The sequence below is a fragment of the Muntiacus reevesi genome, chromosome 9, assembly GCF_963930625.1.
Source record: "Muntiacus reevesi chromosome 9, mMunRee1.1, whole genome shotgun sequence".
NCBI classification, from domain to species: Eukaryota; Metazoa; Chordata; class Mammalia; order Artiodactyla; family Cervidae; genus Muntiacus; species Muntiacus reevesi.
Genome location: NC_089257.1, coordinates 59,229,015 through 59,301,103, shown reverse-complemented (window position 1 = coordinate 59,301,103; position 72,089 = coordinate 59,229,015). Strand labels below are relative to the sequence as shown.

The following is a 72,089-nucleotide window of genomic DNA, read 5'->3' as shown; positions in this document are numbered from 1 at the left end:
GGAAGATCCCCTGGAAGGGGCATGGCAACCCACTCCAGTATTCTTGCCTGGAGAATCCCATGGACAGAGGAGCCTGGCGGGCTACAGTCCATAGGGTGGCGAAGAGTCGGACACAACTGACACTACTTAGCATGAGTGCACAATGGTTTGTTAAACATGTCACTGAAATTAAATAACCAAAGAGGAAACACAGAAACCAGACTTCAATAAAACTAAAAATTTTTGTGAATCAAAGGACACTACCCACAAATTGAAAGGATAAGTCACAGAACGGGCATTATATCTATTTGCAAAGCAGAAATTGAGACACAGACATAGACAAAAACACATGGATACCAAGTAGGAAGTGGTGTGGATGAACTGGAAGATTGGAATTGACATGCGTATACAGCTGATACTACGTATAAAATAGATAACTAATGAGAACATGTAGCCCAGCACAGGGAACTCTCCTCCATGCTCTGCAGAGACCTAGATGGGAAGGAAATCCAAAAAAGAGGAGATCGATGTATACGTATGGCTGATTCAAGCAAGCACTGTAAAGCAACTATACTCTAATAAAAATTAGTTTAAAAAATAAAAAGGAAAATACATGTGGCAGGGATGTGGACAAACTGGATCCCTGTACACTGCTGGTGGGAATATAGAACAGTGCTGCTGCTGTCGAAAAACTTTTGTTGGAGTTTCTCAAAAAGTTAAACATAAAGTAACCATGTGGTATAACAATCCCACTCACAGATACATACCCGTGACAACTGAAAACATGTTCACACAAGAATTTGTACATAAATTTCAAGACGTGGAAATAAGCAATGGTCCACCAACAGACAAATGGATAATTAAATTATGGTTCATTTGTACTTGAATGCTACTCAGCAACATAGAGGAATGAACAATTAATCCATGAAACAACATAGACTTATCTCAAAATAATTATGCCAATGAAAGAAGCCACTCTAAAAGAGAAAAGAGTATGTGCTGCATGATTCCATTTATATAAAACTCTGGAAAATGCAACCTAATCTCTAGGGACAGAGATCATGTCCTTGGTTGCCTGGGGATGAGGGTTAGAGTTGGGAAGTGTGAGAGAGAAGAATTATAATGGGTCAAGAAGAAATGTTTAGGGGTAATAGATATATTCATTATCCTAATTTTGGTGATGGTTATATACATCTGTCAAAACTTATCAATTTGTGTACTTTTAATACATGCAGTCTGCTGTTTTTTAATTATACTTCATTAAGCTGTTCAAATAATTAGAAGACAAAAGTCCCAATTAAAAGATGGGCAAAATATCTGAACAGATATTTCACCAAAGAATAGATACAGATGGCAAATAAGCACATGAAAAGATGTTTAACATTATTAATTATTAAGGAAATGCAAATTAAAGTCACAATGAGATACTGCTAGACACCTACAAAATGACTCCTCCCCCTCCCACCCCCAAAGAAAGATAAAACAAGGGGTTAGGAGTACATATTGACTGTAATTTTCATATATTGTTGGTGTGAATGCAAAATTATATAACCACTTGTGAAAACAGTTTGGAAATCTGTTAAGCACACACTTATCGTATAACTCATATTCTTCACTTTTAAATATTTACCTCAAATAAATGAAAGCATAAGTACACACAAAGATATGTAGGTTAGTTATAACAAGCTGAAATCTAGAAACATCCCAAATATTTGTCAACTGGTGAATGGATAAACAAAATGTGGTACATCCATACAGTAGAAATACAGTAATATGACTATTTCAAAAGAATATAAAAGGAAGAAGATACAAAAATGTTACATATGGTATAATTTCATTTATTCTGGATGAAGCAAAATCATGGGTAAAAATATCAGATTAGGGTTGACAGGGGTGAGGATGTTGGGGAAATTGACTATAAAGTGTCACAAGGAAACTTTTTGTGGTGTCAAAGATATCCCATATCTTTAATGTGTTCATAATTAGTGAACTGTAATACATTAGTCATAATTTTCCAAGCTCTAGACCTACAAATCTTAATTTTACTGCATGAAAATTATACTTCAATAGACCTGATTTTTAAAAAATTCATCATTCTTTCTTGATTTAAAAAAAACTCAATAAAAGGGTTAGATACCTTCTTAATATAATTAAATATTTCCATCTTAGCCCCAATCAGCCATCATTCTTAATTGCAATTCCATAGAGGAATTCCCACTAAAAACATATAGACTGGATCCACCATCATCACTATTACTTAACACTGTATAGGAGGTACTAACCAACACAACTGTAACAGAAAAAAAAAGCTAGCAGTACAAAACTGGAAACAAGGAAGAAGACATACAACCCAGTACTTGAAGATGTTTGATGATAACCTGAAAAAGCCCAAAAGAATAAACTGAATGAAATATAAACAAAAAATCAAGCCAGTGCAGATATAAAATTAATACGAACTAATCAATGATTCTCATCTATGTAAATAATAGCCAGCTGGAACATTCAATGGAAGAAAAAAAAATCCTATTTATAATAGCAACACAAAAAGATAAAATGCCTAAGAAAATTAACACAAGACATATTAAGGAAACTTTTCAAAATTAACTAGAGATAGCAAAATTTAACAAATGGAAAGACATATATATTTTACATAGGGAGAACCAAGATCATAAGGATGTCAATTTTATCTAACCTAATTAAAAATAATGTAATCCCATTAAGATTACCAATATTTTTTTAAACTAGTTAATTTTAAAAACTCATATAAAACAATATTTAGAGAATTCTTGAAATGAAAAGCAAGGAAGAGAAATTATCTATTTGATTTCATATGTATTTTAAATCCCACTAATGCATAAAGACATCAAGAGAGTCAAAGAAAAAATAAAATTCAGAAATAGAGATAGATATTATACAACAAAAGCGGCATCTCAAACCAGAGAGCAAAACAGAACAGTCAATAAATGTTTTTGGAACAATGAGATTCACATATCATACTTCAAACAAGGATAAGTTCCAAATGGATCAATATTTAAATATAAAACATGAAACCATAAAAATACTGAAATAAAACATGGAAGGATTCCATCATAGGCTTGGGTAGGGAAAAGCCAATCAAAATATAAACCAAAATATCCCAAATTTTTTAATTATTGTATTTGACTACATGAAGCTAAAAGAAGATTTAAGCATGAAAGAATAGCATTAAACAAAGAAAAATATGAATATTAAAACTGAGTTAAAATATTTCCAACAAATACCCAAAAAAGGAATTTATCTCCCAAATATATAAAGAGCTCCTACATTTTGGTAAAAGCCAGTAAGAAAATGAGCAAACAATATAAAAGGAAGTATAAATTACTTTTAAATACATGAAACTACTCATAAGTAAAATGCAGTTTGAAAACTACACTGAGATACTATTTTTCACTTATCAGATTGTCAAAAATCCAAAAGCATGATGCCATTGCTCAGTGAGGCTAAAGGGAAAGAGTGACTTTCATGTGTTGCTGGTGGGAATGTAAATGGTTACAACCCCTAGGGAGGGCAATTTAGTAATATCTATTAAAATCACAAATGCATATGCCCTTTGACCCACCTGTTCCACTTCTGGGAATGTATCCTAGAGTTATACTAGGACACATGCAAAATGATATTCACGAATATCTATTGCAGCATTGTTAGTAATAGGAAGAGATTGGAAGCAACCCAAATCTTCCATCAATAGAAGACTGGTTTTTTCATTTAGCTTGCTTTTACTACTTCAAAGTGGGGGGAGGTGGGGAGTAAGGGCGACCTGGTTCCTAAGGCTAGAGATGAGCTGACCAGTTATTTAATTCCATTCCTCATTGTTCTGCACTGCCCTTCAATCCTACTGGTCCTTCCAAGGTAGTGGAGACCTCTCAAGTGGGAGATGGCCTCAGCCAACTTGAGAACATAGGGGTCGTGGGAGGAATAGTGAGAAGAGGGAACAATGCAAAAAAAAAAAAAAAAAAAAACTCCACCCTCTACCAATTACTATACCAGAAATTCTCCTTGCTGGTGTAAGTGAAGGGGAGTAGGTGCGAACTTCCCCTAGATCTAAGATGTGCCACTAGTATTTTTATAAAATCTTGTTTATTTAATTAGAGCAAGATAAGACTAATACTTCTTAAGATGTATGCTTGTCTATTTCAGCAAAGTGGTCCATTTTTTTCCTTAATATTCTACAACTAGGAGGAAATACATGATGGTATTTTTTCCCCAGGTACTGATGTTGATGAATACTCCTTGAAACCATAATCAGGACAAAAATATTTGCCCAGAGACAGCTTTGTAACCTCAGACAAAATATCTAGACAATAAAAATAGTGTCCTGAGTGAGGCTGTACAAACTAAGACTATAAAAATGATGGAAAATGCTAGAGAGGTTTTTCTTCATCTACATTTACCTCTATTTCTTGTTAAGAACTGCATTTTTGTTAAAAAAAAAAAAAAAATTGTTGTCACTGTCTGCTTTCGGCTTGTCTGCTGGCCTTGATTTTTAATTTGGGTAAACACGAATTCTTCAAAATCCATTCAGAGTAAAGGAGAGGAATCACCCTGGACCACAGATACAAGAATTTTGCTGCATGGTCCTAGTTTGAATAGAAATCACTTTGTGTGAAAAGGCTCATTTTAAGTGGGTCAATCTGTATTCGTTGTACCACTTGAAACAGTGAGGACACACTTTTGTGTATCTAGTGTTTGGGGACTTTTTGGGAACACACTATATTTATACTCTATTAAACTGGGTCAGCTCCTTTGTTGGGACAATCCCAGAGGGAGCTATACATTTCACCTAAAGATAGCAAGAGGAATGCTGGTATTTTACTCATTTGTCTATCCCAGCTCATTCTGCTGAAGTCTAACCTAGTAATGTCCTGTGTTCCAGTGGATAAACAGTGAATCATTCATTTAAAGATATTTCTTTAGTGTCTAGTGTAAGTTGTTCATTGTGCTTGATATTATGAGAAATATGAATTCCAGCTGTCAAGGAGACCTCTCTCTAAAAGGATAGTAAAGCATAAATTCATAACTACCAAACGGGCAGAAAGATGAGTTAGGTAAGGCTGTTGAGTCAGAGGTTCAGACAAGTTCCTCAAAAGAAAGCGTCCTACAGGAAGGTAGAAACAGACTTACACCCAAGAGAGCCCAAGCATATACATACACACACACAGAGAGATTTTAGGTTTTGGTGGTAGCAGAGAAAACTCTAGAAAGAAAAATAAAACAAGATCTTAACTCACACACAGATCTTCCCGATCAAGACAAATAACAAACAAGATGTGATTTCTGACAAGTTTTCAGCATGTATGTGCCCAGGTGCTGTCATGTCTGACTCTCTGGGATCCCATGGACTGTAGTCTGCCAGATCCCTCTGTCCACGGGATTTTCCCAGTAAAAACACTGGAGTGGGTTGCCATTTCCCAAACCAGGGATCGAACCCACATCTCTGGCATCTCCTGCACTGGCAGGTAGATTCTTTACCACTGTGCCACCTGGGAAGCCCCACTTTTTAAAGCATACTTTAATTCAAAAATTATTTTTATAATATTTATATAAATAAAAATATCATCAGAACATCATCAAAACTATGGTGATGGACTAAACTTTGCATATAATAGGCTACAGATTTAGGGAGTTAGAGTTCACTGTTTCTTGTAGCATTTAGTTCCACACACTCAGGGAATAATACTGAATTCTGGTTTGTATTTTAATTAGGGCACTAACATATGATCAAATTAAAACAGACAAAATGTCTAAAAATCAGGTTAGGTGAAGAATGCCAATTCAAATGAGTTGTTCACCTTTGAAAAGAGAAAGTTTAACCCAATGAGAGCTATCTTAAAATTATTCTGGGGTTTATTTATTGTTATTATTATGTCATATTATTTATCATTATTCTAGAAACCAGAAATAGGGAAGTCACAGTGAAATTCCAAGGAACCAGTTTGTAGCTTATGCTGCAGAAAGGCTTGCTAGCAATTACAGCTGTTCAGGCACAAGCTAAGGTGCTTTATATATTTGTGAGCAACTTAAGGAGCAGTTGAATGACATGTGATTAGAGATGCTACAGATGAGATACTTCTCAAACTCGAAGGTGCATTTGAATCACCCAGAGTCTTATAAAATGCTGCCAGTCAGCAAATATACTATGAGCACCAAGGATATAGAGAATTTTCCTTCACTATATAGAAATTTTTGAATTAGATAAAATTTAAATCCCTTCCATTTTGAAAAGTCTATTATTTTTTTCATTTATTTGCATCTCAATGCAAAATATTTAATAGGTGGTATGGAACGAAATGACAGTTAGGGTCTCTGAGGTATTAAATTCCACAAACAGGAGAATGCATAGCACATTTGGAGTATAACAGCTTGATCACAAGGAATGTTACTGGTAGGAGAAACATTGTAGACATAGGCTTAGGGGCAGTCCAAGTTTCTGCAGTAAATATTAAGAACTCCCTGTATCCTGGGGATACTGGTCCAGATTTGCATTCACCTGTAAGTAACACACCCTTAGGATAGTGGACTAAATATATACATATATTTATTTTTCCCTGTAAATAAAAAAGGTCCAGAATTAGTCCAGGCTTAGTATGACAGTTCCATGAAGTCAGAGACTCAGTCTCTCTGTTTTTCTGTTTAACCACCTTCAGAGCTAACATCCACCCTCAATATTATCACTCAGAACAGTTACTGGAGTTCTAGCAATATGGTCACATTCCGCATCAGAAAGGGAAATTAAGAACTTACTCCTTTTGAAAGAAACAACGCAAAAGACACATAAGACTCTGCTTATGTCTCATGGGGCAGAACTTGGTCACATGACATAATGCAACTGCTAGGAAACCTGGGAAAGGTGAATTTCTGAGATGAGCAGATGGTCTAGGGTTTAGTTCCTAAGAAATAATGCATGGATTGGTGGACACTAGGAGTCATCTAATAGTCTCTACAAAAAATGGTGAGTCAAGAAATAATTTTGAGTTGAAAGAGGATACCTGCAGAGCACTAATTTTGAAAGATCAACATGGAAGTAATACAAAGAATGAACTAAAGGCTTAGAGAGTCTATAGTCAAGATGGCTGGTTTCTAGATGTAAAGAAAACCTGGGGATGTTGGACCAAACCAGAGAAGTAACAGATGAATTGGAAAGAGAAGGGATGACAGGATGGTCATTACAAAGCTAAGACTGATCTGTAGTTGATCTAGGTAGAAAGGGAGAGAGAGGAGCCTAGATTACCTGTGAGGTTTAGGACCTAGGTGCCTTAGAAAATGATGAAATCAACAGCAGAAACAGATGGCAAAAATAAAACCAATGTGTTGAGGCAGAAAATGAGTTTTGTTTCAGATACACTGGGTTTGCTGTGATAATGGAGCATCCAAGAAGAGATGTGGAAATGTCTAGACCCCTCACGGCTAAGAGTATAAGACTCTAGCTCAGGAGACAATTGAGTGTTGAAGGAATGGCTTTTAAGGTTTTTCATATACTCCACACTTCCACTTGAATGTGTATTAGTCATCGTACACTTCATGAGTCCAAAACGGAATTCTCAACCACTTTTACCCCACTTGAGGCATTAAGAACACAGAGAAGGTTGGTCTGTTTTAATATTCATTCCAACAAAATACCAATGCATAGGTAAATATACTGAACATAAGTTAGGATAAAACTCTAAAATCAAATGTAAATTGAAATTATCTACTCTGAAAACAGTCCCCTCTGAATTTTGAATTATTTCCTACAATCCAGTCTTTGGATACCTTCAAATTTAATTTATCCATCTGCTTAAGGTAATGATAACCCATAAAAGTAAAGTATCCCAAAAAAACCAGCTTCCACAGCACTTGTGGACACACTCAATTTTCCAAATATCAACTCTATGCACATCTGTTAATTGAAGTGTAGACAAAGTTTCCTGCTTTTTCTCTGGCTAGGAATATGATTTTCCCTTGCCAATACCTTTCTAATGCCAGAGGTCAAGGCATATATTAACCATTCTGAACCTGCCTTCAAGTGGTAAATGAAAGATTCCTCGAACAAGAGTCTTGACCTTAGCCGAGCTGCATTTTTTAAACTGGATTGGATTCTCCTCTTCCTTCCTTTGTTCCTTTAGGCTTCAACCAGAGGAAGAAGCCAATTGAGCTCCTGGGACATATTAATTACAACATGTGTTGGCCAACCATGTCTTGGAGTTTCATTCTGTTCATGTCACCCTTTTATTGTCCTACACCACAGAACATCACATGGACTAACTCTCTGGGAGTCTCCTATTTGCAATTAGCCAGGAGAAGACAACCGACATGTGGGTGGGAAACTCCTGGGATGTTAAGTCACAACACAGAGGATTCCTTTTCTACATTCCTGAAGTGCACGACTCCCCACAGACAAGTGGATAAGGGCCAGACCATTCTCCACAAGCATTCTGGTCTTTGGGCAAAGAGTGAAACTTGTCACCAACGCAGAAAGCTGGAACTGTTTTGAAAAATCTAAAAATACAATACAGCTTGCTTGTTAATAATGTCACATTGATGCACGGAGATTTGTGATGAACAAAGTGCTCTTGCTTTATCCTTACCATCCTTTAAGGCAGGCATGGTGAGTGCTACATCCTTGTAGAGATGAGAACAGGATGTTGAGTGTGCTCAGTGACTTGCTCAAGGCTACACAGGTGACACTTCAGCAGAACTGAGACAGGTCCCCCATTCTTAACCTCTCTCTTTTCTTTTCCCTCCAGTAAAATAATCTAATGGTGTTTACTTATACACCACGTGGTGTAGTAGACTCCTCTAAGCTAAGGTTGTCAAATATGTGAGCTTCATAGACTCGAACTGCATGTCTGAATTTAATCCATTCCTTTCTCCCACTCACAAAAACAGCATTTCCTTCTCACCCCCAAAACACCTTTAGTCTAGGCTAAGACTTCACCATTTATACATGGCTGCCAGACTGCTCATGTTACTCCTTGCACAACTTCTTTCTCCCCTACTTCATCTATCTGCACTGAAGATAGATGTTATTGCTCCTTCCTTATAATTCTCTTAACACTATAGTTAATCATGTACTCACACTAATGAGATAACAGACCTAGGGAGCTAGCACAGAGTCCAGGACATTGTGTATATTTAATGCACGTCATCAATGCTGCTGCTGATGGCTCTTCTGTCAGTATTTTAACTCAAATTATAAAGGATAATTTCTTTGTATTTGGCACACTATCCATCACATGGTAAGAAATCATTAGATATTTTTTATTTAATGATATGTTATCAATACAGATAGTATACAGATAGTAATAAAGGCAATATTTATATTAGTTCATAGAGGGGCAGGAAGAGACGGATATAAGTAACTGTAGCAGTGGTCATTTTCAAGTCCTGTAGCTAAATAACAAGCACATAGTATTGATGAGTTTGAAAAGATATTGGAGAGCATCTAGTATTATTGTTCAGTCATTCAATTCAGTTCAGTTCCTACCTTGTGTCCGACTCTTTGAGAAGAAATAATCTGCGGCACACCAGGCTTCCCTGTCCTTCACTCTCTCCTGAGTTTGCTCAAACTCCTGGTCATTGAGTCAGTGATGCCATCCAACCATCTCATCCTCTGTCACCCCTTTCTCCTCCTGCCCTCAATCTTTCCCAGCATCAGGGTCTAGTCTAGTGTTCCTCCAAGTGTGGGCTCCCAACCAACCAGCAGAGCCTGGGAACTTAAAAGGACCATCTCCAGCCTTACTCAAGATTTCTCAGAAGAGAAATTCTGGGTGTGGGACCGGCAATATGTGTTTTTACAATCCCCTGGGTGATTGTGAAACATAGTAAAGTTTAAGAAAACCACTGATCAAGTCCAATCATCTAACTTTGACTAGAGAATCAAGGCACAGTGAGTCTAGAATCAAGGCTGGCGGTCACAGCTAGTTAATGGCAGTGAAGTGAGAACGGCCCTCTCCTGACTACTTGACCTTAACATTCTCTCTCCCCCCATTACTATTCCCTCCTTTTTTCCTGAAGTTTCTTACCCAGTTCCTAATAGAATAATTACACTGAAAGTTCTGCTGTAGCTATCAGGGCTTGCTAGAGTGCCAGGAAGTCTTGACAACAAGAACCCCAAGCACGTCTTCCAGCTCGCCTACTGCTCTCAGAATAGCTATCTGTGGCAGCCGCAGTGCCTTTGGGGTCTGCCTCAGTGATCGAGCCAAGAACATGGGTTCCCAGCCAGTAACTGGGCATGGCATGAGTACTAGGGCCTGGCCATTTCTGCCCACTGCGAGATTCCTCTCTGGTCAGTCTTTCCCTTAGCGTAGCCTCTGGGCTGGCGGAGATGCTCAGAGCTGCCACACATTCTGAAGCTGGCTCTCTCCTCCCCCTGTCCTTTCACAGGACTCAATTTCCAGATGAGTCGAATGAGGTTGCTCGAATTCATTGCTCATACACAATTGGGAAATGATAAATAGCTGCTCTGTTGTCAGTAGTAGCAAGATTATCACCCTCTCAAGGTTATTATGCTTAAGTGAAGACACTGACATAAACGTGTATGGCAGAGACATCTGTTGCTTAGGGAACATCCAGGTGATCACCTATATTTTCACCCCAGGTGGGCGACGTGACAGATTCTCACCAATGTGCTATGAGCAGAAGCAATGCATTTTCAATTTAGGCCAAAACACAGAAGAATAAGTGTCATCTATGGCTGGCACAGCAAACTCCAAACGCATGTGTTAAGATGCTGGTGTTGTCATAAGCCTGTGATTTGTGAGTTAATGTGGAACCCAGTCCCCAGCTAAGCCACACTGGCTATTATCATGTGACAAGAAATAAAGTTTTTGAGTGTTAAGAACTGAGATTTGGGGATTAATTTGTTACTACTGCTTAAACTATCCTATCCTGACTAGAACAATACGCTTTGTAAAATATATATCACCGTGAAAATAAAAGACTTTTTCATTTAACTGCTTATTTTTACCATTATTCTTGACTGTACTTGGGAGAAAATGTAAACCTGAACATATAAGTCAAAGACAGAAGAAAAAGAAAACTCAATTTAGGAATAACGTTCTCAAACTGGAAGTAGGAAAATCCAGTCACTGGGGGCAAAACTTCTTTGAGAATTCTTACTAGAAAAGAAAATCTTAAGAGTTATAGTTGAAAATAATATCCTGAGTTAATTACAAATCAGACATAGAGCCCTTCAAGAGTTACAGTCTCATGATGTGTCAGACGATAGTTTTTCTCACTTTAGTTCGCTAGAGTGAAATGATTGGTATTATTCAAATTCCTTATTTCTCTGAACTGGGCTAAAACTAGTACAGGACATTTCTAGAATGGAGCCAGTTTCTGCGTAAGTTGAAGTGCGTGCACTGGGGGTGGCTTTGGGAAAGGCAGCTATTTTTCACCTTTTCTATAGTTGGTATGTTGATTAGCTGGCGATTCTTGTCTTCCAGCCCTTAGAACACAACCAACCTGCAGAAGGGGCTGGCAATGACCAGTCAGTCAGAACAAAGAATAATGAAAAGGTCAGAACAGGAGAAGGGCCAGATTTCACAGCCTAGATAACATTTGAAGTTTCACCTCCTCATTGCCATTGGAGAAATGGCAGGGAATAGAACTGGTTATTGTGTTGCCTTTTTAGGGATAAGATTTCAACCCGAAATATCTTGGAGCCAACATCTTGGATTCAGAAACAGACAAGTGAATGCTTCTATGTCTCTTTAGGATAACTTGGAACTTCTAAGTGACATAAACTAGAAAATCAGTTTCTAGCATATCACTTCTTAACTACTCTAGTGTATGTGTATGTATATGTGTGTGTGTACACACGCGTGTGCGTCTGCACATACATGTGTTTGTGCTCAGTCATGTCCGACTCTTTGTGACCCCATGGACTGTAGCCCACCAGGCTCCTCTGTCCATGGAATTTCCCAGGCAAGAATACTGAATTGGATTGGCATTTTTTACTGCAGGGGATCTTCTTGACCCAGAGATCAAGCCCACGTCTCCTGTGTCTCCTGCATTGCAGGTGGATTCTTTACCCAGTGAGCCTTCAGGGAAGCGCTAACTACTCTCGGGCTCTCATAACTTAACACTGGAGAAAGTCCCAGGTCCTTCACTTTGTGGTTTGCCATCAATTAAGGGACAAATTGCAGTTCTTCTTATGACAAAAGTGAAGAAGGAGTGAATTCAAGGGCTCTGAAAGCTGGCTATTAAATAAATAATTGGAATGAAACAAAGATGTAGTGATGAGTCCTACACAGTGAAAAGGCAGTAGAATGGGGGTAATTGTAAGTCTATTGCTTTTAAGCTAAAAATCTGTACTCAATCTTGTTTCCTTTTTAAGAAGTTATGTATAAAATGTGTAGCATCTTATCTGGGTACAGATTCCACAGAATCTTGTATCTTCAGAAACAACTGGTCTCACCATCCCTCTTCCTCATCCCTCCTCCCCTCCCTGCCTTCCTTTATCTTTTCCTTCCTTCCGGCAGGATTATTAGTCTGCGTAGCTGTTTACTAATGTGTTTCTATCTTAAAGCCATGGGATAATTTGGTCAATCTTTAAAAATGGAAGAAAAAAATGACACGAAGCTTTGCTATGTTAGATTCAACACAAAAACAAAAAGTAAGATACACAGGAATAAAACCTGATGCTTCACTGTCACTTTAGGTTTTCACTTACTTCGTTTGGTACTGCTGACTCTTAACTTCAGAACTTAGAACAACTAGGCCTAATTCCCAAATCACCTGATTTCCTGGGCACCTGGACTTCAGATACAGGGAAAAATTTATGTGCACTTTCCATGTATATGCCAGGTATCAGTCCAAGTGTTTTCACATATGCCGTCTTATTTCATTATTACAAAAAGTTCAAAGAGGCTAGAATAACTGCAGACTGGCTTGCACAGGACACTGCTCACTTCCTGGCATTCCTGTCAGTTAGCACCCCTTTCACTCTTCAAATGAACGACAGCCATCCTACATAGGGTTGGTGTTATTAGAACATTCTCTTTATAGGTTTCTCTGGTTCCCTTACTGATTAAAATGGGATGCTCGAGCAGACAACATTCAAAGTTCCTTCCAGCTCTAATCTCTATGATTCCTGGCGCATTTATAGATATCTTTGCATCAAAGCTTTCTATCTGCTTTAGAAGTCTGTTAGGGTAAAGATTCTGCCTCAGCATCTTGTCAACACTGAAAAGGGCAAAGGGACCCTTCACTTTAGTACAAGAAATAAGAATTTCTAGGGCAGGATGAATTATGGGGGAAATGCCTACTAAATTTACGCACGCTAATGATGAAACACCACCTGTGAAGTCCCAAGAGTTCACATAAGGTACACAGAAGAGGATATACCCAGGACTACAGGGCAAGATGTACCTAAAATAATAGGCTAATATCTGCTGTGTAATAATACGGTAAAATCGAATGCATTTCAGCTCATAATCATTGAAGCAATTAAGAATTATGAACTGTTTCCACTGTTACTTACTTTTATTATGTCTGTTTTCTTTTCATATGTTGGCTAACACTATCAAAAACATAATTTTCACTTTGTGCACAGGCAACTTTCTGGGAAGTATGTTTTAGGGAGAGAGTTTGGGCTTTGGGTAAAATACCTGAGTTTTAATCCTGGCCCTGCTGGTTATTCAAATGCATGCTGCTCGACCTTTGAAACTCAGTGTTCTCATTTATAAGACAAGAACAATGCAAACGTGGAGAATCATCCTGAAAATTCAATGAGGTAGTGCAGGCACCCTGAAGGCCCTAAGAAAAGATTTGTACTTCCAAACTGTCCCTAAACTGGTGTCTATGTAATACATCAAATATGCATTGCAGCATGAGTCTTGTCATTCTGAGCTTATATCTCTCATGGGTCAATGGCTGTGCAGATACCAGTAGGTGGGATTTCGCCAGATGATGGCTTTATGATTAAGCTGCAAGTGGCAACTTGGCTTCCAGCTTTGTCTTACATGGCAGTTCTTAAGGGAAGATTCTCTGCCTTCTCCACGGCTGTCTATAAGCCTGTTGATGCTCCAAGGCCGAACATAATGTTCTATTTACAAAGGATGCTTACTAAAGGCAATCTGTCATCAGTGCCTCAAGTCCAAAATAGCCCTCCAAGTGTAATTCACATGACTTTCAAGCTAAGAGAAAGCTAGGATCAGATCTCACCTGTGGTATTGGATTTTGTTCTAGATACCATACTTCAAAAGCATCACATGTGCAGTCTTAGGATTAATGAGCCTGGAATGATTCGAGAGTCAAATTGTGAACAGCTGTAGCCAGGAAGAATGTTTAAAAGTGTTTGGGGATAAATGTTACTGTGATGAGAGCACTTTTTTTTTTTTGGCCTGGAAATGACCAATTTGGGACTAAAATGAACAGAATATTCTTTCCTTCTGGAAACACAACACAGACAGAACAGAGAGGCATCTGAGGAAAAGACAGACACAGAGACAGTAAAATGCAGAAGCACTTAGGGAGAACAAATTATTTCCAGAATAAAAAGTAATTGGTAGCAGACTCTTCATACTGCATATCAGAAGTATTTCTCTACACCCACTGTAAGTCTTGCTGTTTCAAGTAAATGTTAAACAACTGCATCATAAAGATTGATGGGTTTTTGCATATTTTTTTTATAATCAGGGTACACCCAAAACAGAATCACCTGGGACAAAAGCAATTAACATGAGGAATCAAAGTAATGGCAGCTCCAGTAGGTGTCTTGGTGGGAGGGTGGTTTTTATCTTTCAGAATCTCCATCATTTTCTAAACAAAAATAATTATCTCTGACATGGATAAATCCATGCATCTGTGGACACCTTTTCTTTGACAAAGGAAGCAGAAATATACAATGGAGAAAAGACAGTCTCTTTAACAAGTAGTGCTGGGAAAACTGGTCAACCACATAAAGAATGAAACGAACTATTTCTAACACCATACACAAAAATAAACTCAAAATGGATTAAAGATCTAAATGTAAGACTAGAAGCTCTTAGAAGAAAACAGAGGCAGAACACTCTCTGACATAAATTACAGCAAGATCCTCTATGACCCACCTACCAGAGTAAGGGAAATAAAAACAAAAATAAACAAAGGGACCTAATCAAACTTAAAAGCTTTTTTGCACAATGAAGGAAACAATAAGCAAGGTGAAAAAGCAGCCTTCAGAACAAGAGAAAATAATAGCAAATGAAGCAACTGACAAAGAATTAATTTCCAAAATATACAAGTAGCTCATGAAGCACAATACCAGAAAAATGAACAACCCAATCAAAAAGTAGGCAAAAGAACTAAACAGACATTTCCCCAAAGAAGGCATGCAGATGGCTAATAAACACATGAAAAATGCTCAACATCACTCATTATTAGAGAAATGCAAATCAAAACCACAATGAGGTATCACCTCACGCTGGTCAGAATGGCTGCCATCAAAAAGTCTACAAACAATAAATGCTAGAGAGGGTGTGGAGAAAAGGGAACCCTCTTACACTGTTGGTGGGAATGCAAACGAGTACAGCCACTATGGAGAACAGTGTGGAGATTTCTTAAAAAACTGGTAATAGAACTGCCATACAACCCCCCACCAAGCAATCCCACTGCTGGGCATACACACCAAGGAAACCAGAATTGAAAGAGAAACATGTACTCCAGTGTTCATTGCCGCACTGTTTACAACAGCCAGGACATAGAAGTAGCCTATATGTCCATTGGCAGGCAAATGAATAAGGAAGTTGTGGTACATCTACACAATGGAATATTCAGTTCAGTCACTCAGTCACATCCGACTCTTTGAGACCCCATGAATCGCAGCACGCCAGGCCTCCCTGTCCATCACCAACTCCCGTAGTATTACTCAGCTACAAAAAAGAACAAATTTGAGTCAGTTCTAATGAGGTATATGAAACTGGAGCCAACTTACAGAGTGAAGTAAGTCAGAAAGAGAAATACTGATATTGTATATTAATGCATATATATGGAATTTAGAAAAGACAGTAATGATGATCCTATATGCAAGGCAGCAAAAGAGACACAGATGTAAAGAACAGACTTTTGTACTCTTTGGAGGGCAAGGATGGGATGATCTAAGAGAATAGCATTGAAACATGTATATTACCATGTGTAAAACAGATGACCAGTGCAAGTTCCATGCATGAAGCAGGGCACTCAAAGTTGGTGCTCTAGGACAACCCAAAGGGATGGGGTAGGGAAGAAGGTGGGAAGGAGTTTTAGTATGGGGAGACATATGTGCACCCATGGCTGATTCATGTCAATTATGGCAAAAACCATCACAATATTGCAATTATCTTCCAATTTAAATAAATAAATAAATTTTAAAAAACCAAAAAATAATAATCTCTGATATGGACAATGGATAACTTCTTAATCTTAGGTGAAGTGTGAGTAAAAGTATCTGTGCATGCATGCTAAGCCACTTTAGTCATGTCTAACTCTTTGAAACCCTTAGGACTGTAGCCCACAAGGCTCCTTTGTCCATGGCAAGAAGATTCTCCAGGCAAGAATGCTGCAGTGGGTTGCCATGCCCTCCTCCAGGGGATCTCCCCAATCCAGGGATCAAACCCACATTTCTTACATCTCCTGCATTGGCAGGCAGGTTCTTTACCACTAGTGCAATCTGGGAAGCCCAGAAGTATCTTTAGAGAACCTTATTACCTGAACTGATCTGTCCTATACAATGTATGTAAAAATATAATATACTATGCTGACAGAGTTTCAAGATAAATCCTCTAGTTTCTCTTTCTAACGTTACTGCCTTTCCCCACCACCCTCAACCCAATCTCCACTAAGGACCCTGAAATCATCATGGAGTCTCCCAGATAATTCGCCAAGCCTTCCAGAGCACTCCCACGGTACTGACTGGGTTCCAGACTGAGCTTGATCATCACTGTTTCATGACATCTAAAAATGTTCATTATCAAATTTACAGAAAATTGCATGAGATTTTATTCTATTGTATGAATTAGTGAATCTCATTTAACCCTTATCCTTATCTTTTTTTAATTTTTCTAAAGCTTCATTTAAATTTAAGAGTATATGGATATCTCTAACATTTTTAATCATTCCAGTCTGGATTCTGATGCCAAAATGGGGAAAATTTCCCAATATCACTTCCAAAAGGGGTGTGTGTAACTCAAATGTATGGTGAGTCACCAACTAGATGATAAGGCATTTCAAAACTCTATTCTATAGTTAATGATAAAAGGAACTAAGAATATTTAGCCCAAAGAAGTAAATGCTCCTGGTAGCTATGTTAAATACCTAAAAGGTTATGGAGTAGAAGGAAGATTTGGATTGTTCTAAATGACACTAAAAAGTGCAACTAGAGTAAAAGGTAAAAACTATGTTGAAATATATCTGCTCATGAAAGGTCTATGTAATAGGAATAGCACTGGAAGAAATGGGAGATAGAAGTGGAAGGCAATGAGTTTAAGGACAGAGTAGGAATTTGGCAGAGAAGGAGTATGAAAGTTTCAAACATCAAATTGATATGGAGACAATAAATCCATTCCAATCTGAGAGGCAATGGCACTAAGGGAATAAAATGAAGATGAGGAGTCAGGTATCGGGCTGGCCAAAAATGTTTTTTGGGTTTTTTTACCTTTTGGCCAACCCAATATCTGAGTCACAGAAGATGGGAAAGTATAAAGTTTAAAGAATAACTCCATAGAATTGTAGAAAGGTTTTCTGCTAGAGAAGACCCAAATCACACAGAGATGAGAAGATGGATCCTACTCACTAATAATACCTAAAGCACTGGATTGGGAAGCCAGGCTCTAACACTGTGTATATATCAAAAGCAACCAAACACTAAGAAAGAGACATATAGTGGTCCAAATAATATGAAATCTGAGCACATTAATATTTCTGTCAATGCAACCAAGAATGTTATGGCATATGTGTTGCTAGGAATGACAGAAGCTATTACTGAAATAAGATTAGAATCTGTTTGAAATATCAACACAAGCATTATAGTTGGTAACATTCCCATCTAAAATAGATGACACATGCTATACAATCAACTTACTAGGGGGAAGAGCATACAAAATTACAGATGAGATTATTTGGTTCTATATTGATTTTTCCCTTAGGAGTTTTAGATTAGCTGTCAAATCAATTAGTTTTCCTCAATCCCAAGTACGGTATCAAATTTCTCTGGTGGTTTTTTTTTTTTTTTTGGAAAGAAGTGGGTTATGTCTGGGTTTCCTTCTATTTCTTACAACCACCAGGGTGTAAATCGATTGACCAAATAAATGGGCAAATGAGCTGTAAATAATGCCCAGGGTTAGGATAGAGATGCCCCTTCTGTCTCATCTTCCCAGCGATGGTCGGGGCTGTCTTATTTCTCAGCTGGGTCAGTGCAGTAAGTGTTCCAGGTTTTACAAATCCCTTAAGAAACAAAACGTAGTAAGAAGATATTTTAAAATTGAAATCTGTTTACCTTATCTTTCCCAGCATCTAATGATTCAAGCATCATCAAGAACTTACTATAATGCTGCCTTTAGTTAAGGCTGTTACCCAAAAAAGAGTTAAATTCTTCACCTTGGAGCTCTTAGGTAAATGTGGGCGGATCTAAAGTAGGAAAAATAGTTTTGAAAGCCATGACTTTTATTGCAAGAACTATATATTTTAACTAGAAGAAGAATTGACTTCCTTGGCTTTAAATGTGGAAGAGGAAAGGCCTAGAAGATTCGAAATACAGCAAGAACAGATGGGTAACATAAGCAGAGAGACAGGAAGTCTAAGGAAGGCTCAGGAAAATGCTAGAAGCACTGTAGCAGAAATGAAGAATGCCTTTATAGGCTCATCAGCATGGCTGAGGACTCAGTCAACTGGAGGATATGTCAGTACTTCAAACTGCAAAAATTAAAGCGTAAAGAGAAGAGAGAGAAAAGTAGAAAAGAATATGCAAAAATTGTAGGACAATTACAAAACATGTCAGAAGCATAATGAGAATACCAGGAGGAGATAAAAGAGAGAAAGGAAGAAGGGAAGGAAGAGGGGGAGAAAGGAAAGAGAGAGAAAGAAAACATTTGAAGTAATATTGGACAAGAATTTTCCACAATGAACAACAGGCACCAAACCACAGATCCAGGAAGCTCACTCAACACCAACCATGATAAATACAAAAAAAAAAAAAAAGACAAAATATTGAAAGAAACATAGGGGGAAAACTTCACCTCACAGAGGAAGAGCAGATAAAAATTACATGAAACTTTTCTTCACAAACAAGACAAGAGGGGAGTAAAGTGAAATATTGAGAGTGTTTTAAAAAAAAATCCCCACCAACTAGAATCCTACGTCTAGTAAAAATTTTCCTTCAGAAGTAAAGGAGAAATAAAGACATTCTCAAACAAAAATTTAGAGAATTTGTTGCTAGTGGATCTGCCATGTAAGATATGTTAAAAGAAATTCTCAGAGAGAAGAAAAATGATAGAGGTCAGAAACTTGTACCTACATAAAGAAGAGAAAAATATTAGGGAAAGAATAAATGAAGGTAAAATAAAATATTTTCTTAGTCTTAATTGATCTAACAGATAATAGCTTGTCCAAAATAATAATAGTGACAATGTGTGGAAATTAGAGTCTATCTCTAAGTGAAATAAAAGACAGCAATGATATAAGGGGCAGGAGGAAAGAATTGAGAATACTGTTATGAGGTACTTGCACTACCTATGAAGGAGTATAGTATTCTTTGAGCATGGATTTGCATTAGTTACAAATGGACGTTGCAAACTTGAAGGCAACCACAAAACAAACAAAACCCCACAGTTACATGCACCATAAGCCACAGAGTAAGGTAGACTGTGTGAAGACACTAGGAACCATTGTTTAAGAACAGTTTGATCAAAGAAGGAAAACAGAGTAGATTAACAGGCATGCCCTTCAGTCCCTGAGAAGTGGCCCATGTCCCAGCTGTGGTTGGAGATAACAGGATAGTAGAATCTGCGACAGAAATACCACATGAGCCTGAGAGGAGTTCAAAACAGAATGCATCATCTTCCAATTTGTCATACTCTGTCTGGGGTCTGCACGCTTCACAGAGAAATTCCAGCACCAATATGGCCTTTGATGATAGAGCAGTGACTGCTGAAGCAAATCAACAGGTGGACCTGAGAGGAACTCTAAGTCTCTCCAACCAAGACATGGCATGAGAAAAGCGGCTGGGAATTCAAAGCCACTCAAGAGGAGCTTCACCATTGGGATGAGGGGGACACAAGTGCATGGAATTTTTAACTGGAGGCCATGGAGAGACAGCCATCAGAAGAAGTAGCTAAATTTTAGTTTCTGTTTCCACACATCAGGGTATGGCCTCACTCTGACTTCATGAGCTCTCTGTCTTCTTCAAAATCTTACTGTGAAAAGCCTAATCTCCACCATTCCCAAGACACATTGTAGAACTGAGAGGATTGTTAACTGTTTAGCTTATTCCTGAATAGAGAGAGATTTCACAGGCCACCCACCGGTCTATGGGCTGATTACTCTCAAGTTTGTTATTCAGACTTAGTGAAGTTAGATCACTGGGTTGAAAATATGACTCTCTAGGATGCTCCTTTGGTCCTTTGGGAAGACCTGTATGCAAAGAGGTCTCCCTGAGAAAAGGCTGTGGTCATGGCAGGCACAATAGTTGACCTTGACTTGCCCAATGATAGACAGATGGATTTTAGATAGATAGACATCAAGCAAACCTAGTCTGTAATAAAAAAATCTATGGTACAAGGAAATCATAGGTACAAAAAAAATAACGTATACAGTAAGGTTTAGAAGTTATGGTGGTAGTACTTTTCTTTACCCTTTTTATGTCATTCTTTTCACAATTCATTGGTAAAGAACCTGCGTGCCAATGCAGGAGCCATAAGAGATGTGAGTTCAATCCCTGGATCAGGTAGATTGCCTGGAGGAGGGCATGGAAACCCACTCCAGTGTTCTTGCCTGGAGAATCCCAGAGACAGAGGAGTCTGGAGGGCTACAGTCCACAAGGTCACAAAGTCAGACACAAATGAAGTGACCCAGCACACACACACAAAGTTCATGTCAATATTAATGATAAGCTAACATTTGCTAAATATGTACTATGTATTTGGCATGTTTAGATGCTTTATATAAAACAACTCCCACAGTCAGTCCCCTGAGAGGTGGACACTGATATCACATACCACTAATGTAGAAATTGAGTCTGATAAGTTTAGTAATTCATACACATAGTTTTCTGTTTATAGGAAACATTTGGACATATATTTTTCTCACAAAATGACCTTGGTTGCACTTGGGAACAAATTCATTTGCAAGAGCAAAGTTAAAAGAGTAATTTAGAGATAAAAAGAAAGAAAGGAACTAAAATAAGAGGGGAAAAAAGCCTACCAGAAGCTTATTTTAGATGTAGCACTTTCATGAGGACAATTAAACTTGGGGCGAAACCCTAAGGAATCCTGTGAAGCTGTAACTGAAACTTTACACCTCTCCGAGATGTGACTTTTTAAAATCTTGATCTATAAGAGGAAGGAATTCATTGGGGAACAGAAGAGTTGAATTTTTGGTTGGTTTTATAACTTCCTTACTGCAGAACCTCAACTAAGTACCCTAACCTTTCTGGCATAATAGACACCACCACTAATAAGTTTTTATTCATCAGATGCTTTTATGTTTATCAAATGCTTTTATGAACATGGAATTGACAGACAGGAAGGGACTTGATTTTTTGGATGAGCAAGTCTGAGTCCTTAGCCTGAAGATCAGAGACAAAGGATTATGCATGTCATGTAACAAGAATGCGAAAGTGAGAGAGTCCTTGTGAATCCTCAAGGAATCCAATAATCAAGGTCATGAACACATAAGGTCAATGCATATTCTGCTATATTGGAAATCTTTGGTAAATAAATAGGACAGCAGAATCAGTTCCCCTCCTCCCACCCTGGCCCAAGGATTACAAATAGGATTCATCTCATGTGCCAATTCCCATCAATTACCAGCAGTCTGGGGTCCTGTGTAGCGAGATTGGTGACTTTGTCCAGGCCAAGAAGGAAAGAATACTAAAGGTTAGCAAGGCTGTAGGTAAGATAGAGCAGGGTTCTGTGGGTAGAAGAAACTTGCAAACTCCAAGATGGCTTTGGAAGTACAAAGAACTGGGTTGCAAGTGTTACTTTGTCACTTTACCATGTGACCTAGGACATCCCAAGTCTCAGCTTCTTTATGTATACAACGAAGTACTGAATGCCAACACCCTGTGCTGTTGTAGGTACGTCATTGTATTGGATTGGCCAAAAGGTTCGCTAGGTTTTTCCATAGCATCTTATGGGAAAATCTGAATGAACCCTTTGGCCAACCTATATAAATCCCCAAGCACAGTGTCTGACAAATAGTGGTTGATCAACATACATTAGCTGCCTTGACTGGCTAACTAACTTCTTCAACAGATTCCACAGTAGCCAGGAGGTTCTTCGTACTGTGATCATTGTAAACAATGTGCAGCAATCATGTGTTTCTTCTCTCATCTTGGAAGACCTCCCCTAATACTTATTACTATTTAATACTTAATAAATTTTCACCATTTCATGTGCAACTTTACCCCTTAGATTTACATATTTCTTATCTTCTTCTGCTCTCCTTCCCATACTTTTCCTCTGCTTTTTGGATTTCCATTATCACTGAATGGTACTAAGCTTTACCTAGAGCCTCAATACACAAAACCTGGGAATCAAGCATGCCTCTCAAGGTTACCATTTTAATAACAAGAATCTGAGAATGAAGGGATCAAGGAAAGACTGTCATAAGGTCACCCCACTAGAGATGTGCTCTATTCTCTAAAGAACCTGTATCCAGTCCCCTGCAGCTGAGTCAGCCACAAGTTTCCAAATCACCCTGGAAGTCTCCAGTAGCTTTTTGAAGGCCTTCAAATACCCACTTGACAGTTCAGCTCCACTGTATGAGTGAATCAATGGATACAGTCAAATATTACTTTCCTTTTCCTTTATAGGTGGGTTCCCCTAGACCTCCCAGCCTCCCCCTGCCCTGGGCTGCATGCATGAGCAGAAAGGGCCTCCCAGAGCCTATCTGCAAAAGGATTTTTCTGGTTGAGGTAACCTGAGGTCAGAAACCACGCAGCTGTCAGCTCCCAGTTATAGGCTGAAGGGAAGAGAAGCTTGACGCTTGGGTATGAGGCTCCCACTCGGTCAACCTCCTCACCAACATTTCAACTGAACAATAACCACAATTGATAGAAGAAAGAACAAAGCAACTTCCCAAATATTTCTTTTTTTTTTTTTTTCCTTTCTGCCCAGTATGCCATGTTTCCTGTTTCTCTAGTAATGAAAATGTGTTCATCTGTCAAACGGAAAGCTGCCCCACTGTCTTTAGGTGCAGAGAACTTCAATCATAGCAGCTGCGGCGACCAGACCCAGAGCCAAGCTCCTCATTTGTTTTGGCTAACACTGCAGAATCAGTTTAGGCATCCCCTAGAACAAAATGGTGCATGGGAACAGAGCCAAGTGAGGGAAGAGAAGCAGCAAAGTTGCAACAGATTATTTGTCTGCTAAAACAGAAGGAGAAAGATATCAAAACCTGGAGCCATTTGAGTCCAGCCTCCCTAACATATTCTCTATTTGCAACACAGATGATTTCCTCTAATATCGTTCAACAGGTGCTAAACTGTAGCTTTTCTCAAGATTAATCATTGCAGCCTTGGCAATGAAGAATTGGGAAGGAACAAGGCAGCTCCCATAATTCTTAGTCTACTTCTACTGGGTACCACATTTTTACATTTGTGTGTGTATATATTCGTGTGTGTGAATGTGTGTGTATAGTGCATGTTAATGGTAATCTTAATGAAGAAAAATATCACCCTTCAAGTTCCCAAAAGATGCAGGCATACCTGTATCTCAGGCATAAACTACATGGGTAGGAAATTATGTTTACTTTTGTTTCTTTTACTTAAACTGTGAGGGCCTTAAAGTAAGTCTTACTTAACTCTCATTTTCCAAAATTAACACACACTAGGCACTCAAGAAATATGGGTTAAATGGCTTATGTATTGAATTAAATTGCATAAATGTATAACAATGTCTTTCAATTTCATTAGGGAGGTTTGAGTAAGTATGTCTATTTTTGGCAATGTATCAGCACTGTTTATCTGAAAAGCTCCACCTACGTTTTCATCTTCACGCATTTGAGACAAAGATCAAGATGATGCAGACATAAATTATTTAATGGGATCATTAAGCCAAATCCACTTTGTGGCTCAGTTGGCCCCACTAACTGAGAAAAGGGTAGAGCTTGGAAACATGATAATACTTCACTTTTTTTCCTGATTTATAAAAAATGGCTAACTTTGAACTTCCATTTGCATATTGTAGATCTGATTAGAGCAGGGGAATAATGAAGTCAAACTCTAAGCAGGACAAAAATGGAATTAAATGGAAATCTTAGAATACTTCAAAGCCTCAAAAACATATATCGGGAGACTGGACAGTTTTTATGGGGTTATTCTCCTATTGTGTAGTCTTGTGTCCTGGGAAGTATCTCAGCCAGGTACTTCTCTGTTGTTGTTGTTTAGTTGCTCATTCATGTCTGACTCTTTGTAACCCCATGAACTGCAGCATGCCAGGCTTCCCTGTCCTTCACTACCTCCCTGAGTTTGCTCAGGACAAGATAAATCAATACCCAGTATGGGTAATATGGTGTTCTGCTGCTTGAATTTCCAAGTCTTACATCAAGGTAGTGATGAGGGGACTGCCTTAGTGGTCCAATGATTAAGAATCCACTTTGCAATGTAGGGGACGCGGGTTCAATCTCTGGTTGGGGAACTAAGATTCCACATGCCATGGGGCAACTAAGCCCATGAGCTCTAGAGCCTGTGCTATGCAACCAGAGAAGCTTGTGTGCTGCAATAAAAGATCTGGCATGCCGCAGCTAAGATCTGATGCACCTAAATAAACAAGGTAATAGATAGGTAAATATATTAACAAATTTTTTTAAAGTAGTGAGAAGGAGTCAATGAATGGATTATCCCTAAAGCCTGGAGTGTTTCCAGTGTGCACTAAGACACTAGTTGGGAAACTGAGGGAGGGAGAATCCTTTGCTATAAGTGGGTAGTAAGCACTACCTTGTATGCCTTTATTCCAAAACCACAGGGCTGGCTGGGTTGACGGCATCACAGGAGGAGCCAAAGATAAGAGGACCAGTGTCCCTGCTCTGTTGCTAGAAACAGCCAGATCTGCTCAAACCCTCCCTGGAGGAGGAGGAGAGAACTGAACCGCCTTCGCCTAACCCAATGCTCCTTTCCCCAAACCCACGCTCCTTTCACATTATTTCAACAGTAAAATAGTCAATTTATTTTGTTTGGCACATTGTGTTCCACACACAAACTGATCTGATAACATTTGGTTGAGATTATTAAATTGAGCAAAATATTGGAGGAGGGTTGTTTATTTCTGTGGTGCCATATAGTTCGGGGAAAATGATTTTCATTTCACATTACTTATTTCTGTTTTTCTACAACACTGCGGCATCTAGCCATAAATGCAACTAGTTAAACATGCAGGTAATTTAACTCCATCTTCTCAAATATTAGATTTAGGAACATTGGGATAATAAAATAAAGGTTTCTTATCTCCAGATGGATATTTGGCATCTGGTAGTCACAGCCTATGTACAGTAACACTTTAAGAATTAACATTATTGGAGCAGGAATAGAAGAATGATATGACTCTTCAGCATAAATGTGACATTTATGTCAAATAAGCATTGGATTGAAATACACCAATTCAATTTCCAAAAACTGATTGCACTTAGCAGAAAATTCTGCATAATGCATGCAAACCTGTGACATTGCCCCATAAGCCAAACTCTTTGAATTACTACTGAAGATTTCAGTCCAACCCAACCAAATGCATTATATAGGCATGTGTATATGTGTGCAAAAATCTGAAGCCTCTGAGACAAAAGGTCTTAACACAGCAGGTGTCAATTTTTCATCAAAACAATGGTGGGAACCCTAAGTTGGAATCATACATACTTAAACCAATTTGTTCCAGTGAAATACACTTAAGTATCAAATGCTTATTGGAAGAGAGACCACATATGTCTTCTTCTGTGCAAGTCCGTCCCTGTTTATTTTCCCTTCTTTAAGTATGCCCTCGTGGCCCAGAGTATTTCCTTTAAGACTGAAGCTTAGCTATCTGTGGTATGGGGACAGGATTGGGAAGAACCTGACCCAGTTTCTTCAGGGATTAGGTCTTGAAGTCCTGAGAAGCGTATTTAAAGTGGCTTACAAACGGGTGAGAATTCTTGCCTGACATTTGAGACTGAAAACCCGTGATGGGAATCAGTTTGGACTCTAAAGCCATAACTCAAGAGTTTTAACACTAGGTGCCTCCTCTTAATCATCAGACAAGAACTGCCTGTGAATTCAGTGCTGCATTGGTTGGCCAAATGGAATAGAATTTAAGACGTGGAAAAACATCTATAGCGTTGACTACATTGTCGAGGGTAGTCTTGTTAAGTTAGCCACACAGAACTCTGCAACCATACTCAACTACAAAAGCATTGCAATAACCATTGGTCCCCTCCCCATGGAGGAGTTCTACAACACTTGGAGTATGATATATTATAATTATCAATAGGTTTCATTATCAGAAAACTTTGAGACTTGATTCTACCTCTACTCAAATATCAAGAAAGTGATCTTGAAGGATGTCAACAACTCTGAAGCTTTATGTATTAAGACAGTGGTTCTCAAAATATGCTGTATCAGGACCCTTTACCCTCTTAGAGATTCCTGAAGAATTTTCCTTTATGTGGATTATATCTATCAATATTTACCATATTCAAAATTAAGCATCAAGATTGACTCACTTAAAAATAATGACAATAAACCCATTAAAGGTTTCCCTAAAACATATTTTTGGAAAAATAATTATATTTTGCAAAAAACAATAGAGAACATTGTTTCACATTTTTGCAAATATCTATTGTCTCAGATGTGTGACTGCATTTAACTTAAGATATCAAACTTCATGTTGTCTTGGGTAACCTCACACTGTATATTCAAGGAGTGAAAAAGACCCACAATATTACAGTTACTATGAAAACAGTTTGGATCCCCTGGGCTGCCTGCAAAAGGGACCACCATGCACCCCCAAACTACTGGTTGAGAACAAACATTCTTAAAAGGAAAATGGAGGATAACAACAGCAACAGTAATAATTATAGATCATCAGTCACTCAGTCGTGTCTGACTCTTTGCTACCCCATGGACTGCAGCACACCAGATTTCCCTGTCCTTCACCAACTCCTGGAGCTTGCTCAAACTCATGTCCATCGAATCAGTGATGCCATCCAACCATCTCATCTTCTGTCGTCCCCTTCTCTTCCTCCCTTCAATCTTTCCTAGAATCAGGGTCTTTTCCAATGAGTCAGGTCTTTGCTACAGGTGGCAAAAGTATTGGAGTTTCAGCTTCAGCATCAGTCCTTCCAATGAACACCCAGGACTGATCTCCCTGTAGGAGTGACTGGTTTGATCTCCTCGCAGTCCAAGGGACTCTCAAGAGTCTTCTCCAACACCACAGTTCAAAAGCAAAATTCTTCGGTGATCAATTTTTTTTACAGTTCAACTCTCACATCCATATATGACTACTGGAAAAACCATAGCCTTGACTAGATGGACCTTTATTGGCAAAGTAATGTCTCTGCTTTTTAATACGCTGTCTAAGTTGGTCATAGCTTTCCTTCCAGGGAATAAGCGTCTTTTAATTTCATGGCTGCAGTCACCATCCACAGTGATTTTGAAGCCTCCCAAAATAAAGTATCTCACTATTTCCATTGTTTCCCCATCTATTTGCCATGAAGTGATGGAACCAGATGACATGATCTTAGTTTTCGGCATGTTGAGTTTTTAGCCAACTTTTTCACTCTCCTCTTTCACCTTCATCTCTTCGCCTTCTGCCATAAGGGTGGTGTCATCTGCATATCTGAGGTTATTGATATTTCTCCCGGCAATCTTGATTCCAGCTTGTGCTTCCTCCAGCCCAGCATTTCTCATGATGTACTCTGCATATAAGTTAAATAAGCATGGTGACAATATATAGCCTTGACATACTCCTTTCCCGATTTGGAACCAGTCTATTGTTCCATGTCCAGTTCTAACTGTTGCTTCTTGACCTGCATACAGATTTCTCAGGAGGCAGGTCAGGTGGTCTTATATTCCCATCTCTTTCAGAATTTTCCACAGTTTATTGTGATCCACACAATCAAAGACTTTGGCGTAGTCAATAAAGCAGAAATAGATGTTTTTCTGGAACTCTTTTGCTTTTTTGATGATCCAACGAATGTTGGCAATTTAATCTCTGGTTCCTCCGCCTTTCCTAAATTCAGCTTAAACATCTGGAAGTTCATGGTTCACATACTGTTGAAGCCTGGCTTGGAGAACTTTGAGCAGTACTTTGCTAGCGTGTGAGATGAGTGCAATTGTGCGGTAGTTTGAGCATTCTTTGGCGTTGCCTTTCTTTGGGATTGAAATGAAAACTGACCTTTTCCAGTCCTGTGGCCACTACTGAGTTTTCCAAGTTTGCTGGCATATTGAGTGAAGCACTTTCACAGCATCATCTTTTAGGATTTGAAATAGCTCAACTGGAATTCCATCACATCCACTAGCTTTGTTCATAGTGATGCTTCCTAAGGCCTGCTTGACTTTGCATTCCAGGATGTCTGGCTCAAGGTGAGTGATCACACCAGCATGATTATCTGGGTCATGAAGATCTTTTTTGTATAGTTCTTCTGTGTATTCTTGTCACCTCTTCTTAATATCTTCTGCTTCTGTTAGGTCCATACAATTTCTGTCCTTTATTGAGCCCATCTTTGCATGAAATGTTCCCTTGATATCTCTAATTTCCTTGAAGAGATCTCTAGTCTTTCCCACTCTATTGCTTTCCTCTATTTCTTTGCATTGATCACTGAGGAAGGCTTTCTTATCTCTCCTGGCTATTCTTTGGAACTCTGCATTCAGATGGGTATATCTTTCCTTTTCTCTTTTGCCTTTAGCTTCTCTTTTTTTCTCAGCTATTTGTAAGCCCTCCTCAGACAACCATTTTGCGTTTTTGCATTTCTTTTTCTTGGAGATGGTCTTGACCACTGCCTCCTGTACAATGTTACAAACCTTCGTCCATAGTTCATCAGGCACTCTATCAGATCTAATCCCTCAAATCTATTTCTCACTTCCACTGTATAATCGTAAGGGATTTGATTTAGGTCATACCTGAAGGATCTAGTGGTTTTCCCTACTTTCTTAAGTCTAAATTTTGCAATAAGGAGTTCATGATCTGAGCCACAGTCAGCTCCTAGTCTTGTCTTTGCTGACTGTATAGAGTTTCTCCATCTTTGGCTGCAAAGAATACAGTCAATCTGATTTTGGTGTTGACCATCTGGTGATATCCATGTGTAGGCTTCTTGTCTTGTTGGAAGAGGGTGTTTGCTATGACCACTGCGTTCTCTTGGCACAACTCTGTTAGCCTTTGCCCTGCTTCATTCCGTACTCCAAGGCCAAACTTGCCTGTTACTCCAGCTATCTCTTGACTTCCTACTTTTGCATTCCAGTCCCCTATAATGAAAAGGACAGTTTTTTGGGGGGGTTAGTTCTAGAAGGTCATATAGGTTTTCATAGAACCATTCAACTTCAGCTTCTTCAGTTGAAGAAGCTTTATTATAATTACAGATAATACTCTTTAAATTGTGCTGTAGTCTTGAGAGTTCCTTGGGCTGCAAGGAGATCCAACCAGACCATCCTAGAGGAGATCAGTCCTGGGTGTTCATTGGAAGGACTGATGATGAAGCTGAAACTCCAATACTTTGGCCACCTCATGCGAAGAGTTGACTCATTGGAAAAGACCCTGATGCTGGGAGGGATTGGGGGCAGGAGGAGAAGGGGACAACAGAGGATGAGATGGCTGGATGGCATCACTGACTCAATGGACATGAGGTTGAGTAAACTCTGGGAGTTGGTGATGGACAGGGAGGCCTGGCATGCTGCGACTCATGGGGTCACAAACAGTTGGACACGACTGAGTGACTGAACTGAACTATTTAAATCCTTACTCTGTGCCTGGCCCTAACTTAAGCATGTTTCATATAGCATCACATTTAATCTTTGTAGCAACCCCTGAGGTGGATATTACATAACTTGTTTTCATTTTTCAGATGAGAAAACTGAAGCAGAAAGAAATAAAGTGAGTTTTTCAAGATCTTATGGCTCATCATGGTTGTTGCTATTGTTCAGTCACTAAGTTGTGTCCGACTTTTTGGGACCCCATGAACTGCAGCATGCCAGGCTTCCCTGTCCTTCACTATCTCCTAGAATTTGCTCAAACTTATGTGCACTGAGTCATAAATGGTGGAGTCAGGATAAGAACCCAAGTACAGTCCTGTGAGATCAACAACAGGACTTCCCTGGTGGCACAGTGGATAAGAATCTGCCTGCCAATGGAGGGAATGCAGGTTTGATTCTGGTTGGGGAACTAAGATTCCACATGCTACAGAGCAGTTAAGCCCATGCACCACAACTACAGTCTGTACTCTTGAGCCCATGAGCTGCAACTATAGAACCCGCGAGCTGCAACTACTGAAGCCTGTGCCTAGAGCCTGTGCTCCAAAAGAGAAGCCATGGCCACAAGAAGAGTAGCCTCTACTCACCTCAACTAGAAAATTCCATGCAAAACAACGATGACCCGGCACAATCAAAAAATAAATAAAATTTGTTTAAAAGATCAACAATAGTTGTACTAGTAGTAGTCATATTTAGCACTTAGGAAGTGTTGACTATGTAAATTGCTGGTTATCATACACTAATTATCTTTTTGTCTTCACAACAGATCTATGACATTCTTAGTATCATCATCATTTTTTAGATAAGGAGACTGAGACTTGACTAAGATCATATTTTAGGCTATGGGAAAATTATATAAGGTCTCCAATTATAAAGGTTTTTGGTTTAAGTAGGCAATTGTGCTAATATTAGGTGAGGTGATCTGATGCTTCATTTAACTGGCAGAATGAGGTACAGTTATCTCTGGAGAAGTAAGTTTTCCAGACTAGCTCATCTTTACTACTTTGTGGGCCTAAATTTTTAAAGTACAGGTATAACTGTATGAAGGTAAGGAATCATTATGAACATCAGTTTTGATTCTGTGCCTTCCTTTGGCAATGGACCAGAGACACCTGGGGGGTGTAGGCCTCTTTTTCCTTACTAAATAATTCAAGGATGCTTTGTATGTTGCATGTGGGTTTTCTTCTGTAGTTTGTAGGTTTTTACTTTGAATTTTTCTGTCTTCTCCTTGTCAAACCAACACTTTTTTTTTCCCCTCAAAAGAATCCTTGAGCTTGGGCCCATTTCTAGACATCTCTCTTTTGGTGACCTATATATACTATTCCTCTTCTGTGCTCGTAATAAACTGGACTACCCAGTTTGCTTGTATGTTGTATAAAATAAGAGCAAAACCTGGGTTCCTAGAACTTTCATGTGTTTTGATGGTTCCAAATGCTTCCTCGGCTCACTAGGACCTGAGTGGCCCTGCCCAGATAAATCAGAGTGTTGCATAGGCTTTGTTCCAACAAGTGAGATGTTCCTAAGAGAGCACAGCTTTTGAGAGTTTGGAAGTTTTAATGCCATTTGTTATGAGGACAATTTGCTTACGGGCTTTCTTTTCATGTATTTTTACATTTGCGATCTCTGCTCTTAACTCCACTTTTAAAAATCCTTTAAAGGAAACCAAATATGCCTTGTTCCAATTCCAATAAGGTTGCTTTGAATGTTTTGAACTTGCAGTCATGGTTGAGACGACCTAATTTGAAACACATTTGGAAGTTCAGCTGAGCCTAACCTAAGTAGTTTCAATGATTTCTCGTAAGAGTTCACTTTTTTTTTTTTTTTTTTTTGGTCTAAATTCAAGCCCCAATATAGTTTATATTCTTCTGTAGTTGAGACATTGATCCGAGAAAAAATAGCGAAGCCATCAAAATCATATTAGAAAGAGGGAAAAGGAGAAAAGAAAAGAAACAGGAAATGTTTGAGAAGGAAAAGAAACACAAAACACTGTTCTGTAGACTAAAATCAGTTCAATAAACAATGATAGGTGCTAAGAACCAGTCTAAGGGACAGACATGTAAATCCTCCTAATCACACTCACAATAAAGTTCAAATTCTGGGCCTGATCACTTGCCTACACCTCTAGGCTCTTCTCCCACCCCTCTTGGCCTCGTAATATATGTAGCAGTCTTCCAACAACCATGCTGCTGGCCCACACTTCAAATCGACAGGTGTGGGACATTCCTCTGTTTTGAATGTCCCTATGACCTCTGCCTTTTTTTCATCAGGCAAACTCTTACTCATTCTTCAAAATACAGCAGAAGTATGACCACTTCTGAGAAAGTTCTCTCTCTTCTCCAAGATGCAGTTACTGAACCATGCTGGACATTGGATGTCACCGTGTCCATTTTTGTACTCCTACTCTTCTGGAGTATTCTTCTTACAAGAAAATATCCATATGTTTACTAATTTGCAAGCTCTTAAATAAAAAGTTTATTTATCATTACTGTTGTCATGATACTGGACACATAACAGACAAACAATACATATAGATTAAGTTTAAATTTGAGTTATAAGAGAGTTCCTGTTCTCTGGGAACTCACAAACTAGTGGTGATAGATTCACGCATTTGAAATGCTAACATGAGATGAGCTACAACCAAGGTTCTGATAGGGTGAATGCACTGATTCTTTAATTAGATCATCTGTGGAAAGTTTATACAACTTAGGTCTTGATTGAAGAGACATGTCTGCTAATACAAAAAATCAAGCCAACTCAGAAATAAACCCTTACATACATTGTCAAAAATTTTTGATAAGGGTGCCAAGACCATTCAGTGGAGAAAGGACACTGTTTTCAACCAATGTTGTTAAGGAAACTGAACATCCATGTGCAAAAGAATGAAATTGAACACTTACCTTATACCATAAATAAAAATTAAAAATGGAATAAAGACCTAAATGTAAGAGCTAAAATCATAAAACTCTTAGAAGTAAACATAGGAGAAAACCTTTATAACATTGCATTTGGCAATAATTTCTTGGATATAATACCAGAAACACAGGCAATAACTACAAGAAAAATAGATTATAAATTAGACTATATAAAATACAAATGTAAATATAAATTAGACTATATCAAAATCAAAAAGTTTTACACAAAGAACACTATCAAGACTGAAAGGCAACCCATGGAATGGAAAAGATATTTACATGTAATATGTCTGATAAAAGGTTAACATTCAGAAGGTAGAAAGAACTCTGACAACTCAACAATCACCAAAAACAACCCAATTTAAAAATGGGCAACAACTTGAACAGACATTTCTCTAAAGAAGACACACAACTGGCCAATAAGCACACGAGAAGATGCTCAATATCCCAAGGAAATTGCAAATCTACAATGAAATACCACTTCACATCAAGATGGCTACTCTTAGAAAAATAAAAAACAAAAGAGAAAATAAGAATTATTGGCAAGGATGTGGGAAAATTGTGCCCTGTTTGTGGGCATGCAAAATGGTGCAGCCATTATGAAACAGTATGCTTGTTTCACCAAAAATTAAAGAGTTAGCACATGACCCAACAATTCCACTTTGGGATATATATCCAAAAGAAGTGAAATAAGAGACTTAGATATTTTTATGCTCATGTTAATAGCAGCATTATATTCACAGCAATCAAAACATAGAAAACTCTCGTGTCTACTGCCAGATGAACGGATAAACAAAATTATATAAATCAAATACCAGACTTATATTTGATAAGCCTTAAAAAGGAAAGAAACTGGCACGTGCTACAACATGGATGAACATTAAAGACATCATTCTAAATGAAATAAGCCAGATGCAAAAGGACATATAATGAATGGATCCACTTACCTGAGATATCCAGAGAAATCTAATTCAAAGTGGCAGGAAGAGATGGTTGTTGGTCTCTGGAGGGAGGAAAAACAGGGAGTTACTGTTTAGTGACTACAGAATCAGCTGGGGCAGACGAAATAATTCTGGAGGTGGATGGTGGTGATGGTTACACAACAGTGTGAGTGTGCTTAATGTCACAGGACTGTTCCCTTAAACATGATTAAAATGATAAATGTTACGTTACAAGGTGGGGTTAGTGGTAAAGAACCTGTTCACCAATGCAGGAGACCTAAGTGATGTGGAATTTGATTCCTGGGCCAGGAAGATCCCCTGGAGGAGGGTTTGGCAACCCACTCCAATATTCTTGCCTGGAGAGTCCCCATGGACAGAGCAGCCTGGCAGGCTATAGTCCATAGAGTCACAAAGAATCAAACACAACCGAAGTGACTTAACATTCATAGATATATTGCCACAATTTCAGAAAATTAAAGAAAAAAAGCTAAAATATCCCTGTCATTTTTATCACCCTCTTGTATACCTGTTACCTTAGAGGCTGAATGCATGAACACGCTGAAGAAGCTGATAAGCATCTGACTTCCATTTAGTTATGTTAAGCAAGGTAGAAGGGAAGAAATCCGCTTGGTGCCATCATGCTGGAGGTTTGCTGACAAATCTCAGCTTAGAACCCAGGTGAACTGGCTCCCGACCCCATACAGTGCCCTAGAGGCACGGTCATTCCCCAGTGAAGGGCAGGTAGACGTCTGAGACACGTCTAAGCTTCGGGCTCCTGGTGTAGGCCTCGGGAGAAGACACCTCTAAGACGCCTTAGCTAGGCCTCTCCTCCCCTGACTATGGAGCATCTGAACTTACTATGGGCATTAAAATTTACCATTCCACAGCCAAAAAGGGATAAACTCAACTGGCTGTGATTCAGGACTGAAACGGAAAGCTTCACCTTCCCCAGCGAGCGTCCTTCCACCTTCCTCCTCCACCCAGGAAATGCAACAAACTACTGGGTCAGAGGTTTCTTTCCTCCCCACACCCACCCCCAGCTCCTAATGCAGTGCAGGTGTGGGAGCGGTCCATCCAGGCGCTGAGAGGAGGGTGAAGGGCGACAACATTCCTGAGAAATTCAAGCTGTTAAATCTACTTCTGTTAATTCGCCAAAGAGTTTTTGGTTATAGTAGGGAATCAGCAAACTTTTCCTGCAAAGTGTCAGATAATAAATATTTTAGGGTTAGGAGGCTGTAGGGTGTCTCTCTCACAATTATTCAGTGTTGCTCTTATAGCACGAAATGGGCCTAGAGACAGATAAATGGATATACTTGTGTTCCAATAAAACTTTATTGGTGGAAATTAAAACTTTTATTGTATATAATTTTAACATGTCTCAAAATATTATTTAAAATTTTTTTCAACCACTTGAAAAAAAAAAATTATTAGCTTGTGGGCCTCACCATATTTGGCCTATAGTACTTCATTTGCTCACCCCAAGTCAAATACTTTTAATCTTCCTATTTTAAAAAATTAATGTAGCTCACTTGTTCTTGAAGGGAAAGGACCTAGAGGTGATTTACTCAACAAAGTTCAGCAGAATGTGGTGGTTAAGAGCATAGACTCTAGGAACAGAATGGTTGGGTTTAAACGCCGGCTTCTACCACTCACAAGCTGTTAAGGAATTACTTAAACTCTCTAAACCTGTGTCTCATTTTCAAATTGAAGCTGACAAATACAGAACCCAGCTAGCAAGGTTGTTGGGTTTCCCAGGTGGTGCTGATGGTAAAGAACTCACCTGCCAATGCAGGAGACCTAAGAGATGTGGGTTCAACACCTGGGGTGGGAAGATCTCCTGGAGGAGGAAGTGGCAACCCTTTTCAGTATTCTTGCCTGGAGAATCCCATGAACAGAGGAGCCTGGCAGGCTATAGTGCATAGGGTGGCACAGAGTCGGACAATACTGAAGTGACTTAGCATGCACGCAGCAAGGTTGTTATATGGCCTAAATGAATCTATACACATTGAATGCTTAGATCAGTACCTGGTGCCTTATAAATGTCAGCTATCTGCTCCATGATGTCAAGCCTGGTATTAGGTCCTTTATTCTATGTATGATGGCCATTTGATAAGCAACAGATTCCATATAGTTAAGCAACTTGCTCAAGGTTAAAGCAATGGCTGGTTTTAACCCAGGTGATCTGCTGTGGTTCAGGTGTCCCGTTTTTTCACTCATACCATACTGCCTCATCATTCCCTTCAGAGACAATCCTGCAGGTTTCGACTTTGCGGACCCTATATTTACAACAAATTTCCTTTCTCTCTTGCATCCATTATTCTTTTTCTGTTGGTTCTCCTCTGATTTTCTCTGCTGTTCTCAGGGGTTTCTCTTTCTTCCCTTATCTCTGTAAGTTTGGGCTTCTCCATTGCTCAGGTAAAAGGCATTTACAGCAGTTCTCTAGGGTCTCATTCATGGTCCTGGCTTCAATTATGAACAATCACCTTTTTGTAAACAAATCCCACAGATAGTTGTGACCTATCTTCCCAGCCCCAATTTTTTTGTGTGCTGGACTCAGATATTTCCAGAGTGCATCATGACAGATAGATTTCAACCTTATATTGATCTGGCTTCACTTTTGAGCACTGCCACTCATCACTGTGGGATCCTGGAAGAATCATACAACCACCCTGAGCCTCGGTTTAGAGATCAGTAACATAGAGGTAATAATAGTAACCACCGAACAGAGTTGTTGTAAAGATAAAATGCGATTAATATGACAAAATTAAGAGGGCTATTCACTCTTTTATTTATTCATTCAACAAACAGCTACTGAACAACTCCGAGGTCCTATTCAGTGCATTCCAGACAGTGGATGATGTTACTAAAGCCCTGTATCTCTTCACTTCAGCATCTCTCCTTGGAAATATCCTCTTCTCTATATTTGCCCTCTGCCCATCTTCCAGTCTTCTGGATTTCAGCCCATAGTTCTTAGTAAAGCTACTTGCTGTCATCCCCTACCTTCCAAATATCAAATCTTGCTTCTCTTTTCCTTTCTTTCTTTCCCTTTTCCCCTGTTACCATCCTAGAACTAAACCCAGATGATCGCAAACCTGGATTCTTCTTCCAAGCCAATCCTCAAATTTTTATTTTATTTCAATTTGGAAATTAGTATCCAGGAGAGTTTTAGACAGGGAAGGAAAAGGATCAGAGGAGTCGTGCTTTCTGAAGCTTAATTTGCACTCCTCATGAATTAAATTGGGAAGAGGCCAAAAAGGAGACAGATGAATTAAATGAATTAAATATAAATTGATAAAAACTTAAAGGTGCTGACGTTCAGTTCGGAAAGGAGAAAGAGGAGGCTGTAAGAAGGATTTTTGAGGTGTCTGTGTGGGACTGAGATAGATGTGGGTTTTCAACGTCACCCCAGTTTAGAGGCTTAGTAACTAGAAGACTAATGATACTTTTTCACAACTTTTGCAGCATCTGTTTATCATCTCTGCTTCTCATATGTGTAATTTCACCTACAGTCTGGTGTAGGTTATTTCAAGTATGACTATCTTTCTCTTCCATTAGGTTATGAGCTCCATAAACCATGGTTGATGTTTCTTCATCCTTTTCTTTTTATTTCAAAATTTGCTTACCCTGAGTCTAGGCAGTGCTGATAAGTGCTTTAAAATATCCATGGCTAATTGAGTGTTTGGATGGTATTCTAGTGTAGGTGGCTGTTTTCTTCCTCAGAGCATTAGATTTAGGTCAGCTAGGTCAGTTTGTTGCTGAACTCAGCCTATTCCATGAAGAAACATATATATCCTTGTTCAAACATTTAGATAATTCTCAGCATTTCTTTTTATGAGTGAACTCTAACCCTCATGAAAGCTCCCGTAAGAACCTGGTGACCCACTGCAGTTGAGCCTGAGACAGAGGAAGCAGCGGTGACGTCCTGAAGCCTGAGAACTCACCAGACCCTCTCAATGGAAAGGGCTGTTCATTTGTCTGAATCCCTTGTCCTCATATGTGTACTTCACCTGCCTGTTGCTTTCTCCTTTTAACTGGTAAACACTTGTGTGTGTGCTAAGCCTCTTCAGTCGTGTCTGACTGTTTGTGACCCCAAGGACTGTAGCCAGCCAGGCTCCTCTGTCCATGGGATTCTCCAGGCAAGAATACTGGAGTGGGTTGCCATGCCCTCCTCCAGGGGATTTTCCCGACCCAGGGATCAAACCTGTGTCTCTTATGTTTCCTGAATTGGCAGGCAGGTTCTTAACCACTAGTGCCACCTGGGAAGCTGACACTGCACCAAAAAGATGCCTGTTCCCTGACCCACTTCCTATAAGACAAGGTCAGCTCATGTTGCATTTAGGCCGTGTAGCAGGTCCAGGCAAATGCTCTCGTGATTCCTTGAAGCTCGGCTTCAAACAGTGTGGCATATGTACGAGGTCCTGGAAACCCATAGCTACAGGCAGAGCAGGCTAGTCTGCGACAGAAGAGCACATGGGTGGGTCTTCCTGAGCAGCCTCTGAGCAGATGGCCAGTCAAAGCATCCGGGCGCAAATCACTCCAGTCACATCTGAAAACCAAACAAGATTCTTTAGAACTGTGAAGTCTGGAGAGTGTTATGGGTTCTGTACGATATCAGAGAAATTGTTTCACATCCTTCCTTCTGAGTAGGAAAAAAAACAAAAACCAAAAACAGGGCAGAAGCCAGGATCAAGAAGATCGAGACCAAAGAGTAAGCCTGACATCAGTGGGAGGCTGGGGTCCTAGAAAAAGAGAAGGTAGGAGTCTAGAGCCAATTTAAGAAGTAGGAAGCTCTCTGCTAAGCTGGGAGTAAAGGGGAATATCCAGGGGTACAACTAGGCAAAATCACGAGGCAGATGACAGACAGGGGGAGAGGAATGATTTTAGTTTTGCTGGCATCTTCAAGTTATCTTGGGCTGGTGACCTCATCAACAGAAAGAACTGACTGACTTTCCAGAATGGTGGAGTCAGAGGCTCTCCTAGCAAACACAGGTCTAGGTTTAAGTTCTGCATCTACACCTAACCTGGGTGTGATCTTGGAAAGGCACCTCACCTCACAGAAGCTAGGATTCCTCATCTGCAAAATGGGTAGGATATGCCTATTCTCAGGGTTATTGTGAAGGTTAAATGAATTAATGGATGAAAGACTCAGCTTAACCCAGTCCAGTGTGGCAAGTAGGACATTCAGTCAATAGATGCTCTTTTATCTTTCTCTCTCTCTCTGCCTTTCACAGGACAGATAGGGCTCCCAAAACCCCATAAAGGGCAGAATTCTTTCATTGCTGCCTCTATGCAGAGAGGAGAGAGGCTTGTCAAGAACTGTGAAGGATCTGAAACATTAAGTACTATTAAGCTTACAAGTTAACCTGACATGTTTTCATGGATGCTGAAAAAAACACACGAGTCTCTCCTAGATCAGAGAAGGAGGATTTGATTACTTGTAGTGCAGCAGGCAACATGAGTAGCATCATATTTGCGTTGCTTCCCCAGGTAGGTCCTAATTCCACAGGGCAATGGGAAGAGAGCCAGGTGATGGCTGAGCACACTGTGGGGTGCATTACAGGAGAGGAGCCCAAGCTTAGAGAACCCTAGTTTTGTCTAATGAAGAGTCAGCATACCTGCCCTGTGCTCCGGGCTCTTTCTTTCTTTCGATGCTATTTGCTGTAGAGACATCCTTGAAAAGATGGAACGAAGGCAGTCACCACTCCTGCTTGCCAGACGTAAAAAATGTGAGACAGACACATGGAAAACCATTTCCCCAAAGGCATAGCAGAAGTAGTCCATTCCCTTTCTGTCCTTCTACCAGGCTCACTAACAGAGGCAGGCTTTCTGTACAACAGCACTTTGCTCGGTGAACATGGGCGTCTCCCACATCACAAGTGCCCTGCATCCCGTTCCTCTTCACCTCCTCCCATCATGTGGTGCACCCCCACCAGAAACTTTTGGTACCCATCGTGAGTGGCTATGAGCAGTGGCAGAGCCCACAGCTGTGCAGGCTGCTGGTGACCAGGACAGGACTTTGCCCTGGGAATCTAGTTTAAGCTTCCATAAATAATGTGAGAAGAGAGGAGTTGAGTCAAGGAGAAAATGTCAAGGGAGGGAGCGAAACATCTCTTCTCTTCTCTCCACACTTGGGCAACAGTTGATCCCAGCTTGGAGGTGAAAACTGAGCCAAACTGGTTTCACTGAATTGGAGCAGGAAATTTCAAGAGTCTCATATATCGCCTTTCAGGTGCACAGGCCCAGAGCCAGCTGGACGCCTGCAAGAGGCCACCTACATGGAGTTATTCAAGGGACAACATGAACTCCACCTGCTTTCAAATATCACCCGGCACCTGACATTTCCATTATGGTCTCTCCTCTAGGAAAGACGTGGTCCCAAAAGGACCCTGTTCCAATATAAACACACTCTCTGGGAGAAACAACCTCGGCTATTTATAAATGCTCTCAGAGGTGGCCCATGCATTGAACACACATGTTTGGAGCACCAACTCCATGCCTGACATTGTGTGAGGCACTGGCCTTCAGTGTGATCAGCTATAGTCCTTGTCCCCAGAGAAAAAAGGCAATTCAGATGCAAAGTTACATGCTTCTTGAATTACAAGAATTATAGGTTGGCAGAGCAGCATAGAGAAGGGGTACTTCATCTTTGTTCAGAAGAACAAGAGGTATTTTTGATGGGAGTTCATTTTAATCTGAGACCCTATGGGTTAAGTGTTTCTCATCTCTATTTTAGAGGTGAAGTGACTGAAGCTTAAAGAATCAAAATGACTTACCTGACGTTCCTTGCTGTGTAAGTGACAAGATCCAGACACATACATATCTTGACAACAGTTTAGTGGGTTATGGTTATTAAAGTTTTCCCAAGTTGTTGTTCAGTCACTGAGTTGTGTCCGCTTCTTTGGCACCCTATGGACTGCAGCCTGCCAGGCTTCCCTGTCCTTCACTATCTCCCAGAGTTTTGCTCATAATGCCTTCGGAGACAGTATCTATGAAAGCTGAATCTTAACTGTGGTGGGAGATAGAGAGGGATCAGGTGAAGACAAGTGTGTGGGTCGGGTAGGGAGCAAGGTTCAGAAGAAGTAACACTGCTTGGGAAAGGCCAGCCCAGTGGTTGGGTACTAGGGTCATGCAGGAGGAGTAGATGAGGACTGAAAACAGTGGATATCGTGATGGAGGATTTTTGGGTGAAAAAAAAGTTTTTTTTAATAAGAAGTTTTAAAGGAGAAATTATGATAGAAAGTTTTATGTGAGCAGCAAAACCTAATTCTCCCTAACTTAGAGTTTTGCCCAAATCAGTGCTCCATGTAATAGCCACTGTCACTACTCCAGAAAGCAGGAGTCTAGCACTTTCTGAATACCCAGAGAAAAGAGGGAGAATTCAATCAGAGTAGCGAACTCCATGCTGAACTCTTTACCGGAGCTGAACAAGGGATTCCCTAGTTCTTCTCCAACATTCCCCCCTCTCCATCCTCTGTCAAGGCTTGCTCTGTTCCAGAGGGAGTTCAAGTATCAGGGAATGAGAATTTACTTCTCCACTATGCCTTGACCCCATAGGAGCCTGAAGTTCCCTGCTAATAGCCTAGGCATCTGGAATGAGCACCGTGACTTGTGTACCTTAGCAGCAGACCCAGTTCTGAAACAAGAACAGAAAAAAGTGGAAACCATTTTGAGTTGGACCAGGGCTTATATCATATACTATGGCTTGAAACTTCCTCTGACTCTTAAAGCCAAGCCAAACTTGTTTGAGTTTCAAATATCACCATTTAGCAGTTGATGGGCCTGGGCCTCCTTCTCTTCCGACTGAACTCTCGGCCAACCTAGGCAACATTTGGATTCAATTTGAGATAGAAAAATTGGGTGAGCTCCTTGCCAAATTCCTGTGAATCTGTGTCAAACTCAGTGATTTAGGCTAAGAGTTGGGGTGCGGCTGAGTCCCTGGAGGAATTCTGTGGTTGCACAATCCACAGGAAATGAAGCAAAGGGTATTTTCAAAACTACCTCCAAGGAAGTGGGCTGTAGAACCTCAGTCTTATGGGGCCCTAGATTTCAGAGCTTTCACCACAGAGTTTAAGTGTTCCCATTGAACTTAATGGTCTTCCAGGACTTGCTTAGCCATCTGTTCATTTTTCTTCCCCATCACCCTCAACCTATAGGTTATTATCTTTTTTGAATGAGAAGAAATGAGTACATAGGGATAATAAATTTCTTCCTCCAGGTCAAGAAGATGGCGAAACTGGACTGCAGACCTTACTTGACGTGTGTAATCCACCAAAAACTTGGTCTCTGAACCCTTCAAAGTTTGTTTTTCTTTTGTTATGGGACAGGTGACTACAATGCCAACACAGAAGTCACAATAAATCTAGAGAGATGGGAATGCCATATATCAGTTCCTTTGAAAAATTAATCTAGAGAGGAGATTTTTCAGGTGATGAGTTTTTCAGGCATGCTCTCAAGAATGGTACCCTTTAAGGAAGGGAAGCAGGACTGGGCAAAGGGCTGCGTTCACAAGTATGGGCCTAACTGATGCCACAGGGAAATCTGGAGAACTGAAAAGCTATGAATGGTTGTCTGGAACTGTGGTATTGGATCTGGGCAGTCATTAGATGCAAGCCTCTCTGGGGAGGGGATGTGACCTTGGGTAAGGAAGTCTCCTTTGACAGAAAGCAATTTCCAGGGAAGGCTCAGTTGTGGGAAGTAGGTGGCAACACTTTGGGTAGCGAGAGCACCTTGGTTCTAAAAGGAACCACAGCATTCACTATGGGAGGAAAAGTAGAACTGTATGCCAAGGACTCAGAGTTCTAGGACCAGTTTTATTGAGGTCATGTCCAAAGTGATGAAACATTGTTCCTAGAACAAGGAATGGGGCCCACTGACATCTAAGACTCCAAAGACTGAAGAGGCAGAGACCCAGAAGATGGCACCCAGAGGTAAACCACTCCATGATCCTGCAAGTTTATATAGGAAATAACTCACGTTTGATGGACAGTGGGAAACGATCAAGAGCAGACAAAAGAGTCAGCCTGTGAAAAAGAACATGATTTAGCTAAGATGACTGTGGACATTTCCAGAACTAATTGAAAATATATAAGCCTTGAGTTATTTCGGAAGCATCCTAGAGTCCCTACTTTCTTCCCCAAAGCTACTCTGAGGCTTCCCAGAGGCTTAGCCTGAGTGCTAACACGGTACCCCCAAGGCCAGCCTGACCACTGGAAGATCCCTAGGGGTAGGGGTCAGAATACCTGAGTTTGGGGATCCGATTGGCCAATTGGGTGACTTTGACACAACTAATTCTTTATCTCTACCTATTTTCCCCATCTCTTCCCAGCACTAAAATTTTTGAAAGATGCACTCATTGTCCTGCACTAGATAACAAAGTGAGCATTTATATTTTTTAAAACATGGAAAAACAAGAAGAGGGATTCAAAAACAGGCTTCCTCATCCTCTTCTTTTCTCTCCTGTTCCTGTTCCCCATGCTAACATTTTGGGGCACGACTATTATGCTGTTTAGACACTTCTTTTCATTTGTTATTATTTTCATTTTTGTTAATATCTCTTCAGTTCAGTTCAGTTCAGTTCAGTTGCTCAGTCATGTCCAACTCTTTGCAATCCCATGGACTGCAGCACACCAGGCCTCCCTGTCCATCACCAACTCCCGGAGATTGCTCAAACTCATGTCCATCAAGTCGGTGATGCCATCCAACCATCTTATCCTCTGTCGACCCCTTCTCTTCCTGCCTTCAATATTTCCCAGCATCAGGGTCTTTTCCAATGAGTCAGTTCTTCACATCAGGTAGCCAAAGTATTGGAGCTTCAGCTTCAGCATCAGTCCTTCCAATGAATATTATGATTTCCTTTACGATTGACTGGTTTGATCTCCTTGTAGTCCAAGGGACTCTCAAGGGTCTTCTCCAATACCACAGTTCAAAAGCATCAATTCTTTGGCATTCAACTTTATTTGTAGTCCAACTCTCACATCCATACATGACTACTAGCAAAACCATAGCTTTAACATCTCTTCACCTTGAGCAAATTCTTTTTTCAGACCAACTCATGGTTCTGTGAACATGTATGGTGTTTTATAACTTGTATGTTCCTGCCATAGTTATTCTGGCCACTGAGAATCCCATCCTGTCCATTTCAGAGCTCTCAAAAAATTGCTATTTGATCATTAAGACCTATCTCCATGGCACTTGTATCTGGTCCTGCAGTAACATCACCCATATTCCATTGTAGTTACCCACTAACTTCCATTCATTCATTCACTAAATCTCCTTTTTGAAATCATTTCTATTTTTTCCCCTTCCTTATCCTAAGCTAGGTAAGAGAGACTTGGGCTCAAATTTAGTCTCTCCTAGTGACTAGCTTTGTGATCTTAAATCAGTAATAGACCTGTTCGAGCCTTAGTCTTCTTATCTGTAAAACAGGACCAATAATTATAACTATCCTAGTGGATGAGATGATATTAGTACAGAGTCTGGCATTTTATAAACCTATGTATGTTCAGTTGAAGATGGTGTCAGATGGGGCTGGTGTGCATTAGCTGAGGACTAACTCCCCACAGCATTAGCAATAGGTCCTGATTCCACACAGTGCCAGCGCCAATGGACTGGGAGCAATAAAGAGCGCTGAGGTCATTTGTTTTAACTACCAGTGTAACTCCACTGAAGAGAATAACCTGATTTTTCAAAAATGTAGGGTGGAAAATTGTCCACACTAATTTACAAGACTGAATTATATTCCAGTCAGCACTTAATTATTCATATGGGCATTTTCCACTTCTAGGTTATCAGTGGAATTCTTTCCCCTCGATTTCAGGCTCCTTCTCCCTGCCACCCAGCATGTGGCTGGGCCACATCCCCCTTCAGCTATTTAGTGTGGGCTTAGGGAATGCAAACTCATTTTAACTTTTTCCTGAGTGCAACATCCCTGGGAAGGAAAATCTGAATCCCCAAAAGCCATACAAAGCATTCCAAAGTAAAATATAAGAAACATTTTGATTGTTTTTCTGTTTTGGATTATCTGTGCCACTATTCATTTCCTTTTTTGTGAATAATCAAGAACTGGCTATATTATGGTTAACAGGACTTTCACATTGCTGAGAAAACTCTGCAGGGCACTGAAAAGTTTTAAGGGTAAACTCATAATCCCCAATATTTTACACTTAATAGCACATACTGCCTTGGACAAGGGGAGTAGAGAGGTAGGGAGTTCCAATAGTTCTAACTTCAGATATTTTTTTAAGGGCATTTCAGCCTCAGCTGTTTCAAATCATATCAAGCCAGTGTTGATTAAAATCAGATAAGGCCCCCGAGACAGACAAAAAAGGAAAAAGAAAACTTCATCTTGAACTGCAAAGAATTTTTTTCGATCAACTTATACAAAGTATAAAAAGAAGAAAAGAAAGATTATTATTATTATTTTTTTTTAGCCAAGGAATTTCTTAGCAGCATTAAGCCAAATGCAGGCCCCACATCCTTTAATCATTTTAACCCCAGCTATCTGAATGTCCTGGACCGTGTGCTCCAAGCTCTGATAAGCACACAGCAAAAATAAGCTAAATGGAACATTCTTATTGCCTCATGATCTTTAGAGTCCACGTTATTAAGGCACTTATCCAAATATTGCACACGGGTTATCTTTAATTCCAGCTTCAAGGGATCTATGGCCACCTAGTCAGTAATGGGGGGCCTCTGAATCCAGAGGCAGCTTGTGGTGGAACAGGGGATTTGAGCTGGAATTCCAAGCCCTTGGGCCCTTTCCTTGGCTGTATGCTCCCAACTTAGCTCCAGCAAGACCTTAAAAACTCTCAGGAAAGCAGACTCATGGCTTTTTCCTTTGCAAGGTTGAATTCAAGGCAATGTAAATAAATTCATTTCGTTTGTCTAGTTCTCTGCTATACTAAGCACAAGTGATTAAGATATGGGGTACAAAGATGAATACAATGTAATTCCTGCCTTCACACAGCTCACAGTCAGAAAAGGATGCTCAAAAGCTTGAACTTTCACCATTAATTCTACTGGGGCACAGTTAACGCCTCTACTTTCAAGAATGCCTTTCTTCAGAGGAAATTGACACACCTCAGAAGTCTTGACACCTTCAACCCCCACTGACCTTTGCTTCCTTTGCATTATTACTGTTAAACAATAAAAATGAAATGATAATAGTGCAAGCTACTTTGCCTTCCTTAACAATAACAACAGCTAACCTTCTTTACTTTTTTTAAAAAGATTTTTTTGATGTGGACCATTTTTAAAGTCTTTATTGAATTTGTTACAATATTGCTTCTGGTTTCATGGCCAGGAGGCATGTGGGATCCCGACCAGGGATCCATCCCATATTTTCTGTATTGGAAGGTGAAGTCTTAACCACTGGACCACCAGGGAAGTCCTATAGCTACCTAGCATTTATCATAAATATCATATGCTAGGCATTCGTGCCTAACATTTTACATATATAATCTCACTCGGAATCTTCACAACAGTTCTTTGATTTATATAATTTTATTAGCATGTTGTATTTTATAGATGAGGAAATCTCAACTTGGAAAATTTACTGTGTCCATGATCACACAGCATGTAGGATCGAAACTCTTGTTTTTTCTATGCCATGGTTCAGGTTTTTAACCTCTGTGTTATCCAGTCTTCCTGAGAATGTCATTCTCCCATAACAATATCATAATTTTCCATAGTGCTTTACAAATGCATATAGAGTTTATTCCTTGTTACCTGGTCATTTAATTACAACAATCTTGTGTGGTTATTTTAATGTTTCATTTGTCTTTTCTGTTCTCTACTAGGGCATAGAGATTTGCAGCAGATAGGAGTTAAAGGAAAGAAGGAAAATGAAGGAAGGATGGGAGACAGGGGAAAAAAGATAGTTTGCTGATGGATAAATTTAAGGTCAGGGAGAGGTCACATTATTGACCAGAAATGTATTAATATGTCTTTTATTACCCAAATGTTATTGTCTGGAGATGTACCAATATGTTTTTAGAGTGACACAATTAATACCACCATGAAAAGATCTGAAGAAGGAAATGGCAACCCACTCCAGTATTCTTGCCTAGAGAATCCCATGGACAGAGGTGCCTGGCAGGCTACAGTCCATGGGGTCACTAGAGTTGGACACGATTTAGCGACTAAACCAACCAAATAATTGATCAAGGGTTTGTTATGCAACTTATGATTGTCATTATCATTCACATTTTATTCTGTTAGGTTTTTGCTCCAACCTTGTGTATATTATAAATGTGAAATTTTAAAAAATGATGCATTGTGAAATTTTGAGTAAAGAATTTTATGCAGATACTTTCTCTGATTGTTCAAGCAACATATTTACTAGTGTCTAGAAGAGTATAGTTCTTCAGAATATAGTTCTGATTCAGACTATGTGAATATTAGACCAACAAAAAGACAAAAAAATTTTCTGATTGATTCTGATATGGAAAGTGAAAATGAAAGTCACAATGTTGGAGAACACTCCTTTGCTTCTATAGAAGAGTAGATTGAAGATGACGTTTCATGAAAATTAGAAGACTTGGTGGCTCAGAAAGTAAAGACTGTATCTGCCTGCAATGCTGGAGACCTGGGTTCAATCGCTGTGTCAGGAAGATCCCCTGAAGAAGGAAATGGCTACCCACTCCAGTATTCTTGCCTAGGAAATTCCAAGGACAGAGGAGCCTGGTGGGCTACAGTCCTTGGGGTCACAAAGAGTCAGACATGGTTGAGTGACTGACACAACAACAATAATAACAGGTATGTCAGGTGTAACTACTGAATGTAATAATCCACAAAGTGTTAATGAAATACAATTAATTTTTGGCCAGCCAAAGTAAAAATCACCAGCCATAGGCAATAGTTTCGGCAAAAATCCCCCAGTAAGAAATGAGTTAAGCAACTGGTCTGAAGTTGTAAGAAGTTAGTTATATTACGAGAAGCTGAACCCATCTCTTGGATTCCAGATTTTACCATCTTTTTGCTGAGTTATTGAATTGGGGGATTAAGGCACAGTATTCTTTTTTTGGATATAAGTGTGGGGTGAAAAGAGATGAGAAACTATATCATATCAAAGTAAGAAAGTTAGCCTTAGGGCACCCACTAATTCTCTGCAGGAAAGAAAAAAGATGTCTGACATGATAAAGTCACATGATTTGGGCAGGCTCTATTGTTGTTCATGGCAACAGTCACATACCAAGCATTGCACACATAGATTGAAAGGGTGAGAGATGGGGATCTCTGAGAAATGCATGAGAAGAATGTGAGAAGTGTATGAAGAAGAAGCATTAAATACCTAGGATCACAGCAAAGGCAGTGCTACTGTGAATTGTAATGAAGTAGATAAGCTGATAAAGGAGTCAGAGATGAAGAATTTGTTCTAAATGCCAAGGGGAAGAAAGCTAGTGGTTGGTGCTAGTAGGTTAGGACCTTCTGGAAGAGTATTTCTTTGTGTTGCCCCAATACCTAACCCCTGGAGTTCCTTGACTCTGGATTCTTTTATAAACACATTTTTATTTTATTTTTTTTATAAATACATTTTTAATAACCAAAGTGCTTCCCAGGTGGCAGAAGAACTAAAGAGCCTCTTGATAAAACTGAAAGAGGAGAGTGAAAAAGTTGGCTTAAAGCTCAACATTCAGAAAGCTAAGATCATGGCATCCAGTCCCATCACTTCACAGCAAATAGATGGAAAAATAGTGGACACAGTGGCCGACTTTATTTTGGGGGGCTCCAAAATCACTGCAGATGATGACTGCAGCCAGGAAATTAAAAGACGCTTACTCCTTGAAAGTTATGACTAAACTAGACAGCATATTAAAAAGCAGAGTTGTTACTTTGCTAACAAAGGTCTGTCTAGTCAAGGCTATGGTTTTTCCAGTGGTCATGTGTGGATGTAAGAGTTGGACTGTGAAGAAAGCTGAACACTGAAGAATTGATGCTTTTGAACTGTGGTGTTGGAGAATATTCTTGAGAGTCCCTTGGACAGCAAGGAGATTCAACCAGTACATCCTAAAGGAGATCAGTCCTGAATATTCATTGGAAGGACTGATGTTGAACCTGAAACTCCAATACTTTGACCACTTGATGCGAAGAACTGACTCATTTGAAAAGACCCTAATGCTGTGAAAGATTGAAGGCAGGAGGAGAAGGGGACAACAGAGGATGAGATGGTTGGATGGCATCACCGACTCAATGCATGTGAGTTTGAGTAAACTCTGGGAGTTGATGATGGACAGGGAGGCCTGGTGTGCTGCAGTCCATGCAGTTGCAAAGAGTCGGACATGACTGAACAACTGAACTGACTGAGGTGGCACTAGTGGTAAAGAACCCATCTGCCATGCAGGAGACATAAGAGACTCAGTTCGATCCCTGGGTCAGGAAGATTCCCTGGAGGAAGGCATGGCAACCCACTCCATTATTCTTGCCTGGAGAATCCCATGGACAGGGGAGCCTGGTGGGCTATAGTTCATAGGCTCGCAAAGAGTCAGACATGACTAAGATGACTTAGCACGCACACACATAATAATCAAAAGAAGAGTATGATATAAAATTTAAGGGTAAAAAATCACCCACACCTGACTGGAAGGAAAAAGTAGATGTTGTATTAACAATAGGTTTGGAAAAAGTTAAGAAGAATGGGCAGAAATGAACACAACTCTACAAGGAAGAATCAAATAATCAATGGGGATGACTATACTGTGCCTGGAACATCTACCCTTCTTAGTTCCCTCACCAAGCCTCAACCAAATAGCTCTTCTAATCCTGGCTCCACCTCCTACCTTAAAAGTTTACATAGTCTAATGACTGTCCTCATAGACGTGAAACTGCCATGCCTATTCTTTCCTGAGCTTTCCACCTTGAAAATTTACTTATCTTGGAAATGTTAATATGGAAAACATAACCAATGGAAAAATTTCCTAAGTCTAGTTCTATTTTCTATACATTCTTCTCATTAGGTTCATGTAGCTATTGTCTGTTTCAGATTATAAAACTGTAGAGTGGAATAACTATGTCATATATTCTTTTAGAATGACTCCCCATAAAGATACATAAGTCTTTGTTGTTGTTCAGTCACTCAGTCGTGTCTGACTCTTTGGACCCCATGGACTGCAGCAAACCAGGCTTCCCTGTCCTTTACCATCTCCCAGAGCTTGCTCAAACTCATGTCCATTGAGTCAGAGATGCCATCTACCCATCTTGCCCTCTGTCATCCTTTTTTCCTCCTGCCTTCAATCTTTCCCGGCATCAGGGTTTTTTCCAGTGAGTCAACTCTTCACATCAGGTGACCAAAGTATTGGAGTTTCAGCACCAGTCCTTCTAATGATTATTCAGGATTGGTTTCCTTTAGGATTGACTGGTTTCATCTCCTTGGAGTCCAAGGGACTCTCAAGAGTCTTCTTCAACACCACAGCTCAAAAGCATCAATTCTTTAGTGTTCAGCCTTCTTTATGGCCCAACTCTCACATCCATACATGACTACTAGAGAAACCATAGCTTTGACTATATGGACCTTTGTGGGCCAAGTAATTTCTGTGCTTTTTAACACACTAAGTTTGTCATAGTTTTTCTTCCAAGATCCAAGCATCTTTTAATTTCATGGCTTTTAAGGTTGGTTCATAATGAGGCTGAAGAGGAAAATGGCAATGACAGTCACCATGAGGGTAGACACTGGGATTACATGAGCCAAGGGGAGGATGGCTAGCATCTAGCTGCCTCATAGAACATAGGCAGTTTGATGTAAACACAAAAGACTGAGTTTTGGAGTATGAGACAGAGGCAAATTCTAATCTTGCTCCTTCTCATCCTGTGACCACAGCCCAGGGTTTATTCCATGGTCTTACAACATGACTGAGGTCCACTCCTACCAGGTATGAACTATATGCATGCGTGCATGCTAAGTCACTTCAGTCATGTCCAACTCTGTGTGACCCTATGGACTGTAGCCTGCCAGGCACCTCTGTCCATTGGATTCTCCAGGCAAGAATACTGGAGTGGGTCGCCATGCTCTCCTCCAGGGGATCTTCTCGACCCACCGATCAAATCTGCATTTTTAATGTCTGCTGCCTTGGCAGGGAGGTTCTTTACAACTAGAGCCACCTGGGAAGCACCCAGATAAGAACTCTGTCAGGGGAAGCACTCTGATTGAAACCGCCCACCCTGGCCAGGCATCATAGTAACTATTTGCATGAGTTGTTTCACAACAGGAGGTCCTGGTAAGGAACACAGAACTAATAAGCCTCCACCAACCAGAAGAGTTCGGGAAAGGTCAAAAGCAGACACCACATGTCCGGCCACCTCCCAGAATCCTTCTCTCTGGCATCCATCTTGGCTGAACAAGGCCTGCACCACCAGGAAGGACTCTAAGTCAGATGACCGGCTAAAGAGAACCTGTAAACTAATCCCATCACCATAAAACCTGAGGCTGTGAGCCCCAGCCAAGTGGCAGAGCTGTTCTCCTGGGTTCGCTTACCCTCCTGCTCTCCGCTCAGATGCCCCTTCCCAATAAAATCTCTTGCTTTGTCAGCACATGTGTCTCCTTGGACAATTCACTTCTAAGTGTCAGACAAGGGTCTCCCTGCAACAAATGGTGACTCTGGTGGGGACTCTTCTTCACTGTGACTGACATCCTGACCACTCAAGGTACTCAGGGGCCAGCTTGCCTGCCAATGAACCAGACCCAGTGGCCACAACTGGGGCCCTTTTGTCCCTGGTCTCCTCCTGACGTGGACAACTGGCCAGAGTGCCCCGACCAGTAAGGAACAAGAGACTTTATTGATCTCTCTCCCCTTCCTTCTCTCTTTCCTCTCCTTAACCCGTCCTATCCTTCCCCTTTTTTCTAGTCACCTGGTCCTGAATGCAGGAATCTGGTTGAAGGGCCTCAACCTGAGCTGAGGATTGGAGATTGATACCTCCACTTGGCAGAGAACTCGAATTCTGGTAGGGCCAAGTTCTAGTCCTGACTTATCTGGAAGTCCAGGGAAAAGTCCCGTAACACCTGGGTATCTGCACGTGGCAGGAGACGTCTGTAAGGCCACCCCTTTTGCCCCCTCTCCTGCCTCCTCCCCCTTCTTTCAACCTGGCTTCCTTTCCTCCCTTTGAAATCTTTGAAGACCTGAGATATTTTCCTTTACTCTGTTAGTACTTGGATCTGAAGTTCTGTGTCTCTATAGGAGGTTTTCTGAGAGACTGTATTCTTGTATTTAATGGAGTGTCTGCTGAGGACTGCCAGGTTTATATGTGTGTTTTAACTCTGTGTTCTGATTTTTGATGGCCATTTTGCTTTGTCTGGCCGCCATTTGGTTTAGACCTGCCACCATTTTGTTAGAACTTGATTTTCTTTCCCTGTGCCTTGAGACCAGGGCTCTCAGGAACACTTATCTAGACCATCTCTAACTCCTGAGACTGAGGAAAAATGGGAAAAAGGCTTTAACATTTTTATTTATTCCAACTGTTTTTTATAAACTAGTAAATTTTATATTGTAATATCTAATTCATGACTAAACTTAGAAAATGAAGCTAGATCTTGCATTGTGTCTGCCTAAATATGTCTTGGTATGTCTTTGTCTCTAGGTAGTATTTTTGAGGTTAATTTGTAAATGAGCTCTATTTAATTGGCTTAAAGAAAGGTAAGTGCTTACAAATCAAATAATTCTAAATTAAACAATAAATTCTAGATTCATGTGAACTGGGAAATATTCAGTATTAAATACCTGATATTAATGTTTGTTTGTTGACCTATCTAATATAGACATGTCTTAGAGTGATTAACATTAAGTAGAATATTTTCATTGTACCTAGGTTTAATGTAAATTAAATATTATCATATCTGTTATAAGTTTGTCAACAAGGAAATTACCTCAAGTGAAGAAACTTCTAAAAAAATGTAAATGAGATATGAGCTTTTATATAAACTCTATTAAGAATAATTATTCTTTAGGAATATCTGTCTAAAATAGTCTCTCCAGACTGGCATAACTTGAATTTCTAAGGATTGTGCTAGGTGTGCTAAGTGTTGGACGTCTATTGAATAGTTAGGTAATTTCCAAATAAAATAAGATTTTGAAACATTTACTACTAAACACTAATTTCATTTTACAGAGAAACTAAAGAGATTTGGGACTATACATGAATAATATTTGGTGCCATCCTAAAATGTTCTAGGAAAGCGAGGGTTTTAAAAATTATCATTGGCATTTATGCTCGCCAATCTATAAAATGCTAATATAAAAGTTCTTGGTTGCTAAAGGAAAGTAGGAAGTGTGTTTTCAGCTAAAAAAAAAAAAGATATGAAAAAATACTAAAAAGAGTTATGCATGATCAGGATTTTCTAAAATTGGATTACAATTAGGATTTTGTTAGGAATGACACAGTCATAGGAAAACTGGTTAGAGCCAACTAGGGCCAAGATGGCAGAGTCGACTTTCACTAGACCTTGAGCCTCAGTATTTACACCCATTGTGACATATCAACAAGCTAAATGATACACCCATCAACATTGACTAAATCTGACCAAATGTTCTAAACCCTTTTAATTGATTTTTTTTTTTTGACAAAACTTCCTAAATAGAATTCTTTTGAAGTTCCTTTGACCTCTAGCTAACTTTGGGGTGCTTCAGAGGGCCCATGAAACATCCCAAAGAGAGATATTAAACTAATTGTGTTTATTTGGTTGATTAAATTACATGAAAAATATTATCAAATGAGTAATAAATCCTCTCATGTTATAATGTATGGTAAAATTACTAATATAGATATCCTAGAAATTATATGGAGTTCTTAACATTCTGATATGTCCTGGTATTCTAATGGAAAGAAAACCTAATGATTTCACAAAAGTTAACGAAAGGACTGAATGAACCAGCAAATATGCTTATAACTTTTATGGTTTCTATCTGAAAAATTACGGGTTTGAATCTTGTGTTTTCTGGGAGTAGGGAAAATCTTCCTTTCAAACTAATTATGACAATAATTTGGTAAAATTATATGTTATAAACAAAATGATTATATTTTCTCTCTATCTGACTCCTCCAGAAATTGGAAACTCATAGGTTCTCAGTAAGTTTATCAATGAGTTAGGAAGTTTATCTCACTAACAGTTACAAAAATCTCAAGGACTTTTTGAGACCTTAAAAAGGGAAGAATTCACCTAGATTTGTTAGGCGAAATCTGTGATAAGTCTTTGGTGTGAGTTTCCCAGCCCTGTTTTATTTTAAAAGTTCAGTCTGAGACTCTGCAAATGTTTCAGCAAAATAAAAAGTCTACAATCAGTTATGGTTATATAAATCATCAGACCAAAATTAGTGAGAACAGACCTATTTTGCAAACAAGCTAGCCTTACTTTGGTTATATTTGATAAAAATGAGGGTAATTTTAGGGAGAAAGAGATGTTTCAATAAATGTTAAATCCCAGTTTGTTAGTGGAGATCTGCCTCTAGTAAGACTCATTTTTTGGATAGTTCTTTGCTGTTATGTGATATTAATGTAAAATTTAACTGAATTCTTAAAGAACACCCTAAGTTTGTTTCTGAAGCTTATCTCAGTAATCTAATCTTAGGATGAAGATTAGATGCTGCATGACCTGCAACCAAGACTGGAAAAAGACATAATTTAAGGGACTGTCTCCAACCTGGATGGAAGGACTTTTTTGTCAGGTACTCTTAACTAGTTCATGCACAATGAAACTGAAGGGAAATTAACTCTTAGATTAATTCCCACTTCCAAAGGCCCCTATACTGGACTGGTCTATAGAGAAGGCAGCTGACCTGATCTCACCTTAAAATGATGCTCAAACAGAGGAGAAACTACACTACACCATGATGAGAAGACGACGACCTCAGAGATAGACAGCTTGCCCAAGATGCTGGACCTGATTCGTATGATCATTTATAATGGTTTCTTGACTTCTTGCACCTTTGCATATGAATCAAATGCTTTTCTATCATAGGCCTGATCCTATGCTACTTTTAGAAATCAATCCAATTGTTGGGTTTGTGGCCAATTACCTGTGTCTAGTTCTGGGTTACCTTGGTAAATTTCTCTACTACAAGACTCTTAACTGGTTGGCCCTGAGAAAATTTACTTAAATTATAGTCATATTCAGGTCACTATTGATATTACTAGATGGCCCTCACCGGGCCAATTAATAATGCCTACTCTGACTCTGGCCTTAAATTTGAGCTTTCTTCTCAAGCTCAATCAGAGCAACAAGCAAAGTTTCAGCAAAGGAGAAAAAATCTCCCACAATTATGGGATGGATTTATATAGATAACACCAGGCTATGGTAATTTAGGTTTAAAGTCTCCTCTATGTTGGAAACAATTAAATCATACTAAGAATAATCAGTCTAGTAATACTAGAAAACTGGGCTATGTGCCTTATAGACAGTGCCAATATACAATTTCCCTGGAAAATAAAGATTTGTACAGAGTAGACTAAGTCAGATGACCTGGGATATACTGGGCTACATCTCATGGAAGCTCTTAACTTAAGTCTTACTTGTGACTTTACTAATACTGCTAGCTATGTTATTTGTATTTCACCTGTTTTACAAAACTGCTGTTTCTTACACTGCCAAGTGTGTGACTGAGGCCTCTGATAAAATAATATATAGTTCCATGTGAGATCAATGATGGTAACAGTGTTAAGTCTAGACATGGGAAGAAGCAACAAGAGGGAATGTTTTCCTGGACCAAGAGGCTAGTAAGACAGGTGGTCCAGAGAATTTTGGATACTGTTTTATGGCCTAGTCCAGTAACAGCACATTGAGTGACCTGTCAACAAAATCTTTGCCAAACCTGAGAATGGACATTCTCAGCAACTTGGGATAAAACAGTCATGAAATGCCCCCCCTCAAAATCATGGTCAAGTTTATGAACAAAAAGGGGCTCTGCCAACTGAAAACTAACACTTGCCATCTACGTCTACAAAGATTAAATCATGGCCACTGCAACTGCTGACCTTCAACTCCCCTGAAAGGAATTCAGGGTGAAAATCAGGAATGAGGCACTCTGTGCTCTGGGAAAAACTGGCAGAACAGGCCTTCAGATAATCAGATCTTTTTAGGCAAGGATTTCATGAGTCCCAATTCTTGCATCTTCTCATACTTAGAGAAACACTGACATTGTTAATGGTGACATCTGCTTTGGCTATTAAGGAAAATTTTACATTAAAAGTCAAAATAGAGTGGCTATAGTTCAGACATCCTGGGAAATAACTAGGTGATACTATGGGTGTAATTTCAGATTAGACACTGTATTGCTAACCACTTGAGTTTTCTGAGCCACGTCAGGCTTAGATGCCACCGTTCTCAAAACAATGTCTGCTGGAAGCTAGTAATCACAACCTTACTTTTTATAAAACTAGGCAACTGGCTACCTGGCTACAAGTCTCCCTGAAGTGCCAGGTTCAGACTGGGTTTCAGGCCTATTCTTCTAAAAAGAAATGAGATTTATTTCGTCTATTAAAATTCCAGTTATCCCTCCTCCAGCTACTTCTAGTTTGTTCTGTTACAACAAAATGGCAGACCAAGGGATTGAGACTTTAATCATACAAGGCTCAAATCTAGGACTTGGAACTCAGGAATACTTCCAATTCAGTGTCTATTCTCCAAGCTGAGGCAGTCCTATGCCCCATTTTGACAGGAAGTTATCACAGTCATAGTTGCCCAGGTCCCTAAATTAAAACTGAGCAGGACTCTGTGGGGCTCTGGAGTACAGATCTGTTCTGTGTTCTCCATTTCTTGTCTGTAGGATATAGGCTTCCTTCAGCCTCCTTTACCTTCCCTGAGTTCCAAAGGATGGATTCAAACAATTGGTAATCAGGGAAGGGAGGGGATACATAAACAGAGGAGAAACAATCAAATGGTGGTACAGCCTTCAGTCAGGGTCCTGGTTCCTACTCAAAGAAATATGCATAACAATGTCTTTGAATTCTTCTACAGAACTGGAGCCCCCACTCAGGTGGCGGATGGTGACTTCAGACTAAACACGAGATTCCTGGAGCACAGCTCTGTTGCTTCACCACCAACCAGTCAAAAGAGAAAAAAAAGAAGGTCACAAACCCTGCAGCCCTCACCCCAAATATTGCCTCCTGTTTCTGGGGACCAGAAACGTCACTTGGGGACCAGTGATGACCATCCTGTTAGGTCTCCTGTTTGGCCCCTGTCTATTTCATCTCTGAGAGGAGCCAACAGTTTCAAACTAAAGTGCTGTTATTACAAGGGTGAATGCTGGTTTCAGTCAAGGCAAAAAATTCCTCAACTTAGATCAGGTAGAGAGAGACTTCTGCTCTGCTAGGCAGGCCTATGCACAACAGGAAGAAGTTACAGAAGAAAGAGACCTCCACCCCAGTTCCCAAGAAGTATCTTGCGCATGAAGTCTCTTGGGGGGAGTTGTTAGGGGAAGCACACTGATTGAAACAGCCCACCCTGGCCAGGCATCATAGTAACTATTTGCATGAGTTGTTTCACAACAGAACTAATAAGCCTCCACCAACCAGAAGAGTTTGGGAAAGGTCAAAAGCAGACACCACATGTCTGGCCACCTCCCAGAATCCTTCTCTCTGGCATCCATCTTGGCTGAACAAGGCCTGCACCACCAGGAAGGACTCTGAGTCAGATGATTGGCTAAAGACAACCCGGAAACTAATCTCATCTCCGTAAAACCTGAGACTGTGAGCCCCGGCCAAGTGGCAGAGCTGTTCTCCTGAGTTCCCTTACCCTCCTGCTCTCCACCCAGGTGCCTTTTCCCAATAAAATGTCTTGCTTTGTCAGCACATGTGTCTCCTCGGACAATTCATTTCTGAGTGTTAGACAAGAGCCCAGTTTCAGGCCCTGGAAGGGGTCCGCCAACTCTGTGCAACCCTATGGACTGTAACCTGCCAGGCTCTTCTGTCCATCGGATTCTCCAGGCAAGAATACTGGAAATGGGTTGCCATGCCCCCTTCCAGGGGATCTTCTTGACCTAGGGATAAAATCTACATCTCTTATGTCTCCTGCATTGCATTGGCAGGCAGGTTCTTTACCACTAAAGACACCAGGAAAGCCCCCAGATAAGAACTATATCCATGTCTAAATATTTAAACTATGGATAGATATTTAAACTTCACCTTGGAAAGTCTCAGAAGTATTCTACGTGCTTATTTAAGAAGAGGACAAAACAAACAAGAAAACTTCTTTTATAAAAAAAGCAAATGGCAACAAACTTAAGGGAAAAACAAACAAACAAAAATCAATTCAGATGCAAAACTAGAAGGGAAAAATCCAAGAGAGCATTTTTCTTTCCCCCCTTGACTTCAAGAAGGGGGTGATAAGTGCTCAGCAAAATGCATTTTAAGGAAGATTCAAAAGACAGGCGAATGTTATAAAATGCACGTTCTCCTTACAAAACTGTTGCAGGGAGCCTCCCTCTACATGGCATGGTGCATTTTCTGAAAATCAATCAAATCCTCTCATTCAGTGGAGGCCCAATCGCATTGTCTGCCCCTTCCTCCAGAAGCTGATTTCTGCCAGGTAGAAAATGAAGTTTCCTTTCCTCTCCCCTCAGACACAATGCTACAGCATGGCAGAACTGTTGTTCTGTGTGGGAAACCGACTTCCTGTCTCAATAAACGCGCGCACACAGGCTTTTCTGGACACATAATGGAGCCTTTTTTATTTTATACAAAAATCATTCCACACTTAACACATCAATGAAGCCACTTAAGCTCTACTGCATCTGAATTAAAGAGGAATTGTGTGATCAAAGGGTGTGAAAAGAACCACACAGGGCGTTCCTCAGATCCTCTACTTTTGTTACATTTGATACATAACAAACCCAATAAATATGCTTATCCCGGGAGCAAGTTTCATTATCTCATACCCTTAAGCCTGGTGAAAGTATTCCTGTATTACCCTTCATGCTACTGCATCCAATTCTACACTGACAATTTGTGAGAGAAATGAAAAATATTGGCATGTTTCAAGGGGCTGAGGGTGAAGGTGGGGGGGATAAGTAATTTTCTTTTGTGGGTTTGCTTGCTCCTGTTTCACTGAATACAAATGTATATGTATACACAAGCATATAAAGGTATATGCTGCATCTGGATGTATATACCCACTACTGGTAAAATATATACATAAGTATACAGTAGTATGTTACTATACATACACACACACCCTCACACACGCAAACATGGGAACTTGTTTTCTTATCAAATAATGAAACATAAAGCAAAAAAGACATGATGAAAAGTCTTTAATTCCCAGAACTGAATAGGTGAAGAGGACATTCTATAATCCTTTTATAGATTTTCATGCTGTGAACATAGCTTCTGTGAAGGTTTTTAGGTATTTAATATTCACTGTATTTTTTTTTAAATATCATTCATTCTAGAGAGTTTGGAAAATTCCTAAAGAGAGTTCAGGCATCCTCACAAGGCATGTATCACATCTACACTTGTCCTAAAATGTATTTTGGGAATAAGAATTTAAGTACTATTAAAATGTGTCTTCCATGCCTTTGCATAAAAACATGAAATGCAAAACATGCAGTCAATGAATTAAAGTTGATTGAACACATTATTATTTAAATTGATGTAAGCAAACCAATATTGGATTGAGATATATTCCTTGAGCTATCACCTGTATGGCTGGGGTGAACTATTGAACAAGTACCCCAAATTATTCAGATAAAAATTCTCTCATTGAAGAAAAAAGTTTTTAAGTCAGAATTAATTCATTCAAATAGCATCTATGGAGTGCCAGTTATGAGTCAACCACTGTTCTAGGCACAAGAGAGTCAGTGATTAAAAAGACATGCAGCTTACTCCGCTTGTAGCCCAATAAGAAAGAGAGATGTCTGGATAAATAATGACAATGCAAAGTGAAACAGCAATTCTCATGAAGTACCCTATAAAAGCATAGTGAAGATGACAACTATTTAGTACAGGGAAGTCAGCAAATGTATCCTCCAAAGAGTTAATACTTGAGCATGGTCTTAAAAGATGGATGGAAGAATAGAAAGTTTATCAGTCAGAGAAATTAGAAGAAAAACACATCAGGGACAAGGCATATGAACAAAGACATGCTGAAATCATGAAAAAGCATGTGTGTATGCATGCTAAGTCGCTCCAGTGTGTCCGACTCTTTGCGACACTATGGACTATAGCCCGCCAGTCTCCTCTGTCCATGGGATTCCCCAGGCAAGAATACCAGAGTGGGTTGCCATGTCTTCCTCCAGGGGATCTTTCCGACCCAGGAATGGAGAACTCTGGTCTCCTGCATTACAGGCAGATTCTTTACTTCTGAGCTACTGGGGAAGCCCATGAAAAAGCATAAGCACTTTTAATTGATGCATCATTTGTGTAGCTGGGTTTTAGAATTCACTTAGTGAAAAGAATTAACAGATGAGATTGGGGTGATAGGGTGGGGCCAAATAACAGAGTGACCTGAATGCTTTAGTAGGGCACTTGGACTGTGCTCTTGCAAGCACTGAGGAACAAGTAGGACTTAACAGACCAAGTGATCGGAATTAGATTTCTATTTTGTCCCAGTGAGATGTCCCTATGAACCAACCTCCAAATACTTACTCAGGTCTGGCAATCTATACATCTCTAAATGATGGTCAGTTGCATTTTTTTCTTTTCTGGCATTCAGTGCTTTGGCGTTGCATGTGCCAACCATGCAGATGACCAACTGAAAGGTTTAGTTTATATCCAGATGTTTCCAGAGCTGTGTAGACAATCACAAACATTGAAAGAAAAAATATTCCATCAGGGTGAAAGTCCCTGTACCATGCTTCCCAAATATGTCTTTGTGGAGGGTATCGCTAATAGCAGTTCCACTCTGTTTAAACCCAGTTATTAAGATCAGATGACCATCTGTTTTCTGCTACAGTTGATGTCATGCAAACCTTTTCCATGGAACCTAGGCACAGTTCTCTGTTGCACAGACAAATAAAACCCCATAAATAACCATAAAAATAACAACATATGATTCAGTCATACATTCTCTTCTTGATTAATTTTGGATGAGTATGTGCCCTAGATGCAGATACAACCTATTGCCCCCCAACTGCCTTTCTTTGTGGAAAAATAAACCAATAAGGCTTTTTGTCCCTTCCCTAACCCTACCCTGAATTTCCTGTCAACTTTCACTTACACTTACATAAAGCAGTGATGTTTCATTTTGTTTCTGAATGATGTACAAAGAGTCCCTTTTCTTCCTTATTTTCATTTGGGGTTTATGTGTCCATGAATTGTATGGCCTGTACTTGAGGTAAGATTAAAATGTGGTCTGAGGCAGGCTCTTTCACTCAACAGTCTGTAAGAATTTGAAAATAATGAGAAGGGAATTTTCCAGTAAACAAATAACTACAAACATGACACTTTGATGTGATAAGTACAGGAAAATCACAAGTGTTGACTACAGAGGGAATGAGCTCACGGAAGGAAATGTATCTACTGTTGACTCTGTTGTGGACTTTTCAAGGTCTGATCATGACGAGATCCATCCACTCATTCTAATCAATATATTTAAGGGATAGAAACACAAAGAGAAAGAGTTCCAGAGGAAGAAAACAACCAAGAAAGTGAAGGGATATGAAAAACAGTAAAAGGATCCAAGAAGCTTTCATCTAGAGAAAAGGGATCTCAAGAATCAGGTCTTAAAACTCCCAGAATGATGTTGGATAAAAGGATTCGGTGTATTGTGTATATTGCACCTTGAAAAAGGTACAATGGAAGAAACACAGATAAATGTTGGGTAGATATAAGGAGCAATCATTTAAAATTAAGAGTCATCTGTACAAAGGACCAGTTGAGGAAAAGGGTTTTGTAAGTCCAGAATTACTCAGACACAGGATGGAACTCCACAGGACATGAGTGGGATGATTCCAGAATTAGAAGAATTCTTAGATTTCTAAAATATGACCCACCTGATGGTTCAGAGGCTAAAGAATCTGCCTGCAATGCAGGAGACCCAGGTTTGATCCCTGGATCAGGAAGATCCGCTGGAGAAGGGAATGAATATCCACTCCAGTATTGTTGCCTGGAGAATTCCATGGATCGAGGAGCCTGATGGGCTCTAGTCCAAGGGGTTGCAAAGAGTTGGACACAACTGAGCGACTAACAGATTTCTAGCATCCCACACAATAATTCTAATTGATCTGAATCTACTGATTTTCCTTTAACTCAGCCCAAGATTCTGAGTGGCAGGGCCTTCTCTTCTCAGCATGAATCTGACCTCTGCTGCTACTGGCTTGGTCAGCACTATGAAACAGACCTCAGTTCTGGGTGTGACATTTATTTGGAGGTACCATCTTTTTAGCCTCAGTTCAGTTCAGTTCAGTGGCTCAGTCATGTCCACCTCTTTGCGACCGCATGAACCGCAGCACACCAGGCCTCCCTCTCCATCACCAACTCCCTGAGTCTGCCCAAACCCATGTCCATTAAGTCAGTGATGTCATCAAACTATCTCATCCTCTGTCATCCCCTTCTCCTCCTGCCCTCAATCTTTCCCAGAATCAGAGTCTTTTCCAATGAGTCAGCTCTTTGCATCAGGTGGCCAAAGTACTGAAATTTCAGCTTCAACATCAGTCCTTCCAATGAACACCCAGGATTGATCTCCTTTAGGATGAACTGATTGGATCTCCTTGAAGTCCAAAGGACTCTCAAGAGTCTTATCCAACATCACATTTCAAAAGCATCAATTCTTCGGTGCTCAGCTTTCTCTATAGTCCAACTCTCACATTCATACATGACTACTGGAAAATGCATAGCCTTGACTAGACAGACCTTTGTTGACAAAGTAATGTCTCTGCTTTTTAATATGCTGTCTAGGTTGGTCATAACTTTCCTTCCAAGGAGTAAGTGTCTTTTAATTTCATCACTGCAATCACCATCTGCAGTGATTTTGGAGCCCCCTAAAATAAAGTCAGCCACTGTTTCCACTGTTTCCCCATCTATTTCCCATGAAGTGATGGGACCAGATGCCATGATCTTAGTTTTCTGAATGTTGAGCTTTAAGCCAACTTTTTCACTCTCCTCTTTCACTCTAATAAAGAGGCTCTTTAGTTCTGCACTTTCTGCCATAAGGGTGGTGTCACCTGCATTTGTTAGGTTATTGACACTTCTCCTGGCAATCTTGATCCTAGCTTGTGCTTGTTCCAGCCCAGCATTTTTCATGAGGTACTCTGCATATAAGTTAAATAAGCAGGGTGACAATATACAGCCTTGATGTACTCCTTTTCCTATTTGGGACCAGTCTGCTGTTCCATGTCCAGTTCTAACTGTTGCTTCCTGACCTGCATACAGGTTTCTCAAGAGGCAGGTTAGGTGGTCTGGTATTCCCATCTCCTTCAGAATTTTCCCCAGTTTATTGTGATCCACACAGTCAAAGGCTTTGGCATAGTCAATACAGCAGAAATAGATGTCTGGATTGTTTATTTGACTTGCTTTGTTTTGCTTCAGTAATCTGACACCAGCTTCTGAGTGATGCTCTCATTCGACGGTTTGATTTTAGCGTTTTTGATCTTGAACTCTATCACACAAAGGAACATAAAGGACCACAGCCAGCCCTTCCTTGTATAGATGCAATTTACGGCATTGAAAGTTGATCATGGGATTTTTATATAGGTAATAATGCAATCCACTTTTCGAAATGATCACCATTTTAGTGGAGTGTTTTCTTTTCAAAGGCTTCTGTCCAGTTTTACACACTTTAGCCTCAAACCATAAACCTGAAGCCAATTAAGGGTGTATAGCAAATTGGGAAAAGCTTAGAAGTTCTGATGTGGATCACTAATCTCTTGGGAAATTCAGTCAATTAGTCAGTGACCTATTTCATCTACAGCACGATTACTCTACTGACACTACCCCCCAGCATGCACACACACACACACACACACACACACACACACACACACACACACACACACACACACACACACAGAGGATTATTAACTTGTACTGTAAGAAAGTTGTGGGACCAATTTACTAGCCATTTTGACTTTTCAGGTTTGTAATTTCCCTCTAAGTACCCAAATTTTAGGAGGTGAGTTACCTCACAAAGAACAAACTTTCTTGCCAAGAAAAGGAAGCTTAAACAGGTGTTAAGCACATTCCTTCACCTAAACGTTTTGATGAATGAACAGTAAATGAATCACAGGCATATGAAATTACATTATGAATTACATTTTGCTGTATGTACTTACATGTTTCAACATGAAGGGGTAACAAGTTGGAAGCTTTGTTCTTGATTCTTGAAAACCAAACTTATCTGAACATACCATCTGAGCCCACTTGAAGGTTAACATCCCCTTATTTCTGATGCTGATTACTTCCTTTTGTGGCTTTCCATTACTGAAATATTTTCAAATTTCCAGAAAATTCACATTGGTGCTGATAGGAGTGGATCAAATGACCTCTGTACATTCTTTTGAGTCTAACAATCCATCATTCTTTTTTTGCTGAAATATTTTTTTTTTTAATGTGGACCATTTTTACAGTCTTTATTGAATTTGTTACAATATTGCTTCTGTTTCATGTTTCAGGTTTTTTTGTGAGGTATGTAGTATCCTAGTTCCCCAACCAGGGATCAAACCTGCACCCCCTGCATTGTCTTAATCACTGGACAGCCAGGGAAGCCCCTGTCATTCTTTTTAGTCGAAGTAAGTCATATTGATTCCATACAAGTCTGCTAGGCCATATACCCAGCATATGGTGGAGAGAGGCGGAGAAGACATTGTTATCTATTAGTGAAAGAAAAAGAAGTTGAATTAGAAGTTATTGCATTTGGGGGGACTTCTCTGCTGGTCTAGTGGCTGAGACTCTTTGCTTGCAATGCAGGGGGCCCAGGTTCGATTCCTGGTGAGGGAACTAGATCTCCCATGCCACAACTAAGACCTGGAGCAGCCAAATAGAAAATAAATAAATAAACACAATTTTACAATTTTTTAAAATTTATGTGTTTGTTTATTTTTGGCTGTGCTGGGTGTTTATTGCCATGCAAGCTTTTCTCTCACTGTGGTGAGCTGGGGCTATTCTCCTGTTGCTGTGCATGGGCTTCTCATGGAGGTGTCTTGTCTTGTGGCAGAGCACAAGCGCTAGCGCTTGCAGGCTTCAGTAGTCTCGGCACATGGGCTCAGGAGTTGCAACCCCCAGGCTCTGGAGCACAGGCTCAATAGTTGCCGCACGCAGGCTTAGTTGTTCCACTGCACGTGGGATCTTCTGGACCAGGGATTGAACCACTGTCTCCGGCAATGGCAGGTGGATTCTTTATCACTGAACCACCAGGGAAGCCCCAATGAAAGTATTTGCTTTTTAAAAAAAAAAAAAAGTTATTGAATTTTGGAGAACTGGAAACAATACCAATTCCCTCAATAAGCCTTTATTGAAAGCCTAGTAGGTGCTGGGCATTACTATACAAAGCTACAGTCCTCGTTCTAAAGGAGTCCTTTGTCCGGTGAGGAAGACAGAGCAGGAAGCAGGTCATATTAACACAGTGTGAAATATCATGACAGGAATATGTGCCGGGAACCCTGGGAACAGAAAAAAAAGGGGAATCTGAACTCTAACAGGGGTGAAAGAGGACTGGCAATTATTTCCAGAGGCACTGATGCTCAGGCCAAAGACTCAAGGATAACAAGAATTTAAGTCAGGAAGTAAGGACTAGTGTAGGGTAAGAATGTGCAGAGTCAGGCAGGTGTGAGATACTGTGTGTTTCAAGAGACTTCAGTATGGATATTAAGCAGAGTTTCAGTTTCCATTTGTGGGGTAGGGAAATCTGAGGCTGGCAAGTAGATGGGAGGCTGGATCACAAAGGGCCTTGTCTTCTAGGTTAGGAAGCACAGATCAGATGCTGACTTTAGCTCACATTTGTCTTTTACTGTTATCACTCGAGCTGAACTTATATATTGTTAGCATCTGGGCTAACCAACTGTCCTTATACCATTACGTTTTTCTTTCAGCTATGTATTTCCTTTAAAAATAATGCAATTTGGGACTTTCTTGGCAGTCCAGTGGTTAAGACTCTATGCTTCCAAAGCAGGCGAAGCATGTTCAAACCCTGATTAGGGGACTAGATATCATATGCCATGCCACGTAGCCAAAAAAAAAAATCATATACTTTATCCTACAGGAAATAAGGGTATGAGAGGGAGTGGATGGAGATTTACTACTCAGTCCTGAACCCTGACAGAAGCATGTTCCTGTCTGAATCCCCGTTGTTGGTCAACTTGGCCCAGTCCTTTCCCATCCCCTGGCCTTGGTTTCCATTCAAGCAAAGTGAGATCAGTGTGATCTATTTCAGATGTGCTTTATGTCATTTGGAGAAAAGTTGTTATTTGACTACAAATGCTCCTGTGTTCCTCATTAGACTGTATGAATAATTCACAACCATCATCATCAACATCATCATCCCAGGGTGGATTATATTTGGAATTTTTATGTGGACCAATTCTCAAGCCAGACTTCTGTGATTCATCACAACTTCTGATGACATTTTTAAGAGGTAAAGAAAAGGAAACACAAGGAGGTCTTTCAGAGATAAAGAAAGGAAGAAGGAATAAAACAGTATTAGGAAGTTACAGAAATAGACCAAAAACACAGTGGGTAATTGCATATGTGTGTATGTGATACACACTCAGTAAGAGACTTTGATTGCAGATAGAGAGGAAGAGTTTTACATCACCATCTGATACCATGACTCAAAATCTCTACCCACCTTTTCCTGTTCTGGAGGTAATCTTCATAAACGGTCACATGTGTTGAAAACTTTCTGTAAACTAAGTGCACTAGGCATTTTGACATCATCCTTGCAACCTTTCCAAAAGGTAGGTTCTTATTATCTCCATTTTACAGTGAGAATTTTAAGGTTTGAGAGGTTTGGCAATGTTGCCGAGGACTCACAGTTAGTGAGTAGCAGCTAGAAGTCAAAATAAGATGTTCCTTTCATGCACTGTTGGTGGGAATGTAAATTGGTGCAGCCACTGTGAAAAACTGTAAGGAGGCTCCTCAAAAAACTAAAAATAGAGCTATTATATGATCCAGCAACTCTGGGGGGAAAAATTAATTTTAAAAAGTGCATGCACCCTGATGTCCACAGCAGTGTTATTAACAATTGCCAAAGTATGCAACCAACCTATGAATGAATAAACATGTGGTAAATATACACAATGGAATACTATTCAGCCATAACAAATAATTAAGTTTTGCCATTTGCAGCAACATTGGACAGACTTGGAGGGCACTGTGCTAAGTGAAATAATTCAGTATTAATTCAGAAATAATTCATAAATACTGTATGACATCAGGTATACGTAGAATATAAAAGAAAAATACAGCATACTAGTAAATACAACAAAAGAGAAACTGACTCACAGATTTAGAGAACAAACTAGCAGTTACCAGTGGGGAGATGGGAGGGGGGAGGATAAGCAAAGGTAGAGGGAAATTGGGTTATTATGGGATTAAGTGAAATCATGTTTGTGAAACTTGAAAATTGTGCAGCACTGTAGAATCTAAAGAATCTTTCATTTAATTAAAATAAATAAATAAAATAATAAGAAAAACTCATACTAGACTAACTCCGATTGTTATTTGACAAGATAATGAATGAGTTAAAAAATTATTTCCCTCCAAAACAACCCTTTCTCAAAAAAACCCCAAACACAAAATGAAGTCTTCCTGAATGTGCAACTCTTTACTATTCTGCCTTGGTCCCTCCACTAGTTAATTGCTCCAGCGGTTGATTTTCAAATAAGGGGACAACTGGGGATAAGGATACAAGAACTCTGCCACATGTGAGATTTAGTAATAAGATCTGAGAAGTAAAGTCAGGACAGATGGGGGAATCACAGCTTTCCTAGCCCTTTCCATGGCAAGTGGAAGTGGTTGAGTAAGATGTCCTGATCCTTGGTCCACACTTGCACTGTGAAAGTTAGTGTGCCCCTACCCAGCCCAACCGTTTTACCACACTTTGGCTTCATGACTAAGTATTTCTTCTTTTTGAGCAGGTGGATAGTGAGGCAGCAGGAAAAGACGAGTTTTATTCAATTGGACTGTAAAAGTTCAATTCTACTTCAAAAGAAGCACTTGCATATTAAGAAGCATTTTCCCCGTGTTTTTGGAAGAAAAATCCAAAGAGCAGTCAAGTCAGGGACTTGTTTAACTGCCTAGTAGGAGCTGTTATCAGAACAAAGATGAAAATATAGGGACTAGAAATGTGCATACCCAAAAGTATTACGGATTTCCTTCTTTTTTAGAAAAATTGTGATAAAAAGACATATAAGGTAAAATTTATCATCTTAACCATTTTTACATATACAGTTCAGTAGTATTAAGTACATCCTCATCACTGAAATCACACTACTCATCTCCAGAATTCTTTCATCTTATAAAGTAAACTCTGTAACCATTAAACACTAATCCCCAACATTCCTCCCTCCTCCAGCCCCTGACAACATCCATTCATAAAAACTTTCTGTCTTTATGAGTTTAATTTCTCTAGGGACCTCTCATCTGTGGAATCATATTGTATTTGCCCTTTCATAACTGCATTATTTCACTTAGCATAATCTCGTCAAGGTTTCTCCAGGTTGCAATGTATGTCAGAATTTTCTTCCTTTTTATGGCTGAATAATATTCCATTGCATTTATATACCATGCTTTGTTTATCCCTCATTCCTTTTTTCTTTTTCACAATCTGTTGGAAAGATATCAGCTATGGGAGTCTCAGTATTGCTTCAGGTTGCCTTGAAGGAGTAGAGGGGACACAGACTGTATCTCCCGAGTTCATGTCTTTGCCCTTCTACTCACCTATCTGACAGCCAGCGCAGAGATCAGGACCCCATCGACAGGGGTCTGGGTCAGCAGCCGTATCAAGCCTGCCCCTTTCTGTGGATTTCAACTCTTCCTTTATCAATCCTGCTACCCAACCAAGCATTAAACTGTGGCTAATACAGGGCCACACAACACTATCTCGAGGCCTTCAGACACTAAGCTCAGGTATCAGACTCCACTAGGGCTTAGGGAAGAAGGGAGAGAGGAGAAGCCAGAGCATAGCGTTCAGACTCTTGGGCCTTGAAGAGCCAGCAGAGGACCCTTTGCCAGTTTCCGTGACCCACGCTCCAGACCACGTGATGTTTCTGCTACATCCAGCCATTCTCCTCTCAGGATTCTCATCTTCTCTCACAGGGTGTTCCCGATCCTCCCCTTCCCCTCCTGCCTCACCTCAACTAAGTCACCTCTCCTTTATAAAAAATGAAGCCCAGGAAACATAGAAAATCTATGGTGAATGTAAGCTTCAGTTTCAGTTCTTCTACACCAAGGTGAATTGACCTCAAGTTCCTAAAACCAGTTGGTTGACTTCACCTCTATTCCTCTTCATATTTTGAAAGAACAGAGGCCATTGCACTGAAGTTGAGGTATATGTGCCAAGGCACAGGCCTCCTGTGCTGAGCTGAAACAATTCTCTTTCATGTCTACCTCATCTTACTTCACTTATCCATTAGGCTTACTATAAAATGATATTATAATTTTTCTGGGAAAAATGAAAGAAAGAAAACTTAAGTATGTGGAGTAATATATCATATTGCAGCCGATAGACTCAATATTACAAAGATTTCCACTCTCTCCAAATTAACACATATATCTCTTTTTGTGACTGTGGATAACTTTGGTGTGACTCTCTTGCTCACGATGCTTATTCTTAGCTGGTTTTTAAACAATATTTGATGAATACCCTGTTAGTGTACTTGTTGGCCTGGTTCTTCCTTTGGTTTTATAGGAGCCAGTCAGAAGATAGTTTTTCTCCATTATCTTCATTCTTTAACCATTTTAAAATTGGAGTATAGTTAATTTACAGTGCTGTGTTAGTTTCAGGTATGCAGCAAAGTGATTCACATGTATATATATATAAATATAATGAATAATATATATTAAATAAAAAGACAAATGCCTTAAAATATAAATGCAATAAATATTTATAAGTTGAATAAACATATAAATATAATGGAATAATATAACAAAATATTATATATAATATAAATATATGAATGAAATAGAATTTGAATAAATATATACTGAATAAATAAATTCATTTATATATAAATATACATTTTCTTTTTTAGATTCTCCATTATACTTAATAAAGTATCCTCTAGTGAAAGTATCCCTTCTATTATTTTTATTTTTAAATTTCCAAGTAGACTTTACCTACTGAGAGAGTCTCCATGGAGCCCCCTTGGTCCCAGAGAGGTTTTCTTCCTTACACTAAACTGAAATAATTCTGCTCTTAGCTATTCTTTTAAGACTCAGGATGTGTGGTGGTATCACTCCGCCTCCATCAATTTTAAATACAGTCTTATGCTGAAGTTGGATGAACAAGTTGCCTTTTAAGTGTCAAGTCTTTTGAAAAAATATGAAATTAGCATGTGTTACATAGAAAGTTCATTCTTTAATTACCAGAAAACATAATTCTGACTCACTGGAAAAGTCCCTGATGCTGGGAAAGATTGAGGGCGTCGGAGGATGAGATTGCTGGATGGCATCCCTGATGCAATGGACATGAACTTGGGAGAACTTGCAAACCTGGGGAGATGGTGAGGGACAGGAAGGTCTGGCATGCTGCAGTCCATGAGGTCAAAGAGTCAGACATGACTGGGCGACTGAGCAACAACAAACATAATTCTTCAAATGGCTTTATATCAAAACAATTGGTCAGTTTCATGAAAAGAAAAACTCAGGCAAATAAGACTGCATAAACAAAACTGACTACTAAATATTTTTACTTTCCAATTAATTGTATTTCCTTCATGTTGAGATGACATATTTGGGTTTAAAGGGCAAACAAATATTTAACAGAATTTTTAAATGCACACATTTATATTTGTGTATGCGTATGTATCCTTTATTAATGATATATAGAATCCCAAGATATCAATGAATTACTGCAGAAAGATACATAGTATATATTGTATCTATAGTAATTATATTTACTGGAACTATAGCTGTAATATTTGAATTATCTAGATGCAATTTCCCATAAAATGCAAAATCATCTGCATTTTTTCCTGTAATATGGCATCTGTTAAAGTATCATCCAGAATAAATATAAAAGCAGCCTGACCAGGTCTGGATTCTTGCTAATCTCAGGTGAAGGAGAACATTTGCTATTGATAAAGCCAGTTAATCTCCAGAGTACAACTTGAGCTTTATGTTCTTTTAGATGAGAATCACAGAAATTGATTGGCATTCACTTCCCATACAAGCTTTAAGTACCAGCTGCAATGAGCTCTATGACTATGATTCAATGTACTATACTTTCAGTCTCCATGAATAGAGAAACTCTGAAGCTGATATAAATGAATTATCCTCTTTCTTTAATTTTGAAAATGCCTTACCAACATTAACTAATTAACAGATGCATTTGATGAGAAATATACACCATCTTGTAGTCTATCACCCAGAGGGATCTTCAATTGTATGTGATGTGATACATCTCTATACAATGGAAAATTAACTTAGCTCTTAATGATAATACTGGAAGCTATGTAGAAACTGAGATTCAGTCTATGCAGCAGTAAAAAAAAGATTACTGGTAGCAAATGCCTTCATCCATTACTTAGGCCAAAGACATGATGACTTCAAAAAATAACAAACCCATAGTGTTTATTCATAGCTGAGATTGATTTTAAGGTTTTGTGTGTGTGTGTGTGTTAGTTGCTCAGTTGTGTCTGAATCTTTGTGAACCCATGGACTGTAGCCCACCAGGCTCCTCTGTCCATGGAATTCTCCAGACAAGAATACTGGAGTGGGTGGCCATTCATGTCTCCAGGGGGTTTTCCAACCCAGGGATCAAACCCAGGTCTCTGGCATTGTAAGCAGATTCTTTACCATTTGAGCCACCAGGTTTAGCAAGTATAAAATGCAGTAGTGACTACTAGCAATGCAACTCCACTTTGAGGAAAGAGAAAGTTCTCTTTGGCCAGGTGACTTTTTTCTTTGAGATAAATGACAGCTTTCATGTCTCTGGAATGGGAGATTGAGAAGATGGTTTCTCAAATTCTTGATTTGTCCAATATGTAGGTACTGAAAATGGTCATTTATATGCACATCTTGACACAGACATAAGTTTTCTCTAAAGGATATTCTATCATGTGCCTA

The 72,089-nt window shown here is 39.6% G+C and overlaps 1 long non-coding RNA gene across 1 annotated transcript; it reads right to left on the bottom strand.

The window, feature by feature from the left end:
- Positions 1-38,374: 38,374 nt before the first annotated feature.
- LOC136174116 (uncharacterized) lies at positions 38,375-60,639 on the bottom strand. Its single transcript, XR_010664380.1, has 3 exons — positions 60,516-60,639; positions 39,569-39,657; positions 38,375-38,499 (listed from the first exon to the last, which is right to left on the bottom strand). It is a non-coding gene; the product is annotated as an uncharacterized lncRNA (long non-coding RNA).
- Positions 60,640-72,089: the final 11,450 nt, after the last annotated feature.